The sequence below is a fragment of the Thermobia domestica genome, chromosome 18, assembly GCF_964235325.1.
Source record: "Thermobia domestica chromosome 18, izTheDome1.hap1.1, whole genome shotgun sequence".
In the NCBI taxonomy this organism is placed as follows: domain Eukaryota; kingdom Metazoa; phylum Arthropoda; class Insecta; order Zygentoma; family Lepismatidae; genus Thermobia; species Thermobia domestica.
This window is the reverse complement of record NC_137471.1, coordinates 144,452,958-144,525,046: the sequence shown is the minus strand read 5'-3', so window position 1 is coordinate 144,525,046 and position 72,089 is coordinate 144,452,958. Positions and strand designations below refer to the sequence as shown.

The following is a 72,089-nucleotide window of genomic DNA, read 5'->3' as shown; positions in this document are numbered from 1 at the left end:
CTTTTTTACGGAAATATTTGTGTGCAGAGACTTATTGAAATATTGGACCCAATTAATCGCATAAAGAAGGTTCACGCCCTTTCGCTACGGTCAGGCTTTTGTTTGTAGGAGGGGGTTATTTTCGTATCGGAACAAGATGATTGTCAGTGATGATATGAAATTACACATTGAAAGTGAAGTAACTTGTTAAACGTGTTATTTGAAAGAATAATATAATAAATGTGCTTTCCCCTAACACAGAGAACTGTAAATCATGTATTTCGAGTTCGGGAGCGTGAACAGCGAGGAGTATTATTTGATTTGCTTTTTAGTAGCACATTGCATTGCAAATAAAGGTAGGCAACATTAGTGGTAAGTAAAATAATAATAATAATAATAATAATAATAATAATAATAATAATAATAATAATAATAAAAATAATAATAATAATAATAATAATAATAATAATAATAGGTGTTGTTTGTGGCAAGGCAATATCTTTTTCAATTCTTCTTCAAACGAAATGATTGTAATGCCATATCTCCCTTACAAACAAAATATTAGCAATTTATATCGAGAGAACGGGAAATTGTAGAGTGATGGGAGCAACGTTGGACAGTATGCACTCATAGTACTCAGAAAAATAAGCGATTTCATTGCAAAATGAACGAAGAGTCATTGTCATGAACTTATATCGAGAGAACAGGAGGCGTTAGTGAGATGGGACCAACGTTGGACATCGTGGACCCATAAGGCGCATCGAAAAAATTGGTGGGGAGCTAGCATTACTTATTTGCACATAATAATATAAAGTTATATTGTCGAAATACACACACGAGTTAGCTAGTAATATTTCATATTATTATTATTATCAACAGCGTCTTTTCATTACGTGTGCATGTTTGACATGAAGCCAAAGAGAAGATCCATCATTCGTAGAAAAAATAAGAATAGTCAGTTACTATAACTGTGAACGACGGAGAAAAATACGAAAAGAGTGGCTGCCTGTAGCGAAAACAAAGAGTACTTTCATTCAAATAGAAAAAAATCAAGCCGAGATAGGTTCGAACTCGCATGGACGACGCGAAATGTCAGTGCTTTGTCCAGTTTTTTTTTAGCTGACTCACCGTACCTGTTTCAGTAACTTACTTATTGCTACTTTTACTTGCTTCACTCGTTTAACTTGCTTTTTCTAATAACTTATAACGACAGGGACACGAACACAGAAACACCAAGGACAGTTAAAAATCAGATGCTCTCCCGCCGGGAATGGAACCCGGGACACCATACACCATACATCCGGCGCACGTGCTAGCCACTAGACCAGCGAGGAGGGCACTGCTCACTCTCTGTGTCGTTAGGGATTACGACCACTGTATTGCCAGCTATCACTTCTGTGGGTTGTATACTATGATCACATGTTTCTTCTTTGCTGGAAGAGTTACACCTACATTCTATGTAATACATGAGGTATTTAGACTAGTGATGGTATCGAGACGAGACGAGACGAGACTTTATACAGTCTCGGTGTCGTCTCGGTTGATAAGTAGCGGTCTCGGTCTCGATTTGTCTCGAGTCAAAAATCGCCGTCTCGGTCTCGGTCTCGTCTCGGTTAACAGATGCCTGTCTCGATCTCGGTCTCGGTCTCGAAGGCCAAGTCTCGGTCTCGTCTCGGGTGTCGTCTCGAAAGTCTCGAAATATATAGTGTGAAATTAAAAGTGTGAAAGTATTATTATTGTAAGTCTGTCGTTTCCGCTTCTTATTTCTTGCCTTCATTCTAGACTTAGAATTATGGTATGGTGTATCTCTTCGTAGCTAATTTGCTAGCGCTAATGCTTTCCATGTGTGTGTTCCAGGTTCAATCATCAGTGGGTATAACATACCCGGGATGAAACCCTAATAGTAACTCATATTTCACTTTCAGCAATAGACTTTGTCTCAAATAGTTTTAGTACTGCCTATACAATTAAAATCTATTAAATTAACCCCAGTACTATACAGTAGTTTATTTCCTTCCTTTGAATCAGAATTGTTCAATACCTCCTAACGGATAACGCAACACATAGCAGCACGAATGTATTTAATCGTACCGAAATTGAAATTTTACAATTTCTCCGTTATTATCCAATACATTCTGCTTCGGCTGCCATTTCAAAAACAGATATAATATTCATTATCTTAACAAATAGAGTAAATTATTACTACAATATATTTTGTTTCAAATTGATCAAATGCTTTATTACCGTTTCACATCTCAGTGTTCAATTGACACTTTAAAACAGAAACTTCCTTAACCTTGTGGTGGGAGCTATGGCACTCATTCTCTCTATCTGTGGTCTCGGGTTGGATCACCAAACAAGTTACATACAAAGTCCGATGTTTCGTATAGTTCGCGTATCACCTTATGTACATTCTGTTCCTTATACAAGTAAATAAGGTCGTAATATATTACATAAGCATATATCCAGTGCCGTAACATAGATTAAGCTTATTCCTGAACTCTCAGCGATGCATGTGATCTTTATTCGAGAAAACTAATCGTGCGTTCATTATGTTGAAATTTTATATTGATTGAAAATTACTTTCGAAACATGAACATACATATTATATAAGTGTATAGGTAATTCGAGCTATATGTATCTATTTTCTCTGTCCCGGCAATACGAGTGATTCTTAACTTTCTAGTTTTCTTATCTATTAATTTTCGTAGTTTTGCTGCAATATGAAGAGTCAACAATGTATATATTTTTTTATCGCTGTACGAATTTCGTTAATTTTTGGATCGATTTTTACCCTACCTTACCCAGTAAAAGTTTATATATATGAATTTTAGAGGTAGACTATGCTAAGTCACTTTTTGGTCGAAACAGATTTAATAATACTTTTTAATAGATTATGTTCTTTCTAGTGGTGTAATAATATAAGTCTAAAAGCATCCTATTACTTTGTATCTACTTAGTATAGTTTGAAAAACAGTACTATAGGTCTTACTTAAGGAACTGGTTTTTCGCTTCTATTGTAAAATTACGAAATTATGACTTGGTTTAGTCTAACTCTGAGGTCCAGATATAATAAAATCTTAATCAACCATTATCAACCCACTCCTAGATGAAGGTCTTTCCAAGTCTTCTCTACAAATATTTATCTTGAGCAATTCTTTCTTTCTCAGGTTACTCCCCAGTTGTCCTTGATTTCGTCAAACCTTCTTATACAAGAACGTTTTCTAGGCTGTTTATAGCTTGTGGTATCCTGTCTAGAATTGTTTTTGTTCATTGATCATAATTTCTTCCAATATGTCCAGCACATTTTCCAGCCCATATTAAAAATCATTTCATTAGTACTAGTCATTAGTTGCCAAATAATTCATTCTACTGTATATATTTGTCCTACAAATAGTTCAAATCCGCTACTTTTGGAGCACAGACACGCTAGTTTTTGATCTTCGAATCTGACAACACTGACTCAATGCTTAAAGTCAACACAATGTGAGGACTCCATTTGGTCTAATGGCTAGCACGCTTGACTTCGGTTCGCGTGGTCCCGAATTCGATTTCCGGTGGGAGTACAGTTGAACGACCGAAGTGGTTCGGATTCCATTATTATCATTAGCTCCACGTCTCCTTTAGACGCCCTAGCACAATCGTGAGACTAAAACAAACCAAACCAAAAATCAACACAATGTGTTACTAACTGTAAGTCCTTGAATAACTGCATACAGCTATGGTATGGATCGAGTTTGAGGTGGTCGGTGGTCAAACTAAAACAAGTGAAATGTAACTAGGGTGTAATTATAACTTTTAATTACACATGGTTTTGTGTATATCACGATTAAGGATTAGGGAAACAACCAGGGTTACTAAAAAATTATCAGTTACATTTAATTTCAGTTACAATTTGCATTTACGTGTATTACTGGAACCAAAACTTTGACATTAACATTAACATTATAAAGACTACGAAAAGCATCGTCTTTTGAAAACATTCTTGCATCATAAAATAAATTACGAGTATTTTAAAAATATTTTGCAGTTTAGCTACGTTATTTGCACTAGAAATATATATTTAAAATAATATTGCCAACACTACTTAAAATAATGGAACTGCGACTTGTAATTAAAACCACTAAAAACTATTGTTGTAATGTTATAGAAGCAAACTAAAGCAACAATCATTATAAAAATTTAACACAAATACGTTATTTTTAGCAGTACAGCAATCACTATCCACGTGTTTGGTATCTCTGAAACGGTTTGAAATAACAATTGTTGTAAATGACATTATGATCACTTAAGTCTTTTGGAAGCATCTACATGATGAGACGTGATATGTCAGCACGTTTTCGAAGTCAAGTCTTTATAAAAATTAATTTTTTCATTCCTTGTATCTTTGATCCTTCATTCATTCGAAATACATTATACCATGATCACAGTATTTGACGCTAAGGTACAAATGATGCACATTGCACCGTCTATGCCATTTGAGTTATTAGAGATCTCCAAAATGTTGATGTTGGTGATACTGTATTGCCCTTTGTTACAATGAATAATGTATGTGATATTGTGGTTTTATTTAATATCTAAATTAGCAGTAGGTACATAGTGCAATTTGAGAAAATACAACTATATTTTGCGTTACCAACACTGCTTGTTATTCTAGTGGTATTGCAGAGCATCTAAAATAATTTCCCCTTCAACATTTCACACAACATGGTACAAATTTTTAGTATTATATATATATATAGGCGTAGGTCCAAGGGAAGAGCTATAGGGGCCATATCCTCCCTTAACGCTCAGGTATACAGAGAATAAAATGAACTTCAACCCTGCTTCACACTGGATAAAGAGGCAAAGTATGGTTTAACCCCTCCCTTGATCATATCCTGGATCCGCTCCTGTATATATATATATATATATATATATATATATATATATATATGTATATATATGTATGTATATGTATATAGAATATTATATACAACAGCAGTGGATTTTGTTTCGAGAGAAGCATGAGGAACGGGTAAGAAACATTTGTGTTGTACGTGCAATGCGAAAAAGTGATCACAAATTCATTTCGGGAGGGGCTTCAGCCCGACCCTACCCCCTAAATACGCCACTGTACATCAGTCAACCGTTCACATATTATCTCACAAAGCAGCGAAACAAATTTTGAGTAAAGGCAAAATAGCTGTCATAATTTTAGACGAGACCGAGACTTTCGAGACTGACCAAGGTATCGTCTCGGTCTTGTCTCGATTCATAGAGGTCTGTCTCCGTCTCGGTCTCGTCTCGGTATGTAAAAGTCATTCTCGATCTCGGTCTCGTCTCGGTATACAAAAGTCCGTCTCGGTCTCGGTTTCGTCTCGAATTATCGAGACGAGACCGATACTAGGTACAATCCCTAATTTAGACCTACATGCTCTTCATATAATGTAATAAAAGGGTCATGCTGGGAATAAGAAAAAGAACTTTCCTTGGAAAAAACGGAAACTATTGGCATCAGAAATATTTATCTCGGAGAAATGCACAGTAGTATATTTCAGAATAGTTACTGTTTAGTTCAGTAAAAGAATAAAGGGGTATAAAAATGCAAATATGTCGCGTCAACGAAATCGACCAACGAAATCGAAATTGACAGAGGCGGAAGCAGATGTGTAGTAATACAACAACTTGGTTAAATTGATAACTGGTTCTTTATTCTGTAGTAGATCGTATCACGACTTTACGGGAGAGCAGACAAAGACTTACTAACGCTGTCATAGAAAGCTTTAGTAACACTATCATATAGACACAAATGGATGTAACTGTGAGTACTACAACTTGGATTTAACGAAAGCCGTTTAGATATTCGGTGGTTTGCAGGGTTGTATAAGACACTAAAGGATAAGACAATACAATTCTTCATACCTCAGCTTCCAGTAGCTAGATACGTGCAATTTCTGGATAGATGCTGAAACTGCGGTCGGATTTTAATACATGACGTGTTGCAGAATACAAAATGCTTTGCATTACTTGTTTGTTTGTAGACAGCTACAAGCTTAGTGTTCTGAAAGGTTGTGTATAAACTAGGGATAGCCAATTCCAGAATTATTACTTTCCGGACTCCCGAAGGTCAAACCGAACAAATTCCGGAATTCGGAAAATTCCGATTTTGGAATAATTCCGGAATTCAGAAAAATCCGGCATTTAGAAATTTCTGATTTGTTAACATTTCGGAATTCGGAAATATCCGATTTTTTCGAAATCCGGAGTTTTCTCAATTCCGGAATTTTCTGAATTCCATGATTTTCCGAAATCCGAAAAGTGAAAGTCCCGCTTCCGAAAAATGAATTTATTTTGGTTAGTATGAATCGTGGCGGGAATAAGTCTTTGACCAGGTAATGGCGACGGCTATGAAAGAAATGGGATGTATGAGAATTCAATCTGTCATATTTGTAGTTTCGTGTGGAGAAAAAGCAAACTTGTGAACCAGCGGTTTAGAACAACTCAAGTTATTAATGTAAACGTTTCCGACTTCATAAAGAAATACGAAAGACATTTTGAATCAAAGAAATATAACATACAAGTTTGCAAGCGGAGACAAAGAAACCTAACGTAACCAGGCTAAAAACGAATTTTTACCGCATAGCGATCGCGGTTCAGTGGTCATGGTGCTTGTGCAAATGCACATTGTATTTTTTTTTTTTCACTTTAAAATTTTTGATGGCGATTGATCGACGATAACATATGTTTTATTATATTCAGCTATTTGAATACTCGGATGTTTCAATACTTGAACTATCAAATCTTCAGCAATAATAATAGTAATAATAATAAACTAATAATAATTATTATTATCTCGTAGAAGATTAAAAGCTAGGAGCTAATTATCGCTCAGGTCATACCATTACAAGCAGAAACGTGACATTTGGAAAGAATATTTTGGTTTGGTTTAATGTTGCACACGAGAAGAGGAGTTTCTCATCTCGTTTCTAAAACAAATAAAATAACATGAGAATTAACATTTTACATTCGAGACGGGTCAAGGCTAACTCAAAATTTTCGTCTGTCTTTGAAGATGAGAATCGAGATGAGACGAAAAGTATGGTAAACAATTCCCGTCTTGTCTCGACTCTCGAAATAGTGTATGTCCATTCTTGAAGTAACAATTGCTCTGTAGACTGAATCTCATAGGCTATTTCGTTACATTATATTTCAGAGCTCATTGAATTATGCTCTGTGTAGGTATTATGTAGCAAAGCTTTTATATTTACCTCTGCATATCCTAAAAATTAGTTTATTATATGCCGTACTGTTGCGTGATATTCATTTATATTTATTACAGTTATTTCTTTAAAACATACAGTAGAATACTTTCTACATGAAACTTCAATGGAACATTGCAGTTTAAAATGTTGCTGTTGCAGAGGTGTGTCTTGAAGGTACGGAACCCTTTCCCCGAAATCTCTACTTTTAAGTAAGATTTGCCAAATTTCAACGGCAAGTTTAAAACTTTTATTATTATTATTATTATTATTATTATTATTATTATTATTATTATTATTATTATTATTATTATTATTATTATTATTATTATTATTATTATTATTATATCAACACCGTGTATAATCTTTAAAAGATATACGGTTTGTATCTGAATAATAAACACTAATTGATTGTCGATTTCGGTCGTCGAGAAGTCTTCAGGAGGGAAGGACAGCGGTCACGCTCTGGGTTTGAGTTCCGAAGGGGCAAGTATTCGGGCTCGAACCAAAAATTGTTAAAAGTTATAGGCTTCAGCCAAACATGTTCAAAATAGCTGGGACCGGGTTTAGGCTTCTCATCGGCTCGAGCGGCACGGCTTACAGCTCATTAACTTCGAACAGAACCGAGAAGTGAGCCGAGCCAACCGCTCACCCAACCGAGCCTATTTGAGCCATCGGCTTAGTTGAGCTGAATCGAAACGTGTCGATGGACTAGTTTCAACTTAGCTGGCTTGAACCGGTTCACATGAGCCGAGTAGAGGACCCATCCCCACCGAGAAAGCTCGAGCCATTGGCTCAATTGAGCTGAGTCGATGGCTCGTTCCAACTGAGCCGGCTCGGGTCATCTGCTCATCCCAACCGAGCCGGCTCGAGCTGTTCGCTCAGTTTATACGAGCCGAGCCGGTTGATATCACTACCCGAGTTGGTCTTCTGCTTGGGCTCAAGAATTCGACAGTGAAGGTCTCAACCTTGATTTTAAGAACTACCGTATATACTTACATTGGTGACTACGATATTTGAGGCTCTCTCGTAATAATAATAATTAAAAAATCTCTTGTATTCTCGTTATCTAGACGAGACAAGATACACTAAAATTGACCCACGAGATGCACTAAAATTACGAGACGAGACGCAGCCCTGTCGTGAGCAACACTAAAAGTATTCCACATTACTGCTTACATTTCTCATGGCTTTCGCTTTCCAGTATAATCAGACCATTATTTCAAAACGAGTTAAAACGAGCTGAACGAGCGAGCGAGCCATTATCAAACTCGACTCAACTCGAAACTCGCCCTCGAAAACAGCTTGACCTTGATCGCTACGCGGTAAACGATTCGTCTTTAGTCTGGTTATGTTAGATTTCTTTGTCTCCGCTTGCAAATTTGTATGTTATATTTCTTCAATTCAAAATGTCTTTCGTATTTCTTTTATTATGTCGGAAAAATTTACATTAATAACTTGAGTTTTTCTTAAACCGTTGGTTCACAAGTTTGTTTTTCTCCACACGAAACTACAAATATGACAGATTGACTTGAATTGAATACACCCCATTTCTTTCAAAGCAGTCGCCATTACCTAGTCAAAGACATATTTCAGCCACGATTCATATTAACAAAAATAAAATCATTTTTCGGAAGCGGAACTTTCACTTTAAGGATTTCGGAAAATTATGGAATTTAGTTAAACTCCCTAATTCAGAAGAATTCCGGAACTCAGGAAAAATCCGGAATTTAGAAAATTCCGGAATTGAGAAAAATCCGGAATTGAGAAAAACTCAGGATTTCGAAAAAAAATCCGGATTGTTCCGAATTCCGGAATGTTAACGAAATCAGAAATTTCTAAATTCCGGATTTTTCTGAATTCCGGAATTATTCCAAAATCGGAATTTTCCCAATTACGAAATTTCCTGCTTTTACCTTTGAGAGTCCGGAAAGTAATAATTCCAGAATTGGCTATCTCTAGTTTATACACAACCTTTCAGAACACTAAGCTAGTAGCTGTCTACAAACAAACAAGTAATGCAAAGCATTTTGTATCCTGCAATACGTCATGTATTAAAATCCGACAGCAGTTTCAGTATCTAACCAGAAATTACATTTATCTAGTTACTGGAAGCTGAGGTATGAAGAATTGTATTGTGTCTTATCTATTTGTGTCTTATACAACCCTGCAAACCACCGAATATGTAAACGGCTTTCGTTAAATCCAAGTTGTAGCACTCACAGTTACATCCATTTGTGTCTGTATGATCGTGTTACTAAAGCTTACTATATGACAGCGTTAGTAAGTCTTTCTCTGCTCTCCCGTAAAGTTGTGATACGATCTACTACAGAATAAAGAACCAATTATCAATTTAACCAAGTTGTTGTATTACTACACATTTCCTTCCGCCTCTGTCAACTGTGGTCATTCTCGTTGACGCGACATATTTGATTTTTTATACCTCTTTCTTCGTTTACTGAAATAAACAGTAACTATTCTGAAATATACTACTGCGCATGCCTCGTAGATAAATATTTCTGATGCCAATAGTTTCAGTTTTGTCCAAGGAATGTTCTTTTCCTTATTCCCAGCATGACCCTTTTATTACATTATATGAAGAGCGTGTAGGCCTAAATACTTCATGTATTACATAGAATGTAGGTTTAACTCTTCCAGCAAAGAAGAAACATGTGATCATAGTATACAACCCACAGAAGTGATAGCTGGAAATACAGTGGTCGTAATCCCTAACGACACAGGAAGTAAGCAGTGTCCTCCCCGCTGGTCTAGTGGCAGTCGTGTTGTAGCAGCGGTGGCGAGCAGACCTGCGGAATGCGCTGTTGCTTGTTTATACGGCATACCTTTATACTTGAAGTTTGAATTCTTCTGATCGTCTAAATGGTGGTGAAACGAGTTAATACTTTGCGTGTAAACTTTAGTAATGTACCTACTCGTCCAGTTACTTATAGAATACATGAATTCATGTTTGACAATTTCAAGTTAAGCAATGACCAAGTTCTGAGTATTGAATTAGACAATTACTGACGTTGTGTGTTTGTTAAGTTAATATCCCAGCTTTTGTGTGAACAGATAATTCGAGATAATAGTACTGGATTACGTTATACTGATGGAAATGGAGTGTATGATGTGAGTGTGGAAGTTGCAGATAAGCCTGTTACTTAAGTTAAATTATCTTTAGTGCCAAGTGAATTGGACGATGAAGAAATACTAAAAGTGTTGACCCCATATGGTAGTGTCAAAAATATCAAGGACGAGTTTTATGATAATAGTCATCGATACCGAGTGCGTACTGGGCGGAAATTGGTGTACATACAGTTAGATAAGGCAATTCCATCGTCTATTGAAATCCAAGGTCAACGATACTTAGTATCTTATTTTGGTCAGGAACGTACCGGTTTTGCTTGCAATAGCCCTAATCATCGATATGACCAATGTGATAGACGTAATGTAAACTCTAAACCTAGAGTGCAACCTTCAACCGAAGTTAACCTAGTCCGGACACCTAATTCGGTTACGGGTGTACAACCTGTTGTTTCATTACCTTCGTCTTTTAGTGACAAGGATTTTCCCCCATTAACTAGTGACAGTGATAAAGCTGTGTTACCTTCTTGTGCGGAGATAGTGAATGCTGACACTGCTACTGTTCCATCGGTAGCTTCGGCTACTTCTGAATGCAGATCTAATCCAGTGCTTAAGCATACTCCGGATATTCAGCCACCTGTCGAGGTTTCTTTACCTCCCGCAACAGGTTCTGTTTCATCTCCAGTTATAATTAGTGTATCCGACTCGATACCTCCAGCGGTTTCTATTGCTGACGCTGCTGACTGTGTTCCTGACGATATAAGTGATGTGGCAGATGTTCCTATTACTATTGACAGTGGTCCATCTGAGAGTGAGAAATCCATTTCATCTTATAATCATACCTTCCTTTTAGCCTCAGTTCCCTCGCAAAGTAGTTCTAAAGAGCGCTCCTCTCAAGATAAGAAGAGACGGAAAACGGTGAAAGACTGTACAATTTCTTCATCTGTTCGAAAACCTGATAAACCAGCTAGTGATGCTTTGTACAGGATAACTAGTGCTAATGTTACCAAACAATAGCAGCTTGCTGTAACAACTTCGGTAGAAGACAGTGCTTCTGTATCTGTAGAGTCTCCACTTTCTGGTGTAACTGTCACCTAGTGATTCTTGTGTGTGTGCCATGATATGTTTTCTAGTGTGTTTCCGAGTTAGTCCTCCCACTTCGTACCTACGTCATCTCATCATGTTCTATCAAGTCTGTCTCCTTCCCTACCTCTTCATGGCAATTGTTCTTACCATTGCTAGTTTTAATCTAAATGGAATATCTTCACCCACACAGTATCACGCTCTGTCTGACTTTTTGTTAAAATCTGAAATTGAGGTGGCTTTTCTGCAAGAGGTAGGTCCGGAAGTGGTGAATGTACATGATTCATATCACGTTTATAACAATTCAACGTATAATCGTCTTGGTACTGCGATATTGGTTAAAGATGGGTTACCGTTTACGAATGTACAATGTCACCCCAGTGGTAGAATTATGCGAGGTGATTTGTTCTGTATGACTATGATCAATGTGTATTCGCCATCTGGAAGTCATAATCGTGGTGCGCGCAACACCTTTTTTGCGACTGATGTTGCGACATCGTTTAGTTGTGCCTCAGTCCATGTCATTTTGGGGGGTGATATGAATTGTGTATTGAATAGAGCAGATATGGAACCAGGGTTTAATTATTGTGCTTCTCTTGATGAACTCATCTCTCATTATCCCTTGTATGATGCATGGCAACTAAGGAACAGTGATCTGTTGGGGTACACCCTGATTCGCCAGAATAGTGCCTCGAGAATCGATAGATTCTATTTGACGGAATCTCTTAAATCTCGACTTTTTGATATATACCGTTATCCTGTTTGTTTTAGTGATCATCTGTCTTTAGTGATGAAAGTTAAGATTCCACATGATAAAATTGTGCGTGGACGTGGTTACTATCATATGAATGAAACACTATTAACAGATGAGGGATTTCTTACATTGTTTCAGAGTAAATGGGACTATTGGAGACAGCAAGCAAAACGGTATCCAAATATTCTCATATGGTGGACTACCTATTGTAAACCTAACCTAATACGCTTCTGTAAATGGTACTCTGGTGAACGCTCTCGTGATCGCCTGAAATTGTATAATTTTTATTACGGATGTTTATTAGAGGCTCAACGAGATGCTCTTTCCGATAGAACATTATTGCCACTTGTTAAAAAGTATAAAGCAAAACTCTTAGATTTTCATAGGACTCAAGTTCAAGGTGTAAAAATTAGGAGTAAGGCTCTTATGTTTGATGAAACTGAACAGTGTTCTCTTACTCATGTTTTGCAAGAAAACCGGCGTGGCAAGCGCCGCCTGATCAAGACGGTTCTTACTCCGGATGGAGATCGCTGCAAGAATGTTTTTGCAATTCAGAAGGTATTTTATGATCATTATTTAAAACTATTTGGTGAATCGCGAGGACTGGATCTTGAGAATTTTATTTTTGAAGTTATTCCTAACGTCATAACAGATGATGATAATATGTCTTTGACGGAGCCTTTTACACTTGAAGAAGTAAAGTTGGCAACATTTGCTGCAAAGCCAGGAAAATCACCCGGACAAGATGGAATATCGGGTATATTGTATCAGAAACTTTGGCCCGTCATAGGTCAGACATTTACTGATGTGGTCAATGCTTGGTTTTTTGCTTCCGAACATATCTGTCTACCCAATCCTGCTGTCACTATTTTTATACCCAAAGTGCCTCAACCAACAATGGTTGCACATTTCAGACCTATTTCCCTTTTAAATACTGATGTTAAAATTATTAGTCGTTGTTTGGCTTCTAGATTAGCTCAATATATGAATAAGTTGCTGGGTGATTTGCAATATGCTGCAGTTAAGGGTAAGACTATATATCAGATTTTAATGAATGTTAGAGATTGTATTACAATATGTCAAGATTGTGAGATTACCGCAGCTATTGTTAATTTAGATTTTCAGAATGCATTTGATAACATTGAGCATTCCTATTTGTGGAAAGTTTTGACTGGTTTTGGTTTTAATGCTCGCATTATACAATGGTTTAAATTCTTCTATAAAGACGCTGCAACTAAATTAAATATTAATGGTCATCTTACCCTTCCCATCAAAGTAGTTCGTAGTATTCGACAAGGAGATCCTATAAGCTTACAATTATTTACCTTGGCTATTGCACCCTTCTTGTATGATGTAAACCGCAAGATTCAGGGTTTTGATGTTATTGCACATCCTCCACGTGTTTGTGGATATGCTGATGATGTCAATGTTTTCCTGCATTCTGTTCATGACTATAACCTTTTGATGCAAAGTGTTGCTAAATATCAACAAGTGTCTGGAGCTCTATTGAATAGAAAAAAATCAACCAGTCTTATAATATATAATTCTGAGGAGTTTAGTAAAATTCAGGACATTGCATTTCAATCTAGGATTAAAATACTAGGAATATCCTTTATGAGTAATCTTGTTGAAACAGTAAGATATAATTATGACCTTGTCATTAATAAAATCAGGCATTTAAGTTTCTTGCATAAATGTAGGTCACTATGTTTGTTGTCTCGTGCTCGACTTCTCAACATTTATATTTTGAGTAAACTGTGGTATGTTGCTAACGTCTTTCCCCTGCCTTCTACAGCAGGCAAAAGCTACAAAGTGTTTGTGGTTGGTTTCTGTGGAACAATTGTGTGTTTCGTGTTCGCTATAATGACATCCGTTTATCGGTAGCGAACGGAGGCATTAACATGACTCACGTGTAGTTCAAGGCTGAAAGTTTGTTTATACGACGTAACTTGACTGCCTTAGTTGAAGATGTACCTTCTCCCACTAGACACTTGCTGCGATATTTATTGGATACGATCGATCCAACACTGCCGTTGGCGATCACTTCCCTCCCCTCAAGTTGCTCTTACTTAACAGATGTTCTGTGTGCCTATATCTATCAATGTCATCGAACTTCCGATGTTTTGACTTTAACAAGTAAACAATGGTACATGCACCACCTACAACAGTTATCACCATGCAAATTAATAGAAAGAGAACCAGAATACAATTGGCATATAACATTTCGTAATATACTAACTAACTAACTCTATGGCCTATGGAACCCGGAGGTTCAGTGCCGCGTTCACAAAAGCTCTCCACTGACTTCTATCCTTAGCTAATTGGATCCAGTTTCTACTTTGTATTCCTATCTCTTCGAGATCCATCTTAATATTATCCTCCCATCTGCGCCTAGGTCTTCCTAATGGTCGTTTTCCTATGGGTCTTCCAGTCAAAACTTTGAAAGCGTTTCTACTTTCTTCCATTCTGGCTACATGACCTGCCCACCTAAGCCTCCTAGACTTGACGACCCTAACAATGTTGGGTAAACCGTATAAACTATGTAGTTCCTCGTTATGAAGTTTCCGCCATTCCCCATTCTCGTTCCTCTTGGGTCCGAATATTCTTCTCAGGATCCTGTTCTCAAATACTTTCAGTCTATGTTCTTCCCTCAGAGTAAGTGACCATGTTTCGCAACCATACAGAACAACAGGCATGATTATCGTTTTATATATTCTAAGCTTCAAATTCTTCGACAGAATTCGCGACGACAAGAGATTTTGAACCTAATAGTAACACGAATTCCCTGCTTTTAGTCGACATTTAATTTCTTCTTCGTCTGTTAATATTGATCCTAAATATTTGAAAGTATCCACTTTATCAAAAGTATTATTTAATATTTTAACGCCTCCAAAATTTGCCGTATTACGGTCCCGACGCACTTCCATGTATTTAGTTTTCTCTGCATTTACTTCTAAACCCATGTCCCTGCAAGCGTTTAATAAGATCTCTGCATTTATTTCTACTTTTCTCCTATCATCCCCTATTAAATTTACATCATCAGCATATGCCATAACCTGGTAAATACCGTTCAACTGTAGGCCCTGGTTGCTATCTTTGATTTTCCTTATGGCGTATTCCAGCACAAAGTTAAATAATAATGGCGACAACGCATCTCCTTGTTTCAGGCCATTTTCGACGTGAAAACTCGTGGAGAAAAATTTTCCTACCCGGACTTTACTTTGGGATTCACTTAAACATATCTTAATTAATCTAATTAGCTTTCTCGGTATTCCAAGTTCTGTAAGAACGTTGTATAATGTTTCTCTCCTAACCGAGTCGTAAGCCTTTCTAAAATCAATAAATAGTTGATGTACCGGGGTATTGTATTCCCACTTCTTTTCGAGTATTTGGCGAATGGTAAATATTTGGTCGATAGTTGATCGATTTCGTCTAAATCCGCACTGATAATCTCCAATAATTTCATCTGCGTATGGGGTCAATCTTGCTAATAGAATATTTGAAAGGATTTTATAGGATGTTGACAGAAGAGAAATGCCTCGATAATTATTACAGTCAGTTTTGTCGCCTTTCTTGTGAATTGGAACAATGATTGATTCTTTCCACTCTTGTGGCAATTCTTCCTTGTTCCAGATAAGGAGAATGAGTTTGTGTATCTTGTTCCACAATTTTTCTCCTCCAGCTAAAATTAACTCAGCCGGAATTTCATCTACACCCGGAGATTTGTGTTTCTTTAATTTCTTTATAGCGGCTTCTACTTCTATTCGATTGGGTTCTGGAATATACGGTTCTGCGGTGTGTATCTCCTTTTCTCCACGCACATTAGTTTTTGGCTGCGTGTTCAGCAAATCGTCAAAGAAATCTTTCCATCTATTTAAGAGGCTATCCGTATCAGTGAGAACTGTTCCGTCAGCTTTCTTTAACATATAAGCACGAGGTTGATAGCCTTTCTTAAATTCGCTGATCCCCTTATACATGTCCCGAATATTTTTATTTTTACTATTATCTTCAAGTTCCTTAATTTTAGCTTTCAAAAAATCGCGTTTCTTTGTTCTAAAAGTTTTGGAAGTTTCCCGCCTGATATCTGCAAAATTTTGTGTAGTTATTTCATTCGGATTTTGTAGCCACCGTAATTTTGCCTGTTTTCTCTTCTCTACTAGTTTAATGCATTCTTGGTCGAACCATGGTTTGTTCCTACGTATTTCTGCGTGTCCCAATTTTTCTATTGCTGAACTTTTAATGCTATCTCTAATTTCAATCCAAGTATCCTCAACACTAGTGCACTCCGAGTCTTCTAAAACCGAGAATCTATTCGAAACTTCAATCTGGTATTCCTCTCTTACCTGGCTCTCTTCTAATTTCTTTAAATTAAATCTCTCCGTTTTCGGACATTGAATATTACCTTTATTGAACGATAATCTCTCCCGTATTATCGCTACTACCAGGTAGTGATCAGTGTCACAATCAGCCCCTCTAAACGACCGGACGTCAATTATGCTAGATTGCCTTCTTCTATCTACTAAAACGTGATCAATTTGATTATGTGCTTTTCCGTCTGGTGATGTCCAAGTGTATTTATGAACGTCGCGATGTGGGAATTTTGTACTCTTCACGATTAGGTTTTTGGATGTTGCAAAGTTCAGGAGTCTAACACCGTTGTCATTACTTTCCTTATGCAAACTTTCGTTTCCTATAATCGGTTTGAAAATATCCTCTCGTCCTACCTTCGCATTGAAATCCCCTAATAGAATCTTCATATGGTATCGCGGGAGTTGGTCAAATATCCGTTCCACTTCTTCGTAAAAACTATCTTTTATATCGTCACCCTTATCTTCAGTTGGAGCATGTACATTTAAAACAATAATATCACACCACCGTCCCTTGAGAGTAATAAAAGAAAGTCTGTCAGTAACAAATTCAACCCGTTCAATTGCTGGTAATATTCGTTTGTGAACGAAAAACCCTGTTCCTAACTGGTGATTTTTATTGCCTTCCCCGTAAAAGAACATAAAATTTCCGGAATTTTCAGATCCATTTCCTTCCCACCTAACTTCCTGAACCCCTACTAGATCCATCCTGTATTTCTCTAACTCATTCGTTACAGATTTTAACGCGCCTGCCCTATAAAGACTTCTAATATTCCATGTTCCAAATCTCATGTCCATTTTCTTTTGCTGAGGTCGTGCCAAGTTATCAGTCCTTGTCCGAGGCTTTTGTGAATGTTTCTGAACAAGTACCTTTTTTTACAGGATGAGGGTGTTAGCCTTACCCAAACCCCCAAGCTGGAGGACCACTCCTAGTCGTCTGTCCGCGACTGCTTATTCAGTATATTCGCAGCTAACCTCTATATCTAGAGGCCTTCTCCTCGATCCGCAACCTGAGGACGCGCCATGCCGTGGTGACAGGAACCCACGTTACACGTCTTATAATATATAATTCGTTATTTCGTAATATACACTCAAAATATTTAACAGCAGAAAATAAATCCTTTTGGTACATAGTAGTGAATGGCATTGTAGATACGAAAGTAAAACGAAATAAATGTGGGTTTAGTGCCGATATAATATGTTCTTTCTGTGGTGCTGCTGATTCCTTGAGTCATAGATTAACAACATGTGTGAACAGTAAACAAATCTGGTACCAATTGCAGCGATTTTTGGGTCTTATTATGCGCCAACCTCCTCGCTCAATCGAGGTCAATCTCCTGTTGCGACCGGAATATTCTCTTTATCCCAAAACGAAACACAATGCTGTTACCTGGCTTATAGCGCAAACAATTACGTATGTACTCTCAGTGGAAACTGCAGGTAATTCTTCGTTTTATATTGAATACCTTCAATCTAATTATGAAAAAATGAGCTCCCTTATGAAAACTTGTACTTTTGCTCGTTTTCTCGACATTACCATATATGCGTAATTAACTTCTACTCCTTTGTTATTCCAATGAGTTTTTAGTAATTTGTAAAACTTGTGTATATGCTACATACGTTCTTTAAAAAAGGACGCACAAAATGTACAACTTGTATCTATGCTCCATAAGCAGTTTTTTTCTGATTCCTTGAGTTATATTGTGCATTATTAGCTGTATATATTTATATTGTTCTGCAGTTGTGTTAATGATCGTATGTATCCAGCTTTATTAGTTAATAAAAAAGTTGTTTAAAAAAAGTGGCTAGCACGTGCGCCGAATGTATGGTGTCCCGGGTTCGATTCCCGGCGGGAGAGCATCTCTGATTTTTTAACTGTCCTCGATGTTTCTGTGTTCGTGTCCCTGTCGTTGTAAGTTATTAGAAAAGGCAAGTTAAACGAGTGAAGCAAGTAAAATTAGCAATAAGTAAGTTACTGAAACACGTCCGGTGAGTCAGTTAAAAAAAAAGTGGACAAAGCACTGGCTTTTTGCGCCGTCCATGCGAGTTCAAATCTATCTCGGCTTGAATTTTTATCCATTTCAGAGAAAGTATTGTTTGTTTTCGCTACAGGTAGCCACTCTTTTCGTATTTTTCTCCGTCGTTCACAGTTAAAGTAACTGACTATTCTTATTTTTTCTACGGATGATGGATCTTCTCTTTGGCTTCATGTCAAACATGCACACGTAATGAAAAGACGCTGTTGATAATAATAATAATATGAAATATTACTAGAACTCGTGTGTGTATTTCGACAATATAATTTTACACTATTATGTGGAAGTAAGTAAGGTTGGCTTGCGCCCGCCCCCTAATTTTTTTCGATGCGCCTTATGGGTCCACGGTGTCCAACGTTGTTCCCACCTCACTATCACCTCCTGTCCTCTCGATATAAGTTATTGACATTTTGCCTAAAGAGGGCTCTTCCGTGGCCCCATGACTACCCATGACAATGACTCTTCGTTCCTTTTGCATTGAAATCGCTTATTTTTTCTAAGTAATATGAGCGCATACTGTCCAACGTTGCTCCCATCACTCTACAGTTTCCCGTTCTCTCGATATAAATTGCTAATATTTTGTTTGTAAGGGAGATATGGCGTTAAATCCTTTCGTTTGAAGCAGAGTTGAAAAAGATATTCCCTTGCCGCAAACAACACCTATTATTATTATTATTATTATTATTATTATTATTATTATTATTATTATTATTATTATTATTATTATTATTATTATTGTTTTACTTACCACTAATGTTGCCTACCTTTATTTGCAATGCAATGTGTTACTAAAAAGCAAATCAAATAACACTCCTCGACATTCAGGCTCCCGAACTTGAAATACATGATTTACAGTTCTCTGTGTTAGAGTAAAGCACATTTATTATATTATTCTTTCAAATAACACGTTTCACAAGTTACTTCACTCTCAATGTGTAATTCCATATCATCACTAATAATCATCTTGTTCCGAAAGGAAAATAACCCTCCTGCTGCCAAAAAAACAAAAAAAAGCCTACCGTAGCGAAAGGGCGTGAAAAACTTTCTGAATACCAATTTATGGGCGAAATTTGGTTCCCTTGGAAGTTTTTAAAAGTTTGAAGGGGCACCATTTTGAACATTTTCATCTGATTATTCTGGTTAACGAACTCATCAAGATATTTCAACAATTAATGTTTGTGCCAAGTTTCGTCTCAATCCGCTGAAATTTAGGGTGGTTATTGCATTCACAAATAGCGTTATAGATATACAGATAGATAGATAAATAGACACACAGAGGAAGAGAGAAAAAGTGTTTTGCTCCCTTCTCGCACCTGTGGTGCGTCATAGCTAAACCGGGCCCCTTTGCAAAACTTTTTGAGCAGCCTAACCTAAACAGAAACCTCTTACTTGCTAACGTAGAAACGTGGTCGGGAGGTGTAAGGCATGTAGAAATTGTATTTTTAATAACCATGAGTATGGATTTGAAAACTCCACTTCCATGTTTTTCTTTTTACTTTTTGCAGCTACATCGGAACGTTCAAATTTTATTCGTTACTAATTGCAAATGGCCTTTACATTCAAAATATAAGGAATTTTGGTGGCATTTGTTCGGATTTTCTTCTCTTTCAAAATTAAGACAAGAATAAAAGCAATACGCAAAGACAAAAAGTATTATCAGTTAAACATTACCAATAATAATTGCTACGAAAAACTAAATACGACCTCTTTTACCATCTCTCAGGAGCTGCATGTATTATTAACAAAAATTTTTAAAAAGGTCCCCACCGAAGATTCGAACTGGCGACCTTTGCATTTGTAAGCCAGCACCTTAATCACTACACCAAGATCACGGTGTGGTGAACTTTTAGTTGTCGGCATATTTGTTGTATTTATGTTTTATGTTCCCACTTCGACAATTTTTACTCTTTTTTCTAAGTTTAACAGCTGTTTCTGGCTTTCTCTTTCGGTGTCGTCCTTTATTTACACTATGCACTATTCGTATTCACAGCTTGTGCCCCTCTGCAATGTCTTATTCAGATTAAACTTTTCTTTTTGCCCCTTAGTAAACATTTGATTGATTTAATTCTCATACTCTCCACGGATGGAGCACAGGAATGCCAGACTCGAAAAATAGGTGTACATTTACTTTCCTAACAAATAATACATAAAAGTACCTACAAACAGGTTTCTCACTTTCTCAGCTTTCTGAAGACTTGATTCCGTTATGCTCTGAAAGCCTCATGATATTCGTAAGAGATCACCAAAAACCAATAAATTTATTTGTTCACGAATTATTGTCATAATGATTTGTTTTGGTTAGCGCATGTCTATAACAAAGGTTAAATGATGGTACCAGAAAGTTCACTGATTATCTTCTGATATATTCTGCTCTCTTATTTTTTTTTTTTTTTTTGAGTATTGTGCATCTATTGTGTGCAAATGTATAATATGCATGCTTATACACTTAGCTATATATCATGAAGACGTCAAGAGCGAAAATCACGCACACGACTGCAAGATACCCAGAAGTGTTTTTTATTATTATTATTATATCTAGTTCAATTTAAAGCAAAGAGAATTTGAGGAACTGAGCTCGGGTGTAATCCTAGGAGTAGGCGAGATGAGAATGATAGGTTTATGTGGAAAATAACAAGAGTTTGAGAAACACACCCATACCCTGGGGTAGGTGGTCTCAACAAGTAGCTTTGAGTCACAATCGCGTAGGAATGGATCGCACTGCATAAAACCGTTTTTACGATATCAGATGCCACATGCTTAAAATGAAGAAGGGGTCAAGTATTTGGACATTTCCAGGTGAAATCAGTCACGTCAAACAAAAGACTATGCAGAATAGTTACTTCACTCAGGCGACATAGCTGAAAAGTAATAGTGAAGAACTGACACAGCAAATACGAACACTATGTACAAAGTAATCTTCACAGAAGGAGCAATTTTGGACTGTCAAGGATGAAGTGCTTTTCATTCTTTTCGGAGGTGCTGTTACAGGCTTACAACCTGAAACGTGTCAAGCTAGAAAGAAACAGCAATATTAAGAGAAATTATATAGGTCACTTGTAACCATAGAAACGGTTCACTGTTTCTAATTGTAATCAAAATATATATAGGGTGTCCGAGAAGTCCTTCCCTGATTACAGAAATTGATAACTCAGGCTAGAAATAAGATAGAAATATGAAACTGGTGTTGAATTGTTTACAAACTATAAAAGTTTTTGTCTGTCTCAGGTTTGTTCTGTTTTACCAAGTCTCAATTTTTTTTTGTTTTAGGTTTGTAGTAAGTAAGTAAGAAGCCCAAGAAGCCATGCCAACCAACCAGAAGGCACAGTGTGTCCTGTGGTACCATGAGACACGATCACCAACCACGGTGCAGAGACAGTTCCAGACAACATTTGGAAGGACTCCACCTGATGTCAAGAGCATTAAAGCCTGGTATGAGAAGTTCAAGAACACAGGGTCGGTTGCTGACCTTCCGAGGTCTTGTCGACCAAGAATCTCAGCAGACACGGTGGAGGCTGTGCAGCAGTCTTTTCTGAGAAGTCCTAAGAAATCGGTGCGCAGGGCCTCACGTGAATTACAGATGCCAAAAAGCTCTATCCATGACATTTTACACAAACGTTTATTGTTTCGTGCTTACAAAGTGCAACTCGTTCAGGCCTTGTTGCCCGACGACGGTACACGTCGATATGACTTTGCGGTCGAAATGCTATCACGTATTGAGGACGATAATGGTTATCTCAGACGAATTGCCTTTTCCGACGAAGCGACATTCTTTGTCAGTGGAGTAGTGAATCGCCATAATGTATCGTCATCCGCAAAAAAAAAGTTCGCATATACTGTAACTTCCACATTTTCATTAATAACTCAGTTTTCTTAATATATTATCGCTTCTTTGTGCTTTCCTTAACAAAGCAATGTAGTAATGAATAATTATTTATGATTTTTGTGAAAAAATAAAGCAAAATAAAAAATTATAAGCAAAAAAACTGTGATTGTTATGAAACTTTAGTCTGTCAGATAATTACGCGGAGAATATCCCGAGGGAAATTCACTCCATACAGTGCACAGGTATTAGGAGCACTCACAAATACGTAAAATTGAAGGAACAGAAAATAATGTATTTTTGAGATGAACATACAATTCACACTTCACGTGAAGTTCCAATATGGGAAATCAATCAATATCTTCAGTTGAAATTACTGAAAAAAAAAACAGAAAATGGCTATTTAAAACTCCAAGTGTAAACCTGCGCTTGGAGCGAGTCTATTTCTAATATCAGAACGCGTTATTTCGTAGCATGCCTGCGTGGCCAAGCGGGTTTAACAATGCTGTTGAATTTCTAGAACCAAAGGGTGGCAGTTCGAGCCTGAGTGCGGAACGCTTTTTTTTCAATATAGTGAAATATTTTTTTTAAAATATAAATGTTTAGTTTGAAGTGCTTAAAAACACAAGACCAGATGAACAATCACTTTTCAAAGCTCAGTCACATTTATTCACTATGTTCATCAATTAGGCTATATACGAAGACACTAAAATGTGGAACGTTAACGATCCTTATTAACGTTAATACCACATCCGTTATAATGAGAACAGATTTGTGATCTGAATACCAACCTTAAACCATACGTCCAAAATGAAAATTATTCATGTTCTTGATACCTATTGCAACACTCAGTTGTAATATAGAGAGTGAGAGTGCGAAAGAGAGAGATAAAATACTGTATACAGGGTGCGGAAAAATTCCCGGAACGGTCCAATATCTCGCGAAGTATAAATATCACCAAACAAAAATAACACATGTTAAATAGTTTTAAAGAAGCTATCCAATGATAGAAAACACAATCACCTATCCCTACCTCCTTGGGGACTACGGGGGATAACTTTAAAATTTTAAATGGGAACCCCTATTTCTTATTTCATATGTGGATTCTCCAGAAAAAGTGATAGTGATTTGATCAAAAATTGAAAACAGTGTGTGCGAAGATGAAGTTACATGGAATACAATATCGATAATTGTTTTGCAAAGTAGCTTTATGAAGTAGTTCTTAGTAGTAGGGTTATTTACAACAAAAATAAGCCCTTTTTGTCACCATTTTTATTTTCTTGCAAATTAATAAATATGGACAAATGCATTATTTTATGGAAGTTAAAATGTATGAATTCGTTGTGTGGGTAAAAAAAATCACATAAAAGTTTTACTCTGCGTGGGAATCGAACTCACGACCTTTCATGCCGGAGTCCCCTACGCTAACCGCATGGCCCAGAGCTCGACACTGAGAGGCCACATTTTCATAAAGATTTACCTCATCCATTTTTTATGTGTCGATTCAAGTGCTATCCGTGAAGGCACTGTTTTCAATTTTGGTCAAATCACTGTTACTTATTCTGAAGAATCCAAATGTGCAACAAAATATGGAGATTTCCATTTAAAATTTTAAAGTTACTCCCCGTGTGGGAATGGAGGGTTGCGTTTGGTATCATTGGATAGATTTTTCAAAACTGTTTAACACGTGTTATTTTTGTTTTGCTGATCTGTATATTTCGCGAGATATTGGACCGTTCCGGGACCTTCCCCGCACCCTGTATAAGCTTGTATTTTTAATTAAAACAGTTAGTGTAAATCATAATCTGGATTTTTATAAAGTAAATTAAACAATCATATAGAAAATGTATACAGTTTAAAATTGAATTAAATTGCAATTCCAGAATCTGTAACATTATACATTTCTTATTTATTTACATCGAATGTTAACTTATTGTATAGTTTATAGCATGAGTATCAGCTGATATGTAACACAAAATTATCTATAAATTGAATTTAAATAGGAAATGATATAGTTGCTATAAGAACAAGTTTATGAAAATGAACTGTATAATAATGGTTGTATTTGAAACAGAGTTTGCGTAATGGAGTAAATATTTACACCGCCAGCTTTGCAATACTGTGCGGTTTAAATTGTCAATCTCATCAATTTTACTTATTTCGCTTGAATGCTTATGGAATTTAGTATAGCATTATGAAACATTCAACAACTGATCTAGTAGTGAAACATATTTAATAAGATTACCGCACATTACGGTAGAGTCCGAGATCGCTCCCAGCTTTGCGAGCACTTGATAATATTTTGTTATTACATTAGATAAAATATTATGTGGAAGAGCTAAATTAAATTAGAAAATGAAATGAAATATTTAACATCCCACTATTACGCCCTTTAGGCGGGAAGGTTCTAGATTGCTGGTCCTCACATAGAGGAGAATTTGGATTAGTACCCAGTTTGGTTCTTTCCTTTATCAAATCTCAATACACAATTCATATAGTAATGTCGAGCAAGCGATAGCGAGTGAAGGCAGGTTAACCAGGTTGATTGCTTTCTTCATCACCACTCAATTGGTATACGGACCAGTGTTCTAGAATCCTGCTATTTTAGGCTAAGGGAGAAGATAATTAAAGTAAGAAAAATGATATAAGAATTGGTGGAATGAGAAAGTGGAAGGAAAAGGAAATGCTTTGAGAAAAGTCACGGACATAATGTTGTCCACCACAAGCTTACTTGGACGGAATAAAACCAAAGACCGCATGCACAAAAGGTAAGCGCTCTACCAGTGAACCATCGCGCCCCATAAATTAAATAAGAAAGATAAGTAGTAGGCATTTTATAATTGAATATTGTATGTAAGAAACTTATTGTCCATAAAGATTCTTTCTCTTCAAGCTTTTGTAATTGATGTTGCAAATTGTCCGATGCTTTGCAATGCGGGCCAAAGGAATAAATGCATTTTTTCGGGATAGTATCGTCTGCCCCGCGGTGGCTCAGTGGTAGAGCGTTCACCTCTGGTGCTTGGGGTCCCGGATTCGATCCCAGCCCTCGCCAAGTGAACTTTGTGGTGGACAAACACCGTGCTCGTGGGTTTTCTCGGGGTTCTCCCGTTTCCTCCCACTTTATTCATTTCACTCATCATCACCGTCTCCTTTAGCATAACCGCGGGACGTAAAACTGAAAGATTTCATTTTCATTTTTCCGTTGTCCTTAAAAATCCACTTTTGAGGGGGAAATGGGGCAAGTTCCAAATAAGGCGGTCAATATGTAAAAGTGACGTCGTGTTTGTCTGTCCGATCATCACGGGAAATCAAATCAGCCGTTTGAAATAAATATTTGAATACATTTAGTACTTGGAAGAAAATGGTTAGCTGACGTTCACTATAAACTTGACAAAACTTCGATACAAATTAAAGGATAATCAGCTATGCCTAAATCTAATATTGTAGGTGGAAGTGAAAACGACGAACGAAGTAACAGCGGATTAAAATTTAGCATTAGAAGTCATTGAAAAACAGAATGTGATGCGCGAAAACGAGAAAAAAAGAAAAGAAAAAACGTAACGTTGCCGACGACAACACACTGGATCGTGCTTATCGAAAAACCCATAAACGCTATTCATTAGCTCATTCTTCACGGTTTAGATTGCAAGAAATAAAACTATTTCTTTGTGCTAATACGCCTCTCAAAACGAAATGTTGTATTTCTGCAAAATTTGTTTTTCTCACATGACTGGATAATTTTTTAAAAAAATCTATTGCGCTGAAGAAAACAAAACCATATGACAAGCTGTATTTGATCTGAAGACCCCATGATTTTTACTACATGTTGTTATTCATTACATCAGCGAGACGTTGTTTGCAATGACACTGATACATTGAGTGGTTTGTTCGAGAAAGTTGCTTGTCTCGATTTTGTTTACTCTTTAGGTTTTTCGTAGAATACATGAAAAAGAAATACATTTTTCGCTTAGATATCCAGGAATCCTGTTTTAACTGATCAGAAAACAGCAATCTACTGGTGAAATGATATGGGGTAATGTGTAGCATTTTGTTTTCACGCCATCGATAACAGCAAGGAGCATATGAATTACATAAAAAGAGAGTGTGTTTTTATGAACTACTAATATCTTTTTCAAAAAAAAATCTACATGTTACTTCGTAGTTCAGGGGATAAGTGAGAGATTACAATACACAAGTTCGCACGATCGAGTCTTGTCCACTGCTGTTATGTTGTTTTTTTTTTATTTTCGGTGAAAGTGACGTAATACATTTTCATTGGCATTCAAAAAAAAAAGAATGGAAGGGAATACGTAGCCCTGAAAAGGGCTGTTTATATATGTGTCTAATAGGAGGTCCAATGACCTTCTACATCGATGACTGCCTGGAGCCTTCTGGACATGCTTGTTTGACTACAAGGGAGCACTTCACAACTGATTACTGAGTGATAAGATCTGTGGTATTCTGTTCAACTTTCCTTTAGGCAATTTTAAAGGTAATAGACAATATTTGTCTGACCTTGTCAGTGCCTGAGGCAGAAGACAAAATCAATGAAAATGTTTTCAACATAACATTTTCGATTTATGTTTATCTCCTATCCGTTTCTATTACGATTGCCTCCTTTAGAAATATCAGCTCTCTTTTTTTTTTGGCCGTATAAGGAAATGCTATTGCGGTTTTCCAACGTTCAATATTTTTGGCAAAATTAACACTTTCAAATAAAACTAAACAAGCATATGTTTCACAGACAAAACCATATGTAAAGTTCTACTTTCCAGTTAGGCAACGTTCCTTCAAAAAATTGCAACTATAGTTTGCATCTCAAGTAATTGGGTAAATGTGCCAGTAGTCGACCATTTAAGGAGATTTTCAACTTTGTTAAAGTATAAAAAAATCATTTTTAACTAATAACTTTTACTGCATATGTCATTAGAAAGAACAGTGTTTAAATTTTACGTTTGTGTAGCTCGCATAGGAAATCTTTTATAAATAATTATACAGGAAAAAGAAAATACCAGAAACCCTGAAAGAAAAAACAGTAGTCGGCCTATGAAAACCAAAGGTCAGCCATTACTTTAACCAGTACTCAGCCACACTATAGAATTGACTTTTTTAATGGAATTTTAGAGATCAATTCCTCAGTAGCAAATTAAGGTACAAATATATTGCACTCAGAGTTCCTACAAAGAAAAACTACGTGGAAAACAGGCCCGCAACTAGAGGGAGCTAGGGGGCCTGGCCCTCCTAAACTTTTCGTGGCCCCTCCTAAACTTTTCGTGGCCCCTCAACACAAAAAACACAATTTAGATATGTGTAAGAGATTTTTAATGACTTGCCCCCCCTAACATATCTATGCCCCCCCAAACCTCTGTGGCTAGAAGCAGGCCTGGTGGAAAATATATTGCGATACAGGAAAAAAGACTTCTTGTATGATATTTACCATAAACTAAGAAAAATGTGCCTCGGCCTAGACTAGCCTATTTAAAACTAATATATAGGCCTATTTATATTTACATTGATATTTATATTTAGCTATGACATTAACCCTTTAATATGAAGTTCATTAAGCACATTCAGGACACATAAGCACTTGTTTAGCAGGTTCCTCGTACGATAATTCACTGAGGCACGTGCATTTTAAGTGGTACCAGTGATCACAAAAGTGACACCCAATATATTTAAGTGTATCGTTCTCAATATCACTTATGAATTCTTCTTCAGGCCTTAGACGGAATTTCAACCACTTCTTGCGTCTCGTCTTTTTAACTACTAGTGCTACTTTGCTTGACAGTCCTTTTCTTTTTGTTGGACTTAAAATTTTTCCTTTTTTTGTATTCTCTCCCTTTTTCATTTTAGACGTTCCTCTTCTAGTTTTCTTTTCTTTTCATTCTTTACCATCTGATAATTTCTCCATGCTTGGGAGGATACTGCACTTTGAACTTTTTCTCTGGGCACATGTTTGGTAGTTTTGTTTTTGATTGGAGCTAGCCAGAAAAGATGATAATCAAAGCCAGATGATATCGAAGTATTTTACGAAGGTTTTCTTTGAATTTCTTCTGAGATCATATGGACTTATTTCTGGCTCTACTGACTGTAGAAACAGAAGCAGACCTTTCACCTTGCGTCGCTTCAGTACAAGATGCCATAACTTATATGTTGTTTACCTGGTTTGAGTCAGACGTAACGTCTATTTCTGATATCGAAGATATATTTGTAGGCTCTAGACGGCCAATTGCTAAATTTGGCATGTTCCAGGACTAAGATATCGAACATTTCACTAGCAAGTATCTACTGATAGCAAATCGATCCTCTTCGGACAGAACAATAGCCTTATATGTGTTCATTAGTGTAGAATAAGAAGACTCTTTGGATAGAGTATCCTCAACGCACCTGATTGCAAAACATCTGACACTGAGTCTATTCCAGTAGATGTCTTTGGACTGGTTGAAAGAAACGCTAAATCACGCGTTCTTAAACTGTTAGACATATTTTCCTCACGCTCACAGTGAGTTAGAATGTAAATATTTATGATTATTCTGTATTGTTTCGGCAATCAGGCAACTCTAGGAACAGAGCAGATAAGAACAGATAATAATACTAATAATAATAATAATAATAATAATAATAATAATAATAATAATAATAATAATAATAATAATAATAATAGTTGAAGAGCAATTGCAGCCTTGGAATTAAAAACGTGCAGAAACGCGACATTGTGCGGAGTAATTTAAAAAAATAAATCAATTAGATATTGATTCCTTAGATATTGATTGAACCCTTACTTCCTCATAGCTACCTTAGATTAAAAGACTAAGCTATGATCAGGGTCAAGGGCGTCGATCCTGCTAGGGCCGGGGGGCCCGGGCCCCCAAAGCTTTTGTTGGCCCCCTATTGTATTTATGAATATACAATATTTGGCATAATTTGAATGCAATTTGTCTTAAAATCCTAACCTTCCGCATCCGAATGACCCCCAAATTTACAGGGAAATCGGCGCCCTTGATTAGGGTAAAATAAATACTCATTACCTGTCCTTTTTAAATTTTAGAGAAATAATTCAGACCAGCCATAAATCCTTAACCTTTTTTCCCTCAGTTCTAGAAAAATACAAGAATTGAAATGGTTACAATACCAGACTGATATTAAAGTACGGGACAAAAATAAACGACCAACATCGTCATAAGTTTTAATGGCATTTTCGATCGTTTAATTTTGTCCCGTACTTTATAACTGTATTATACTTGTATGATGCAATTAGTGACATCATAACAGTTACTTTTTCATTAAATCGTTAGAAAAGTCTTCTACGTATTAGTTAAGTGTCTTAGTTGTATGTCATGTGTCATTTAAATTGAATGAATGATAAGTTGATGACTACTGGAGTATATGTATCCAGTAGCCGTCCCTAATGGCTGACTACCGGAAAACGTTATCAAAAATGCAACTTGTAGTCAGCCCCCTTATTTCTACGCAATATCTTGTTTTGTATCATAAACCACGAATTTTTAATAAGCTACGATACATTCATGCATAGAAGAAAGCAATAACTCGTACTATTTTACAATAATATAATTTTAACTTAACTTTCAAGTAAAGCTTCTTCCTTATTTTTTTTATTAACAAAATGCGCACTTTGCTCACTTGCATCAGCAGACCTCAAATGATAATTTTTCTTTTCTACCACGAGAAGTCACACCAGGCCAGAACAAATGAGGTTGAATACTGGAGCTCTGATTTTAGTTGTAGTTGATTATTTGTTTGATAACAAGCTACTGTATGTTTATTTCATATGCTTTTTACTGAAAAATGGCTGACTACTGGAGACGGCTGACTTTAGGCACACTTACCCTCCTAACTAACTAACTAATTCTATGGCCTATGGAACCCGGAGGTTCAATGCCGCATTCACAAAAGCTCTCCACTGACTTCTATCCTTAGCTAACTGGATCCAGTTTCTACTTTGTATTCCTATTTCTGCGAGATCCATCTTAATATTGTACTCCCATCTGCGCCTAGGTCTTCCTAATTATAAGCTCAAGTAATATGTAACATAATAATTATAATAATAATAATAATAATAATAATAATAATAATAATAATAATAATGATAATAATAATAATAATAATATCTTAGTATCAAACTTTAAGCGATTTTTATATGATGCATATATTCATGAAAATAGTCACTACTTGTTATGTACTCATTTGGTGTTCCCCTAGGGTTACTAGGAATTGAAATCAGGATCTCTGACTGTGCAGTCCAGTATGCTAACTGTATGACCACAGAGCACGGATCTGACAAAAAACATTTTCATAACGTTTTGCTACCCCTCCCTTTCCCGTATCGATTGAAGTGCCATCCGTGAAGGAATTGTTTTCAATTCTGGGTGAAATCAGTCACTTTTCTCTGGAGAATCGAAATGTCCAATAAGAAATGGGGGTCCCACTTTAAAATTTTAAAGTTACCGCCAAAGGGAATGGGGATAGAGGATTTTGTTTGGTATAATTGAACTATACATATAAAGCAGAAACATATATTCTCATTTTGGGCGTGTGTTTTCAATTTGATATTAACTTAGAAATCTATTTGAACTTTGGTAGTGCTAGCATTTCCATAGCGTCATCTTCGTATACAAACAGATGGTGAATAAAAGTGACAGAGGTTTGAAAGCTGACAGTTTATCTGATTTTGTTTTTATAACCAATTCAAATGTTAAAAATGTAACGTTGTATTTAGAAAAAATAAAATATCCTTATATTGAAAGAAAACCGGACTGGGCACCGAACCGTCAATCATTACTGTAATTTCAATCGCCTCGCTAAACCCACTTATTTTCTTCTTAATTTACGTCGCGAAAGGCGGCCCCGAAGTTCACTTACCAAAGTCTGCTTTCCCCTTATCAGTAATTTCTGCTTATTTCCTACTGGGTTATACACGTTTTACAGTAACCTTGAATGATAGGGACACAAACACAGACACGTCGAGAACATTTAAAATTCCAAAAGTTCTCCCACCGGGAATCAAACCAGGTACCCTGTACACCACAGACACACATGCCAGCCACTAGACCACACAGCCAAGTTATAAAGCCAGCGCGTTTTAATAATTCTACTGGAAATGCACGAGATATGCACTTGTAATACATTGAGTGATTTATTCGAGAGAGGCAAAGCACTTTACTTTGAATTCATTTCTTGGTTTCGTTTCTATTGTGTTTATTCTTTGTATTTTTCGTACACTACTTGAAAAACCAAATACATTTTTCGCTACGGTGTCCAGAAATACCATTTTAACTGATCATAAAACAGAAATCTTTCGGTGAAATAATATGGGGTAATGTGTGCTATTCTAGTTTCATACCGAGTTCCTTTTAGCTAAGCGGTTAGCATACGCACCTTTGACGTAAGAGACCCGGTTCGATTCCCGGTGTGAGCTCATGTGGTTCGGATTTCACGATAATCAGTAGGTAAACGTCTCATATAGCCTCGATGCTGAAAGGGATGTTAAAATCAACTCAACATTATTTTATACCATCAATTGAAGCAAAAGGTAGACGATACTATCCTGTTAAAAACATGCATTTATTTGTTTGGCACATATTACAAAGCATTGGACTATTTGCGACACTTCAAGAAAAAGATGCTTTATGAATATTAAGTCGCTTCAAGCGTTGAAATCGCTTTGTAAAAATCCAGATTATGAATTGCAATAACTTTTTACGTTGCAATTAAAATAACAGCATATATTGTTTTCTATCTCTCTCACATACTTTCTCTCTCTCTCTTTCTTTCTCTATATATACACACCTGTATATTACAATAGGTATCAGAACATGAATAATTTTCATTTTGGACGTGTGATTTAAGGTTGGTATTCAAATCAGAAAGTTGTTCCCATTATAAAAATGTTAACGTTCCTCATTTTAGCGTCTTCGTATATAAATGATGACAGGGTGAACAAATGTAACAGGCTTTGAAACGTGATAGTTCATCTGATTTTTTTTTCAAGCACTTCAAAGCAGAACTTTATATTTAAAGAAATGTTTCCATATGTTGAGAAAAATCAAAACTGCCGGAAGACAGATTCGAACTGCGGTCCTCCGATGCTAGACTTTCAACAACACTACTAAACACGCTTGACCACCGAGACAATTCATGAAAAAGTATGTTGTAATAATGCTCATATATCGCTCCAAGCGCACGTTCACACCTGAAGTTTTAAATAGTCATTTTCTCCCTATATCAGTAATTTCAACTGAAGATATTGACTGATTTTGCATATTGGAACTGTGCATGAAGTGTGAATTGCATATTAAACGCAGAAATACGTAGTTGACTCTTCAGTTCATGTTCTGTTCAATAGCTTCACATGTTAGTGAGTGTTTCCTAATACCTGTGTCATTTTCCCTCTTTTTTCCCACGGGATATTCTTCGTGTAATTATTTGACACATTAAGGTTTCATAAGATTAAAGGTTTTTTGCTTATAATTTTCTTATATTGCTTTATTTTTTCTCTAAATAATAAATAATTATGCATTATTACACTGCTTTGTTAAGGAAAGCACAAAGTAGCGATAATATAGTCAGAAGAGCGAGTTATTAATGAAAATGTGGAAGTTACAGTATATGCGAACTTTTTTTGCGGATGGCGATACGCATTTGGGGTTCAGAACCCCCCAGGGAGGTCAGGGAGTTCACCAGAAGCAGTCCAAAGGTGAATGTTTGGTGCGCGTTATTGCACGATCGAATTATCAGGCCATTCTTCTTCGCTGAGGATACCATCACATCTGCAGTGTACCTGGATATGTTCAGCCGTATGCTGTTCCTCCCCCGATGTCGTATTTCAGCAAGACGGTGCACCACCTCATTGGGGTTTGGACGTCCGTGCCTATCTCGATAGGACATTTCCTGGGCGATGGATTGGTCGTGATGGACCAACAGCTTGGCCTCCACGCTCTCCTGACATAACCCCATTAGACTTCTTTTTATGGGGTTATGTTAAGGATGAGGTCTACCGAACACGTGTACCAGATCTTGAAACCCTGCAGCAACGAATAACCATAGTCTTTGCATCGATCCCTCCAGTGATGTTGGCTAATGTGTGGATGGAAATTGAATATCGCCTAGATGTGCTACGTGCTACCAAGGGTGCTCATGTGGAAGTGTACTGATGTGACCAAAACTTTTATAGTTTGTAAACAATTCTACACCAGTTTCATATTTCTGTCCTATTTCTAGCCTGAGTTATCAATTTCTGTAATCAGGGAAGGACTTCTCGGACACCCTGTATATATATAACAGTTCTAAGATATTTGCATCAAATTTTGCCGTTTTTAATAGACGTCAGTCTGCCTTTTCTCTCTGACTTGAATTTCTGAAGAGGTACTCGAACTTACATGTGAATTCACGCATGGAATTTCGAGAAATAGGCAGGAAGAAAAGTCGTGTGTGGCAATGTAACATGCAAAATTAAAAAAAAAAAGGAAAGACATGCAAATATTGTGAACATACATATTTAACCCTTTGGGGATCTTATGGTACATTTTGTACCATACGCGTTTTTCATGGTACATTGCGTTATTTCTCTTCTATTTGAGCTTTTTCGTCCGGTTGTCTTTTTTTTGTTTTTCAAGTCCAGAGACATTGTAGAAGGCATTACGTATGGTTTCAGACCGTCTTGCGTCCAGACATGGGAGGTGATGACGTCATAATCTTAAAATGTATTTTTTCCCTTTTTAAGCCTATGTTCATTATTTTTTGGCAGGCTTATTTTTGAACGTAGAAGATTGAAGTTTTGCACAAACATTCAGTCCACCGAGTAGTATTTACCAGATTTTTTGTTTAGATGTCAGTGCTAAAACAGGGGGGGAACCAGAGGGGCAAAGGAGTAAACAAAGGGATATTTTTACCCCAAAAATTCCGTTTGTCGTCATTTTCCCGCCTCATTTACATGATAGGACCACGTGAGTCATACCGTCTGAACGGCCGTAGGGTAATTAGGGATGTCTCAGGGATTTTTTGAAAAATATACTTCTATATGGGGGAAAATGGGGCATTGTCGGTATATATATCCTTGGCGGGCTTATTTTTAAACGTAGAAGATTGAAATTTTGCACAAACATTCAGTCCACAGAGTAGTATTTACCAGATTTTTTGTTCCGATGTCAGTGTTAAAACAGGGGGGGGGACCAGAGGGGCAAAGGGTTAAAAAAGGGTTATTTTTACCCCAAATATCCCGTTTTTCGTCATTTTCCCGCCTCACATACACGATAGGACCACGTGAGTCATACCGTCTGAAAGGCCGTTCCATTCTGAAGAGAATGACGGTCGAATTATTATTCTAGGGTAATTAGGGCCGTCTCAGTGAATTTTTATCCAAATATACTTCTGTATAGGGTAAAAGTGGGGCATGGTACTGAAATTTTTTCTGGCGGGCCTATTTTTTCACGTAGATGATTGAAATTTTGCACAAACATTCAGTCCACCGAGTAGTATTTATATGAAGTTTTCTTTTCCATTTCTGCGTTAAAACAGGAGGGGTCCAGAGGGGCAAAAGTTGAGAAAAGGGAAATTTTGCCCCAAAAAATCCCTTTTTCCAGGAATTTCCCGCCTTAGATACATGATGGAGACATGTAAATGGTACCGCCTGAAAGACAGTTCTATTCTGAAGAGAATGATTGGCGGATTATAGTCCTAGGGTAATTAGGGATGTCTCAGGAATTTTTTCCCTGAGATCATAGTGTTTTATGGTGATTTGGGGCATTGTGGGAATTTTTGATAAAAATTCTCTCTCCCTTACTGTTCAAGATAGAAACTTGAAATTTGGCACACACAATCAGAATAGCAAGTACTATTTATCAGATTTTTTTAGATGGCTACGATCACACAGGGGGGGTCCAGGGGGGCCAAAGTTCGAGGAAAATTTTTTTCCCTCCGAAATTTTCACTTTGACAATTTTTTCCCGCTTCTGGTATATGGTATGAGCATGCAAGTGGTACCATTTGAAAGCAAGCTCTATTCTGAAGAGAATGAGGTATGAACCATGATCCTAGAGTAAATAGTGACGATGCAGTAGCTGCTTGACTGAAAGTTTCAAAAATAGCCCAAAAAGCCAAGATCTCCTAAGGGTTAAACGCAAGTGTTGACAAAATGGTGGGGTATCTGTGTTCTGGCAGTTACCCAACCTAATTTGTTTATAACATTTAGAAATTTAATCCGCCTTATGCAAAGTCGTTTTGACAAATGATTAGCGTCATGCTAAACGCCCGATATCTGAAGGAAGCATATATAAGTCGAACGCTTTAGTATTGTTACGACTAAGAACGCACTCAATACGTTATAAACACTGTACTACTGTGAGAGCACTCTATTCCACTTTAATAAGATTCACATATGCTCTGTATGGTTTTATTTCCCAATTAACTTCAAACAACAGAACTTTACAACTAACTGTAAACTAAAACTACATCCCTTTCAGATATATTTTAGTTCTTGACAAACTACAGGCATCTTTCCTCTGTCCTCCTGTCTCAAGAAAAAAAACAAACAAAAAAAAAACTCATCATCCAAAAACACCGTCCTTTCTTCTTTCTTTCCGTCTTCTCAGAGGAGTCTACATCACTCCCACCTTTTGATGACCATCAAAACAAATTACTCTAAGTATCTCGACGGAACTTTCACTTTCCGACCACACCTCGTAGATAAATCACCAACTCGGCTGCTCTTCACCACAGGAGATTGTGACTCCACTGATTCCGCCACAGCATGTTCTGACTCCATTGGTTCCACCACAGGATGTTCTGCGTCGTTAACCAAATCCCCAGGCACCGATACCTCTAGAGGATACAGTCTCTGCACCGGACGAACAAGGATCCCGTTTTCTGTTTTCACTTTCACCACTCTAACATGATCATCTTGACCCGGGAAGAAATCAACTACTCTCCCTAATGGCCAGTTAATCCTACGTTTTTCTTCAGTTTCAACCAAGACGACGTCACCCAACTTTATGTCCCTAGCATGCCCTTTCTCTCGTTGTCGCTGCACTAATAGTCCCAAATATTCAGTCCTGAATCTGTCCCTAAACCTCTTCTTCAGGTCTTGTAGTTTTCTGTACTTCTTTGTTAACTGAAAACTTCCAACGTCATCCAAATCTGGCACACCTGTTTCCCGATTATCTTGAAGAAACATGGCAGGTGTTAACGGCTGTAAATCATCATCATCTTCAGATAAGTAGGTCAAAGGTCGGGAATTCAAAACTGCTTCACAGTCACATAGTAAGGTCATCAGTTCCTGATAGTTCAATGATGCCCTCCCAAGCGTTTTCTTTAACAAGGATTTCAATGTTCGTATAATACGCTCCCACCAGCCACCCCACCAGGCCGCACTAGGTGGTATAAATTTCCACTGAATTCTCTTGATTGAGGACTCAACAGCTATTTCCTCCCACTTGATAGTGTGGAATAGATTACTAGCCCCCACAAAATTGGTCCCGTTATCACTGTAGATGATTTTAGGTCTTCCTCTTCTCGCTATGAATCTTCGTAAGGCCAACAAAAATTCACAAGTTGACAGAGCTAGAACCAATTCAAGATGAACAGCCCTATATACTGCACATGTAAACAACACTATCCAAGCCTTCGTGCCATCCTGCAGAATTAATGGTCCAGTTAAGTCCACTCCAGTGATTTCAAAAACTGAGGCATCTCTTACTCGATCTTCAGGTAAAGCAATTGGATTTACGGACATTTTCTTCGCATCATGTCTTCTACACCTAACACACTTGCGGATAACAGAACGCACTGTTTTTCTTGAGCGTAGAATCCAAAATCTTTCCCTCAGTTTGTTCAATAGAATCTGTGTTCCAGCGTGTAACATTTCCAAGTGTTCTTGCATTATCAACATATGCACCAACTTGTGGTCCGGTGGCAAAATAATAGGATATCTAAAATATTCATCATCATCTCTCCTTGATATCTTTGTTTTCACCCGTAGCAAACCATCACTGTCTTGAAAAGTAACCAGAGTCTTCAATCTTGTATCATTTGAACTGAAAGATTCCCTTTGAACAATGCGTAGTAACAGCCTTTCTGCATTTGCTAATTCACCACTTGTTAACTCTCCTGAATATTTGTCCACAGGATTCAAGCGACAGTTCTCTACGAACCTACAAATCCAGGAAACCATTCGCAAAACTTTCTCGTACGTTGAGAAATATCGTAGGTACCATTTCGTCTCGCACTTCACCAGCATTGAAACCGAAGTTTTCTTCATTTCACTGCTAACTTCAAATTCGTTCACCGTTGCATCCTTCACTGGCCAATCGGATTCTTCCATTTTCAACCAACCTGGACCCTCCCACCATCTGGAATTCAACAAAGTAGTAGCATCACAGCCTCTGCTTGGAAGATCTGCTGGGTTGAATTCACCAGGGATGTGTCTCCAACACGAGATGTGTGATATCGATCTTATTTCTTGAACTCGGTTTGCAACAAACACGCCCCAAGGTTCATCTCGTTTGATCCAACTCAGAGCAGTAGTTGAATCCGTCCAATAACAAACAGGAATGTCCAATTCCAAACTATCAATAACTGTTCGAGCAAGTCGTGCACCGATACAACATGCCATTAGCTCGAGTCGTGGTATTGTAACCTTCTTCAGTGGCGCAACTCTAGATTTACTCGCTAGTAACTGAACTTCAACCTTTCCAGCACTTTCACTTCTTAAAAATATTACACACGCATAAGCGTATTGACAAGCGTCACAAAAAACATGCAAACTCCACGACTTTCTACACGGATCAGTTGTGAAGCGTCTGGGAATTTTTATCTCCTGTAACACTGTGATGTTTTTAGACCACTTCCGGAACTTCCGCGCAGTGTCTTCTGGAACTACCTCATCCCAACTAGCTTTCGCGTTATAACTTTCTTGTATTAGTAATTTAGGGATTAGTGTCATAGGTGACAAGAATCCAATCGGATCAAAAATCTTGTGCGCCGCAGAAAGAATGGACCTTCTGGTAACGGTCTCTTCAGTTTCGTCGAAACAGTGTAGATCACAGCTCAAAACATCTTTGCACTTTTCCCAAGCTACGCCTAGTACCGGAATGTTCTTTTCTTCCTGACTTTCTGCTTGTAAAACTGTATGCTCCCATCCTCGCAGGTCAAACTTTGCTTCTGCTAACAACTTAGTAGAATGTTCGATAAAGATAACCAGTTCTGCCTCACTACTAACGGAAGTTACACAATTATCTACGTAAAACGACTGCTTCTGTCTGTCCGCAATTTCCTTATACATCGGAGGGGCATTGGTTAAAAGGTGGTTCAACACAGCTCCCAGGAGAAATGGACTACAATTCAAACCGAACACAACCCGATTGTGTCTGTATACTTTCTGTTTCTTGTTGGAGAAGTCCTCCCACCATAGGAATCTTAAAAAATCACGATCTCTTTCGTTTACCACTATTTGCAAAAAAGCTTTCTTTATATCGGAGACAACCCCAATCTTTTTCTCTCTAAATCTCAATAATAAAGCTGGTATAAGTTCGACTAGATTTGGGCCTTTTTCCAAACAATCATTTAATGAAGGCGCACCTTTCACTTTACAAGAAGCATCAAACACTGGTCTGATTTTAGTTGTCGAATTCTCCTTAAACACAGCACGATGTGGTAAATAGTAACCTGGAACCAAAACTTCATTTTTATGCACCTCTTCTATAATACCGTCCCTTTCCCATTCTTGAAAGACTGCATCGTACTCTTCATACTTCCTCTGTTGAACTAATTTCTCCGACACCGTCAGACATCTCTTTTCCGCAATGCTTAAATTATCAGGAAGCGATTGATGATATTCACTCCACGGCAAACTCACTTCGTACCTCCGTTCTTCATTGATCCTCACGGTTTTCTCAAAGTGCTCGATAACTTCCTGTTCCCGTTCTTTACGTGTTATACTCTGCACCGGGTCTGTGATTCCTAATGTATCTAACCTCCACAGATCAGCTATTGTTACGTTCTGTGTCAACAGTGAAGTAACACACATTGCTGACACCCCTTGGTAGTCTTCCTTGTGGGCAGGGATTTTCCCCATCACGACCCACCCTAGCTTCGTTTCCACAGCAACAAGACCTGAATCTAGTTTATGCACATTATTAGTTAACAATTGTCCGGCCATATCAGCTCCAATAAGTAGTTCAATTTCACTATCATCCCCACCAAAGTCTGTTAACCAGATCTTCTTCGCTTTTATTTCCTTTAACCACGGACCCCTTTTTAGACTTTGAATATTGTTGCAAATGATCGGTCTCTCCAACACTTCTAGTTTTGTGGTAAAAGTTCCACAGACGGCACCCACACAGATTTCATATCGTTTGTGCTTTTCTTTGTTTGAATGAACACCCCCAAACAGTATATGTACTAATGTTTCCTCCCCTTGTGGAACAAGACCAATTTCACGCGCGGTTCTTTCTAAAATATACGAACGCTGTGATCCCGTGTCAATCAACGCCCTTATCTCACGTACTGTTCCATTTACCAGTACGCTAACCTTAATCGTCTGTAATAGGTACTGTTCACTAGAATTTTGATTTGTTAAGGTACATGTGGCAGATTCTTTACCATCCCCAATTTTCTTATTACTTTGTACCGATAATTTATTGCACATAATCGCGAAATGTTTCCCCTTGCACTTGAAACATTTAATGTTCAATTCACAGTCGCGCGCGTAGTGTTTTGGCTTGAAACACGAAAAACAACGTTCGTTCTTTATCAACAACTTTTTCTTTTCTTCCAGTGTTAAGTCTCGCGCTTTCACACAATTTTGTTCCGCATGCATTTCTTCACAGAACGCGCACCTTTTTCTGACCGGTACTTCTTGTTGATGGCTGGAAAACAGGTTGTTTGCAGTTGGAAATTTGTTTTCTGTAGAACTCTTTTTACTTCTAACCGTACTACCACTGCCTGCTAGGTTAAACCCTGCTTGTGCCAATCTGATCCTTTCCTCACCTTCCACTTCATTTCTTAAAAACACCAACAACTGGTTCATTTTCTCACTGTAAAAATTGGATCCATTTTCATTTGCATTGTCACTTCCGGTGTGTCTTAACCAAACACGTAACACATCCTTTGGTAAACACGACTCTACCAGAGGAAACAGCATCGCTGCGCACTTATCACTAGTCACTCCTATTGTTTCTAAGGACCGCAGGTGTGATTCCAGTTTATCATATAACGAAAATAACGGCGAACTTCCACTGTCCTTTTGCGCCGACACGTTCTGGATAACTAGTCCGAGTAACTCGCGCACGTAGTACTCCGTTAAAAGTTCTTCCCTTCCGAACCGTGTTTTTAAACTTTCAATCACTTTATCATAGTTTTCACCGGTAGGCGGGTAACTGGCTACAACATCCCAGGCCCTTGTACCTGTTACGATTGCCTGACGAAGGTATTGAAACTTGTCCTCTTTCTCTAACTCTTCGTCGTCATGTATACGTTTAAACTGGCTCCAAAAATTTAACCATTCATTAATTTCACCACCAAAACTCTTTAGTTCTAACTTTGGCAACTTCAGCTTTCTGCGTCCTGCAGTAGAACCTGCCTGGCTACCACTATTACTGCTTTTGTCCGTTTCGCGCCTTAGAAATTTGTCGTATTTCACGCGCACTTCATCCACTTTAGTTCGGTACTCTTCTATTGACCTGTATTCTACTTCGTACCGGATATCACAGTCCGCACCTGTATCACAAAGAATTTCACCTAAAATCTTTTCATCGAAAGTGGAAAGTTCGGTAAACAACCTTTCTAATTTCGTAACGTTTAGTTGTAGTGTTTCTTCACCTGGATCGTCCTTTTCAAACTCACCGATTAATAGTTCACAAGTTCTAATTAATGAAACTCTTACAGGTTTCCTTCCAATAATTAACTTATTCATTGTATCCATTATTTGCAACTAATTCGAACAAACTAAAACTGGACTCTTGTGCTCTCACAAACTACAAGTCACTGCTCCACGCTGTGGCGCCAGAAATGTTACGACTAAGAACGCACTCAATACGTTATAAACACTGTACTACTGTGAGAGCACTCTATTCCACTTTAATAAGATTCACATATGCTCTGTATGGTTTTATTTCCCAATTAACTTCAAACAACAGAACTTTACAACTAACTGTAAACTAAAACTACATCCCTTTCAGATATATTTTAGTTCTTGACAAACTACAGGCATCTTTCCTCTGTCCTCCTGTCTCAAGAAAAAAAACAAACAAAAAAAAACTCATCATCCAAAAACACCGTCCTTTCTTCTTTCTTTCCGTCTTCTCAGAGGATTCTACAAGTATGGTACTAATCACAAGCCAGAAGGACTCTGCATATGGCCCACTTTTCTTTATCATCTCTGACGAGTATGATCATTTCTAATTCATTTTCGTACTCATTGATAATTAAATTGCATCAAAGTGTTGCAAATCACTCATCTCCTGCTCCAACTGATATTTGATTCTTAAATCTGCGCCTTAGTTTGTCTTTTGACAATTCACTTACATGAAGGAGGCTAATGCCAGCAGCCCGCCCCATTTTTTCCACACTGACCTAACACTAATTTGCGAGCTTACTACGACACACTGGCCGCCAGACTGATCATCACTCAGCACCTATAACGAGGAATTTAACTGCTAGTGTTTCGAAGGATAGTTGGCGTTGTCGGCGGAAAACGAGTTTTACACGGGAATGACTTATCATACAGTGTTCAGTACTTAGTCCTGTATATGTATACCAAGTTTTATACCGATCATCGCGTTCTAACCGAAACATGTCCTTTGTTAGAAAAAATCATATGACTAGTTATATAAAATACAGTCAACGAATTTTAATTTTTGTAGCCTCCAAATTGTTTAAAACCTAGAAGTATATCATAATAAATGAAAATAAAGTAATTTGTCATACTTTTCTTATAATTTAGAAAATAAAATAAAGAAATGGAAATAAATTCCTTCCCGGAAATTGATATGCAAGAGAACAACCCGGGAATATTTCCGTTTTTTATTTTCCTTTCCACCGTAAATATTCCCACTGCCTATCACTATTCTTGAATGAGTTGACATTGGTAAAAGTTAACATTTTACAAATAGAATAAACGATAAAAATAACTAGTGCAATTTAATTTACGGTGGAAAACAATAATGATATCAAAACAAAAGTACAAAGAAAACACACCAACCACTTTTCGTTTATTGTTATGCATATTATTATTATTATTATTATTATTATTATTATTATTATTATTATTATTATTATTATTATTATTATTATTATTATTAATATATAAAATCAGTGGTAGCTCATGCCTTCAACATGTATACAACAGTGGTTTCAAACACATTATAAATTTCCAATGGTCTTTGTCAGGTCGGGCTTTATATTTGTGAAGAAGAAGAAGAACTAATTTTTTCAATAAGCAATTATTCTGTATCATATTAAAACCTGATTGTGTATTTGATTGCAAGTACCGTCTATAATTGCTGGGAGAGTATCCATGAAATATCGAGTAAAGTGGCCGTTATGGCGAGTGCATCGCGCTTTGTGTGTCCTGTGATGACGAGAGTTGTGTGGGGTTTTCTATACATATTTACTGAACTTACTCACTTTTTCTTTCCTTTACACGTTCATAAATTCCCTCATTTTTCTACACTTTTTCCAAGTCATTTTACACTCCTCAATTTTCTCTACCTCTTGTTCTGTTGAACTTGGCCTTCAGCCCCCTTTATCTGTTCGAAATTCTCTCCTTATTCTGATCTTTTCCTATTGTACCATACTTCTCTCCAAAAAATCACAGAAGAAACAATTAAAGAGAAAGCGCAGGAAAAGTGGTATGAAGAAGGTGTCAAGAAGAGCAGTTTGAAAGGAATATAAACATATAAAAAGCGTTATAAGAAAATAAATTATATGAACAATGATTTGCGAAGCATTTTTATTTTCAAAGCCAGGTCAGGGAGCCTTGAAACAAGGGCAAAATTAAAAAATTTAAAGAAGTGAACGAAAAATGTCAATTATGTTTTAAAGAAGACGAAACATTAGAACGCTTATTGTTAAAGTGTGTAGAAACCTTAAAATCAGGGAAAAATGGAAATGGATCGATGAAATGAAAAAGGAAGGAAATTTGGTTAAATAAGCTTGCAGGCTAGGCTTTAATGTAAATGGGAGGGAACTAAGTGAGAAAGAAATATAAAAAAAAAAACAAAGAACTTCTTGAATTTTGATGGAAAAAGAAAATTGAAAACTTTAAATGAAAAAAGGGAAGTACTTTATTTCTCTTTTTTTCTTTTTTCAGGAACCAAACTTCCGAAGAGAAGGAAGGAAAATAACCTGAACCTGAACCTGAACCTGAAATTTGACTTTTTCCCGATTGCGACACTTCGTTTTTCACGTATTTTCGCTTTATCATACTTACTACTTTCTATCTGTTTTATGACTTTGTACACATCTTGTTACTTTTTTATCATTTTTCAACTATTCTAATATTTACATTTTACACGTTTAATTACCTTTCTAAATTGCCGATATTCTTGTTCAATAGAGTGATAATGATACTATGCAAAAAATTTTTAATGCTTACTAGAAACAAACAATCAATTACCGAGAGAGGAGTAGTGGTTGATGAAGAAGAATAAGAGGAAGAAGAAGAAGATTGGAAATACAAAGTTGCTCTTGTGAACGTACATGTAAATCATTTCATTATCACTGGCAGCGTAAAATATAAGGGGAGTATAAGAACAGTATTAAATTCTTATTATATTTCAATTCAAAATGGCTGGTAAGGCGTCTGTTAAGTCGGAATTGATGTGCAAAGAAGAAATTGCTTATGACTTACCTAGTGATGATCCGCTCGAAGGGAGAGGGTGGACATACGAACTAATGAGTGACAAAAAAGAGTTAATATTATCTACAACGGAAGGAGATGTATCAGTGGACAAGGATAAAGCTAAGTGCTCTTTGGATGTGAAACTAAACGTTGATAGGGTGAAATCAGAATTAGCACTAGAAGAAGATCCTGAATTTGAAAGTAATATAGAAACGCTAAGAAAAATTGTGGTTCAGGAGACTTGCGCGTCGTATTCTAATGACTCCCAACAACTAACAACAAAAAGTTTAAATTCAGTTCGGCCAGAAAGGTAATGTTCAATTTTTCATTAACTAATTGGCTCAGATTGATAATACGGTTACATGGTTTCGGAAATTTTGTTGGTTAAAAGCAATACTTCACGAGAAATATTTAGGTATGGGAGATATCATGAACGTAAGTTAGTAGCCTACAATTTGGAAATGACATGGCACACATAGACAAGCTGTATACCAAATAAAAATAATAACAAGATTGACACGATCCATACAATTCTTATGTAGTTCATATCTCGATAAAATAATGATTTCTTTATTATTGGTTACATATTTCTCACTAATTGTTCACATATTTCAAATATGGGTGCTCGGCGATATTGTTTTATTTATATAGAGATGTATGTAAAATACCAAATAATAAGAATGGTAATTATTCTAAAATTTTACAAATGTAAACCTGTAATGTATTATATTCGAACATAAACTATGGACGTTTGTGATTTTATTTTGATTTAGCTCAAATGGGTGTAGCTTGATTTTTCTGGCTGGCTTCGAAAGACATAAGTAAAATACAAGATAAAGAATATTTTAACCAACAATGGATGTTCATTATTTGGAGAGGTCCATACATCAGTCCATTTCATAGCTTCACTCATTTTTTCAAGGAAGTCGACTTTTTACATTCCCAGGAATCTTTTCTAGGGTATGGACTTGCATTTTTCAATATGGGATCACTTTTGGGGGCTTGGTGTACGTACATAATATATGAATTATTGTAAAAACAACGCTAATCAGCATGTGCTAGATGGCCGGTAAAAATAAGAGTGCTATGCAGATTAGGGCATTACGCAGAATGTGGGTAAACAAAGATAACGCAAAATTCTGTATTTAGGATGACTTACACGTCTTACGTGTTGAATGTGTTCTTGTACGTTCCTAAGTATTTTATAGGTAACATGCTGAAATGCTTTCTTTGCTTGTATATTTGTGTTCCAAAGTAACACAATACATTAGGGACGTAACTTCTTAATTATATGGATCCCTTCATTCCCAAGCATTTTCATAGTTCCGTGTTATGATTTGCCACACTAAATTTTGATACTTCATTTCGCTTACAGTGGTTACTAGCTACCTTGACAATGGGTTACTTTGCACATCGTTCATTACTTCGCCAAAATATGAAGAGAGTTTCACAGTCCTCCGTCGGTAAAACCATGAACTGTATACGGTACACGAAGTTTCAACTACCCCCTACGATAGAACATGTAACTCTATTTTGGTGTTAATGTTGGGGTCAGCATCAGTTCTAATTACAGAGAGGCTTTGTTGTTGTAGTAGCGTGGAAAACAGTCACTGTAAGGACCGCCAAATTTTAAAAGAATTTCCGTCAATGTTAAGTCAGTTTCGTTATATTATACATTGTAACTTGCATTATACAACGTAATTGATAACCGTTTGAACATTTTAATACAAATAAATTAGTAAAACGGCGGTTAAGCCATACGGAGCGCCATTCTGTGCGTAATTATTTGACAACACAGGTTGTAAGTCATTCATCAAAATACAGATTAATGAATTGGATCCTAAAACCAACGGTTCTGACAATCTCTTACAGTTGAAGCTTGCAGGGTCCCTGACGATTCGAATGAATCGCTTCTACCCTAAGACCTTACATACCACCCTAGTTGCATGCCTTCGGTATTCAAGTCATGACAAATCAGGGTTAATGTCCGAACCCCAATTGGGCTGTCAACATTCAGGCCTTCAGGAGGCATTTTAAGAAAATAAATATAAGGAAGAGGACGACAAGAAATACACCCTGGGAGGAAATTCATGCTACAGCCATACATTTCAATTCATCCATTTTTTATTCAATAGTATTACTTCAGGCCCGCTCGTACCTACAAAATTGGTAGGTTTACAAATGTAACCTTTTAAAGAGCTCTAGCTAATACTTATGTGTGGCTTACTAGCAATTGCACTTATCTTTATCGAGAATAAAGTCACATCCGAGAGCATTTGTCACAATAGTGAAACACAAGATAACAGTAATATTAACTTGTTCATTAAACATTATTGTTGTTCATGGCCAACTCGTACGTAGCAATCTTAATATGTTCTCATAACATAAACCTTAGTATTACCATATACTGCGTAACTGACGTAGGCACTCCGTACTATCGATACATCATAGTATCCGGTGTTTATCGTAGTAAAGGGTAACGTGGAATCGTAAACGGGCTTCCCTTTTTCTTTTGCTCGAGATCGGTTTATGATTCCCGGCACAAGAATACAAGAGTTATTTTCAAATATCAAAAAGAATAACATTTGATTTACTTTCTCTAAATGCAAATCAAAACTCTAATTATTTTCTATAAATCCAAATCAAAACTAATTATTATATCAAAATCTAAAATCCGAACATCAATTTTATTACCATTATACTTTTCTCTAGTTATGCCAAACATTAAAAATTAGAACAAAATTTTGTAATTTTAGTCAATTGCCGAATTTGCACATTAGCTGGGACCCAACCACGCGTCGGACTGGTTTCATCACTTTAATTTTATAAAGAAAGTAGAGATGTCCCAAGGGGATGAACTATATTTTAACCTTCAACTCTTCTTAACTTATAATATCGCTTTCTCTGAAGTCAATTAACTTCAGTTATCATTAATCACATTGAATGCACATTGACTTTTCATAGTAGACTGCATGTATATATTGAACGACGAACAAATCAACGAGCAACTTTATCAAATTCAAGGTTATTGTCAATTACTTTCAATATTATACTAAATTGTGTTTAACTTACAGTATTTTGACGGCGACTTGATCTTACATTACAAATTTCGTATATTTTTTCATTATACAATCACATCAGATGAAAAACTTCACTATCTGAAGAGCACATTTTTTAATTGCCCAAAATTTTAACTTTATGATTAATTGTAGTTATTACTAGTACTTCTCTAATTATGTTCGTAATTATATCTAATTGCCTAACAAGTCTCTAAATGCTTGATTGTATGGGGACAGTTAATGTTAATATAAACATAAAGGAGAATGATAAAAAACTCAAGCAAAAATTAATAATAAAATTTTATTATGAAGTATGGTTCCCAAAACTAGAAAGACCTGAAAAAAAAAGTACAAAACTTAAACATCCTAATAAGAATTCGATACTGAAAGTCCGCATCCAAAACGGGATAGCCATACTTTTCAAAAGTGGTGAGGTATTATTACAATTTCAAAGTCGGAAATCGCGTTCTAAATCAATTATCTGTTTAAAATTTCCAATGCTGTCTTTCCCCTCCTTTCCACATTCATCTTTCACCTCCAAATGCTGTAAGGAAACCATAATATATGACATCTAAGTAAACGTATCTGATTGTAGAGCGATATTGATGGTTTCTTGGACTGGTGCGTCAGTGGCGGTGGGCACACACTTTGATTCTGAAAAGTAACCTTCGAAATTCGGGGAAATAATCAAATAAATAAACAGTAATCCTTTTTTCATAATCTAAAAGTTTTAAAGTTCAAATTCTGTATTTCTGATTTCTCATCTCTTCCCGGGTTTAACCCGAGTTGGGGTGAAGTTCACGCTTTTTTTGTGCTAAGATTTTAATTTTCCATCTGTGCCGGTTACGCTTGTAAGCTGTAATTTAGCACGGTTACGTGTACTTTTCCAGTTAGTTTGTTTAATTTCGGAACTTTTCTCCTTTTTACAGCGTATTTACTAAATTTCCACGTAATGACAAGCCTTCCTTTACGACGTTTAGATTTACGCTGCATTGCGATACCTGTCAAATTTCTTTTTAGGTTTGCGCTTACTATTACTATATTTTGCCATGTAGTGTACTATAAAATGTTCGTACGTGTTTTCGCTTAAGCTTTCTGGTGCTCTTCGGAGTCGATGTATACTTCTTCCGCATGTTTGACTCGAAATAACCTCGCCTACAGCTCGACTTTAATTTGCATGTAGTTCGCCTTTGACCGAGTTTAGTGCGTTCCGAATTACGCTTACCAAGGCACTTTCCTTTTATTCTCAACTTATTTCCTTCCGCACGCCTAATGTGTGGCTGTGCGTGCTGAGAATACGCTGCACGTGGAGGTCGACGCACATTGTTTTCATCATGAGCAATTAACATGTCTACATTTTGTGAAGCACTACACTTAAATTTTCGCTTTTTACAATTTCGCAATAGTGAAGTACTAGCTTGAAAATTCAAACATTTCGGCAACTGAAAATTAATAAATGTTGCATCTGATGTACTGATATGATCACGTCTGCTCATTTTAATTCTACTGATTATGCTCCTCGAAATCGAGTTTACGTTAATAATGTATTACGAAAACTCAACTGGGTATCATTGGCCATCTTATTTTTCTTCTTAACTTTGGTGTTACATTTCGGTTCTATAACGGAAATATACTTTCGACTGCGTGTGCTTTATTGGAAGTGTTACGCTTGTTTACGGTAAACATTTCCGACCGATATATTATGTACGAGACCTTCACTACGTAAAACAGAATTCGCTTGGCGGGTCTATTGTGAATTTGAAGTCCTTTTCTTCTACAATACTCAAAGCTGACAAAGTCGGAATGGATTTGCAGCACTAAAATGCAACTTACGTTAGACATACACTGTTACAAAGACAAATTTGAATTTTTTAATTCGCGCAAACCATTTGCCTGCGACACAAAACAGACAACACTGTAACTTCGTTATCACACAAAATCATCAATTGAACTCTCAAGCCTTCCCTGGCTTTTTCGAGAGGGCGGATACGCGCAACCTGAACGCTACCGCTTATCGTCTGAAACATCAATATCCCTTGCCAGCAAAACAATTTCATTAGAAACAATTTTTTTCAGGTACGCGTAACGATTCTTCTTTTTTGCTATCTCTACATTGCATATTTCCTTTTCCTGACTGTAATCGACTTTCTGGTTTATTTGGCACATGTCTTTCACAACTTGGGCTGGCTCGAATTCAAGACGGTTTCTTTTCCGTTTTGCACTCTTCTTTTTTTTGTTGGTTTGCCTACACTCAATCTGTGCCGTTCGCATGTATTCATAGAACACAGTGAGAGCTTTCTTTCATTCCGCTACACTTTTTTTAAACTCAGCAGTTACTTAATCAACATGATTGGCCGCGTTAACTAATTCAGAGAGTACTTCAGTTAAGGAATTATTGGCTACTTTCATATTAATACGTAAGCTGTCTGCTTTGGCATTCAATTCGCTCTTTCCTACGCTCCCAAATCGTTTCTGTTACAGGCTTTTGAAGATCACCTACTGATTCATGTATTTTTTGTCCTAGGCATCCAATATTCATTACCATTTTTGAGCCATGGTTTCTAATTTTTTCTCTAATTCTTCTGTCAATATTGCTTGATATTGTTCTAAAACACTAGCCTCCATATTGATATGAGATACGAGCAACTATTTCAAAGTACAAAAATATAAATGTCTGAGTTTAATACGAAAATAAGAAACATGCGCTTAAAACATGAAACACTAAGAATTTTGATATTACGATCATTAACAACCAATCCTTGTTTTTACAACTCAGGTTTCATTTTGCGAAGTGCTTCAATATAAAATTAACACAGATATAAACTAGTACCATATATAAAATATTTTCTATAACTATTCTATCAGGCTTTGATTCCATTTTGTACTAATACACAATAACACATTCAGCAAGGCCATGTGATAATATTTGAAAAACAGTATCACGTGACAGTTTCTACACAATAAATGTGTCTTCATCAGACTTCCACTCCTTCTGGTTGCTGGGAGTTGGTCATCACTTATATATACTGTCCGGAGATCAATTTTAATTAGGTTCCGCCCCTTCTTTAAAAAATAACACTTGTCTGGTTTTCACTTTCACTTTTTAGCTGCACACGTGTCAAATTAAAAGTTTACTTTTTTCCGCTGGATGCGTCCTGTCCTCTAATTATCCTTGTTATTTTGTTTCTCTTTCTTTCTTCTTCCTTTTTATTCCTTCTTCTTTAAGCAGAAACTTCTCTCACTCTTTATTTATCGAGAATCTTGCATTCCAGTTCATCACCTTGCGTCCTGCTTTCATAATCTCTCTGGCTTCCTTCCATTTTCTCACCAAAGTCCTGTTCTCTACTTCTATGACCTCTGCTCCTTCCCACCCTATCCTGTGGTTTGTTTCTTTCTGATGCTTGTATATCGCATTGTTGTCCATTTTCAGTCTTACAACATCCTGGTGCTGCTTAATCCTTTTTTTGGATTTTTTTTGTTTATCCTATGAAAATTTTGTTACACTCCTCGCATCCTACTCTATATATTACTCCCCCTTGATCTTTGTTCGCTATTGCTTTTCTCTTTTTTCTTCTGACTAGTTCAATTCTTCTGCTTCCTCTTTTCCTGTACGTCCTAATTCCTGCTTTCCTAAACATTCTCTATATGTTCTCTGTTTGTTTGCACAGTTATTGTGTTGAAACTGTCACGAGATACTGTTTTCTTTTTACACATTATCACATAGCCTTGCTCAGTGTGTTATTGTGTATTAGTATTAAAACATTTACTCTTATTCATGAATGCACATGAAGGTGCATAGTGTAAAACATGTATGTATGTGTGTATACTCAATCAGCTGTTTGCTATCCACTCACATCTACATAGAATTGAAAATCAACAAGAAAAATTTTATGAGCTACATTAATCTCTCTGTTGCTGTCAAGGTCAAAACATATTTACTTAACTTACGTGAAAAATCTACATTACTCAGTTCTTGTTTTTTTCTATCACTCTGCTTTATTTTTAATTAATTGTGTTCGCCGAGAATCTGATAGAAATTGACTGTCGACACTAGGCTAATCAGCTCCAAACTCAACACGTTATCTGTATAACTAATGGTATTGTAAAAGCAGTTGTAGGAAGATTACTATAATTTAATCCGGAAAACGGTCGCCATGTGGTTGAAATTGTGTTTTTTGGTAGTTGTTAGATTCTTGTAAATATAATCGTAACCTTCACATTGATTTTAATCTTTTTCCCAAGATTTGTCACTTGTTTATTGCATTTATCCCAGCTTTGCTACGGCAGTGTGACGTAATATTGAGGTCTCAAATATTCAGTAACAATAATAATAATAATAATAATATAGGTAACAAATTCCGTATGAGGACACATTGTATTAAAGCCTGTAAAATAACCCGTAGCGTAAGCCATAAGTTACAAAATAGTCGGGATTGGAGAGAAGTATCAGGACCAACAGCACATACCCTCTCGATACGTTATTACAACTAGCTACATGTTATAACGGAAAGTTTCCCTACAACTAGCTAAATGTTATAAAGGAAAGTTAAATGTTATAACGGAAAGTTTCGAGGTAATTTTGGTGTAGAAAGTAGGGATTCTAAACTCACAAGAGCCGTAATTACAGTTGTTTTTAACTAATGGTTATGCTGGGTAAGCTACAGAAGAAGTCGAAGGCGTTTCGGGAAAGAGGTTCCGTACCATCATGAGACATCTCTACAGCTACTCAAATTTAAACGAAAGATTTCCGCTAATATTTCGTGGAGAATATATTCTACTGTACGTTTTCAGGAAAAAAAAACTAAAAAAAAAAAAAAAGAACTGAATATAATTGAAAACTAAAGCTTGTAATAAACTAACTTGTGAAGTTTGCAGATTTAATTAAAAAAGCTTTGCTACAAAAATATATACACAGACCATAATTCAGTGAGCTCTGAAATCTTATCAAAATGATGTATAAGATTCAGTCTACAGAGCAATTGTTGCTTAAAGAGTGGCATACACTATTTCTAGAATCGAGATAAGATGAGATACGATAGTTTTGGTCTCGTCTCGATTCTCATCTCCAAAGCATGACTATAGTGTGAGTTAACCTTGTCCCGTCTCGAATTAAAATGTTTCATCCCGATTTTGTTTGGTTTGTTTTAGAATCGAGATGAGAAATTCGTCTTTTCATGGGCAACATTACACAAAACCGAAATATTTTTTTTGCCTAACATCACGTTTCTGCTTATAATGGTACGACCTGAGCGATAATAAGTTTTTAATTTTTAAATATTCTTCGAGATAATTGTTATTATTGTTAGTATTATTCCTGAAAATTTGATAGTTCAAGTGCTGAAACAAACGTGTATTCAAATATTTGAATGTAATGAAGCGTGTGTTATCGCCGATCTATTTCCATCAAAATTCCTAAAGTAAAAAAAAAAAATGCTTGACGTGTATTCGATCGAAGAACTTCGAGATTACTGGTCAAGCCCCTAGACCACTGAACCACGATCACAACGCTGTAAATGATTCGTCTTTAGTCTTGTTACTCTAAGTTTCTCTGCCTCAGCTTGGAAAGTTGTATGTAATTTTTCAATTGGTTTCAAAACGTCTTTCGTGTTCCTCTTATGATGATATAAGTGAATTACCTTCGGTACAGTTTCTATTAATACGTTGAGTTGTTCTTAAACTTTTGGATCGCAAGTTGGTTTTTTCTCCACACGAATCTACACATAAGACAGATTTAATTCTCATACTGTGCATTTGTGTCAAGACAGCCGACAATACCTGGTCATAGGCTTATGTCCGCCACGATATGAATGATAGTTTAATTTGACACAGTGAAACAAACTACAGCAACTTATTTTGAGACAATAGTGATATGGTACTCCATTTCATATTTCTACAATATTTAATGTAATAAAACATGTAATATAGCGAATGATTACATGTTTTCTTGCTACTTAATCATTATCTCCATTTACGTTTCATTGTTTGTTGAATTCGTTACAGGCGCGATAACATCTTTGCTTTCCACGGAGAAGGGAATACGTTTACTACATTAAATAAATCCATTTCTCATTCTTATAATGAATCTGATACTTCGACGCAGTTTGGCAAAGAATTTCATCGATCACGTTTGACAAAGGATATGGTGACACAGGAAAGTGAAAAAAGTCATACGTCCGAAAATAGTGATAAACGCTCTACTCAAAGTTCAACTATGTCAAGTGGTGAGTTAGTGCATTCAGGTGAAAAATCTCATATATGTGGAGTATGTGGAAAGGAGTTTAGAGTATGTTCAAGTTTGGCTACGCACATGTTGATTCATACAGGAGGAAAACTACACACGTGCCAAGAGTGTGGCAAGGCATATAATCAACGTTCACATTTGGCTACACACATGTTAATCCATACAGGAGAAAAACCTCACACGTGCCAAGAGTGTGGTAAGGCATTTACTGAACGTTCAACTTTAACTAAACACATGTTAATCCACACAGGAGAAAAACCTCACACGTGCCAAGAGTGTGGTAAGGCATTTTATCGACGTTCACAATTGGCTACACACATGTTAATCCACACAGGAGAAAAACCTCACACTTGCCAAGAGTGTGGCAGGGCATTTAATCAACGTTCACATTTGGCTAGACACATGTTAATCCACACAGGAGAAAAACCTCACACGTGCAAAGAGTGTGGTAAGGCATTTACTAATCGATCATATTTGGCTACACACACGTTAATCCACACAGGAGAAAAACCTCACACGTGCCAAGAGTGTGGTAAAGCATTTACTGAACGTTCAACTTTAACTAAACACATGTTAATCCACACAGGAGAAAAGCGTTACACGTGCCAAGAGTGTGGTAAGGCATTTAGTAGACGTTCAAATTTTGCTAGACACATGTTAATCCATACAGGAGAAAAACCTCACACGTGCCAAGAGTGTGGTAAGGCATTTACTGAACGTTCAACTTTAACTAAACACATGTTAATCCACACTGGAGAAAAGCGTCACACGTGCCAAGAGTGTGGTAAGGCATTTACTGAACGTTCAACTTTAACTAAACACATGTTAATCCACACTGGAGAAAAGCGTCACACGTGCCAAAAGCGTGGAAAGGCATTTAATCATCGTTCGGCTTTGGCTAAACACTTGTTAATCCACAAAGGAGAAAAAACTTACACGTGCGAAGAGTGTGGTAAGGCATTTTATCGACGTGCAGAATTGGCTACACACATGTTAATCCACACAGGAGAAAAACCTCACACGTGCCAAGAGTGTGGCAAGGCATTTATTCAACGTTCACATTTGGCTACACACATGTTAATCCACACAGGAGAAAAACCTCATATGTGCCAAGAGTGTGGTAAGGCATTTAATCGATGTTGGATTTTGGCCAGACACATGTTAATCCACACTGGAGAAAAACCTCACACGTGCCAAGAGTGTGGTAAAGCATTTTATCGACGTTCACAATTGGCTACACACATGTTAATCCACACAGGAGAAAAACCTCACACGTGCCAAGAGTGTGGTAAGGCATTTAGTCAACGTTCTCAATTGGCTACACACACGCTACTCCACACAGGAGAAAAACCTCACACGTGCCAAGAGTGTGGTAAGGCATTTAGTAGACGTTCACATTTGGCTACACACACGTTAATCCACACAGGAGATAAACCTTACTTGTGCCATGAGTGTGGTAAGGCATTTAATGATCGTTCGACTTTGGCTTCACACATGTTAATCCACACAGGAGAAAAACCTCACACGTGCCAAGAGTGTGGTAAGGCATTTTATCGACGTTCACAATTGGCTAGACACATGTTAATCCACACAGGAGAAAAATCTCATACGTGCTAAGAGTGTAGTGAGGCATTTAAGAGACGTTCGAATTTGGCTACACAAATGTTAGTCCGCACAGGAGGAAAACCTCACACGTGCCAAGAGTGTGGTACGGCATTTACTCGTCGTTCATATTTGGTTGTCGAGGTTCCAGTCAGGCTGCACACATGTTAATCCTCAGAGGAACAAAATATCACACATGCTACGAGTGTGACGGCGAATTTAAATATCGTGTAAGTTTGGTTACACACATATTAATCCATACAGGAGAAAGAGGTTAGGTATGCTAAGAGTGTGGTTAGAAGTTTAATCGAAGTTCAACTCTTGCTACACATATTAATATGCCCTAAGTGTGGTATGTTATTTGATAAACGTTGAAGTTTGGCTAGAGAAATGTTAACCCACACAGGAGAAAAACATCACACATGTCGAGAGTGTGATAAGGCATTTAATCTACGTTCGAAATTGGCTATACACACGTGAATCCAAACAGTAGCCAAATCTCACCTTGCAAAAATCCTGGAATATAATTTTTCAACGTTCATACGTGTTCAGCCACACAAGATCAAAATTTCACACGTGAGAGGTGTGGAAGACAATATAGTCTACGCTCAAACGTTGAAACGCAGTTGAACACAAGTCAGTCACCAAAGAGATGCAAAGATCTTAGCAAGGCGTTTACTCAAGGTTCACATATTGCAAAGTAAATGATAATCCACAAAGGACAAAAATCTCACACGTGCGGAGAGTTTATATGAGATGTCGCATTTTGTTGGAGGAATAGAGATGATATAATCTACGCTGTTATTTCTACGCGTGCTATGAAAATTGTACTATCCTAAATTGATGTTTGAGTAGAATAGTCGACGAAGGGATGTCATTTGTGTCTGACGTTATCCCATGTTTATTGTAGATCCATATCTAAGCTCAAGTTATAGTCACCAAAATGAGCAACTTTGTCACCTTCTGACAACATCTGGAAATGTTCGTGGCATCTTTTAAGTAAACTTAGAGCAATGTTCCTATATGGTCTGCTGAAACACCCGACGAAGACTTTTTGGACAGACTTACCTCTGCTCAAATAGTTTCACACTCACGTACGAGATCATTCTGTGCTCTGCTGCCCCATTAATTTTAATACTGCAAACAATCCGCCTGTATGGTCTTGCGGTCTTATTTCTATGTAGAGAATTGGTTGAGAAACGACATTCCACTGTTACTTATTGATATTTTCAGACATGTTTCGCTCACCACTAAACAGCCATATTTACGGCAGTCTGTAAAATTGTTTGTAACACTTTGTACGTTTTTGTAGTATAGTTTAAAGATGGTTTTCTGTTCACTGCACTTTTGAGCAGCATTCTACTGTACATCACCACATTAAACGCAGAATATAAAACATTTGATTTGGCACACTTTTCTAGCGTGGGATCACGTTGACCAAGTCACTCTCACTCTTTTCTTGCCATCTGAGTTGAATATTGTAAATTATTTTAATTGAGTGTTCTCTACCAATAAATGATAACGATATTTCACTGCATCTCCAACTGTCAAACGCAGACTCTAGCCGTTGCCTTACTACTGGGTTCACAATGGAAATGATAAAGCATAGAGATAGCACAAATATTTTTCCCGAAGTAGTAGCTCAAACTTTAAATTTCTGCGGTTTGATGCCGTCTTTTTATATTTTATGCATAGACGATCCTAAGTACATAAAAAAATTTGTTACTGCCAAACTTATCATACAGATTTACAGTGTGGATAACTTCATTATTCAAAATCTATAAAAGAAACTGTTGACCTTCTAACCAAAGGTTTTCCACATACCTTTCATTGTCCGGTTACGTAGTCCCACTCTGGAGCTATACCAATGCATAACTTGTCCATATTACACCAATATATCGAAAAAGTAAATATCACCTATATCAACAAACGCTTCCAAACTGTATTCTTTCCTCCGTTTGGCATTCACAAACGCGGGGGCAACTCTCTTGTTTTTACGAATTGTCCCTATAATAGTTAACTTACTGTCTCATTCCATTTATTTAACCAAATTGCAGCTTGTAAGCCGATTATTGTAAAAAGGTCTCTTTGCAAGATGGACCATGAATCTGTTGATACAATCTCTTCACTACTTCTTCAGGTTTGTTATCTATCTGGAACGGGCCTTCTGGTTGTGTCCTCACATACACTTCTATATTTGTTGTGTAGTATAATGTATCACCAACAAGAATAAAAATTTTAATTCCACATTTTGGAGGTCTTTTAGGCATATAAATTAGGTACAGAAGCATCTTCTAGAGTTAATCCGAAAAACCTTGCTGTGTTCGCTAAATGTATAACATTACTACTAGTCGGTTCTACATTTTAGAAGTGATAAAATCACGTTATTTGCCATCGTGTAGTATTTCTTCGTCATATTCAGTAGGTATCTGGTCTACTATGTCCACCCCGCCTTTAGTATCGTTGTAAAATGTGACGATCTCTGGCTTCCTGTTATCTCTGGTACTCTCATCTAATTTGACGTCATTGTGCATACTTGAGATCAGCACTAACACAGATATTTCTTAGATGCATACGAACCAATGGTGCAGTTCTAATGAAAACCAAATACACTACTGTATTCTTTCCACTGTTTGGCATTCACAAACGCGGGGGCAACTCTCTTGTTTTTACGAATTGTCCCTATAATAGTTAACTTACTGTCTCATTCCATTTATTTAACCAAATCGCAGCTTGCAAACCGATTATTGTAAAAAGGTCTCTTTGCAAGATGAACCATGAATCTCTTGATACAATCTCTTCACTACTTCTTCAGGTTTGTTATCTATCTGGAACGGGCCTTCTGGTTGTGTCCTCACATACACTTCTATATTTGTTGTGTAGTATAATGTTTCACCAACAAGAATAAAAATTTTAATTCCACATTTTGGAGGTCTTTTAGGCATATAAATACGAAATCCACATCTTCCCCGGAAATCGACAAGTATCTCACCCAAAGTTGCTAACATACCAATTAAGAAAACTGTTGTTGCAGTTGTTTACAAATAATTCAAAAAAAGTCACGAATTGGGGCTTATCTGGGGCTCAAGGTTATATCTGATTATGTTATTCATTAGCATCTTCCACTCTTTCATCCATCCTATCCTGCACAGTAATCACTTTCTGCTCAGTTTGGCTTCTCCGGTTCCCATCATCACATAGAGATGACCCTACGCAAAAGACACATTCATTTGTCTGATTAACAATACACATGTGTTAACTTCTGCTTCGCACCTCCCCTCATTCTCCGTCCTCGTTATCCCTTTACACATTTTTTATTTTCTCTAATTGTATTGTATTTATATTGAATCAATCTGTCTATATTAAGTTGTGTTATATATGTTTACTTACATAATAATGCTAAGAATCAAAGTTCCATACGCCCATTTTTCTTTTTCTTTTTGATTTTTTGTTAGTTTTTATACCGTATAATTGTAAAATTTCGATAGAGCACAGATCTCCACTTACACTTTGTAAATAAATTCTTTTCCATCACTTCCGTTACAGAGGGCGTAACCTTTTCATAGGTTGCTAGTCACTTTGATTTGCCGGTAAAACGTAGTGCATTCACATACTTTCTCAGCTGGCGCACATGTAGTGAGGCGTAGCTGCCAAGTCTAGACTCTATTTATTGCACTCATGTGGGCGCACAGTGATGCTAATTCATTAACAGGCGACAAGAAATTGAGAGTTTTCACGAGCGTAATTTGGCTGGAGTACACAAGTAGTATAATTTTTAATCATCATTATGATCATTTTCACTCTTATCCTGTTCTCATCACATAGTTTTCAATACTGTTTCAGTTCGGTTATTTTACCGCATATGATAATTGACGATGGATAGTCTTTCATACATCCTTTGAAGATAAAATTGCCGGGGTGGCTCAGTTGTAAAGCGTTCACCTCTGATGCATGGGGTCCCGGGTCCAAACCCTGCTCCCGCCAAGTTAACTTTGTGGTGGACAAACACCGTGTGCTTGGGTTTCCTCGGAGTTCTCCAGTTTCCTCCCACTTTCATCATTCCACAATTTCGTTCATGCTCAGCATACACTGAACCAAGTTTCCAGAGTTCTCGTTCTCCGATCAGTGGCAACCACCAAGCATCATCAACGAGTTCACCACCATTTAAAAAGCATACAAATGCACATAGCATCTGGAGCTCCGACTTTGACTCCAACCAGCTTATCCTCTTCTGCAGCCTGTCTACAGCTTGCTACAGCAAAACTACAATCCAAAGTACTTTAGTTCGAAGGTTTTACTTCTTTAACTTTTCCAGTATCGGCAACGCAAAGATATTTCGCAAATGGTAGAAACAAAAAAATGGATTCATCATTAAATCACAGTCGGCCAACTTCGCAAAATAATTCGTGACAATCCAGTTTCGAAATGTTCAGGAAAACTGACTTTAACTTCTCTCAACAACATCCGACACTAGCAACCTCAGCCACATATCATGTCAATAGTAGTACGAGGGGTCCGTCTATCTATAACACTTGATATATAGGCTAAACTTCCTGAAGTGGGATACACCTTTAAAAATGCATCCGTATTAGCAACAATCAGGGACCAACGTACATAGTTCGAATTCTGAGAACATCACAGGATACTATCAACGACCTTTTGCATAAACAAATCTTAATTTTCAAGAAGAGATGCCGATTTGAACAATCTTGCTCATTACGACCAATTCCTCTCCCAGGTAAACGCTGTCAAGAAAACAAAGTACATCCTACTAACAGGTGCAACCTATGAACCTGTTATCCTACAAAGAGGTGCACACTTTTCCTTTTCCTTTGAAAACTGTCCGAATCTGCAACAAGTTCCAATCTGCAACACTTGGTATCAATTCCCGCCTCCGAGATACAGCTACAAGTGCAAGTCTCGGCTTGCTCCAGAAGAATTCACGCCGAAACTTGTAGTACCACTATTGACTCATTATGTTCAAAATCGAAAAGGTGAGACTTCGAAAGACTAATCAATTTCTTTATATGCATAAACTATTAGCATTTCTCACCCACACTCTTCAAAACGTTCGTCTTTTGCACAACCATTAATATTAAAACACGTTCAGCACGCAGCTCGCAACATTCTTCACCTCGATTTTCATGACACTTACAGTGGTTCGTACGTGCACTTTCATGTATCTCCACCCGAAACAACTATTTAACTTCATAGTGATCATGTATCTAGTTATTTGACTATGACTTTTATTTCTATTTCTCAACATTCTCTTGTACTTACCTCATAAACTCATATTTTAACAACTATTACACGAGAAACAATTTGACACATTATTATCAGTAAAACGCATCTCACTCCCAAACTTAATTGCAAATTTACCGGCTATCAACTCATTCCACACGAAATGAAGCTTCCGGCTCGATGCGCCACTAGCGGCGTTACAATACTATTTTATCCTTACACATGTAATATTTTCCATAAGTAGAAGCTTTGCTTTATATATACTTAAACACAAACAAAATATTTGCTGACCAAAACAATATATTCACATAAAAATATTACATACGTGTTACAGTTTCGCCAACTAACATTTTGGCTTCATCAGACACTATGAGATACATGAGAAACGTGCAGTCTTATATACACACAAGAGCTGAGATATCTTGCTTCTGATTGGCTCCTCGCGGCAGCCAATCCATTTTAAGTATTCTAATTCGTATTTCCCTATACCGAGGCTTCCTATCTGTTGTAAATTACACACACACATAAAAAGGACGATCTTGGCACAACTAATCTAAACTAACAAATGATTGGCATAAATAATTAATTAATATTATAAATATATATAAATCCACATAAATAAATAAATATGTAAGCAGATAAACATACAATTACTCATACGCTTAAAAAGACGACACACACATACAGTATATACTAGTGGTAGGCGCAGAAACCGGTTTTTCTGTTTCCAGTTTCCAAGAAAAACCTAAACCGTTTTTTCAAAATTTTCAAAAAAACCTGTTTTCACCGAAACCGGTTTTCTCCACAAAAAAACCGGTTTCGGTTTTTAAAAAAACGGTATCGGTTTTCTTCAGAACCCGGTTTCGGTTTTCTTCAAAACGGCTTCGGTTGACCGAAACCGGTTTCGGTTTTCTTCAAAGCCGGTTCAGTTTTTCATCAAAACCTGTATCAGTTTTTCCAAAACTGGTTCTATTTCTGACCAGAATATTTTTCGTTGTTCTCCGGAACCCATTTCCTTTCCACAGATAGTTTTTTGTGTTTTCCAGAAAAGTTTTGAGTTTTAGTTTTTACTAAAACCATTGCGATGTTTACCGAATCCGGTATTCGTTCCTTGAGAATCTACATATGTCTTAGATCTTCAAATCGGCTTAGTTTTCAATCAAAATTGGCTTCCGTTTTCATCAAGAACTACCTTTGAGCTTCTACTTAAATCCAGTTTGAACTTTCATCAAAACCCAGTTGGGATTTTTGTTATAACGGTACTTTATTATTATTATTATTATTATTATTATTATTATTAGTTACGATTAAAAACATGTTTTTCCTTCGATTCAATATTCACTCTTCTGTAAATCTCTAGTTGTTTCGAATACAATTACCTTGTTTATTATCAATAGATTTTCAGAACCTGGATTTATTTTAATTAGACTAGCTTAACCTGCACTCTCTACACAGTGCATCATTCACATATGAGCATGAATCTTCTTGTCATTCCTCACAATATCTGTACATGTCTCCTTATAGACACAAATGAAAGACGTCTTGATAAAAATCGGCAAGGGGTACCACAAAGGAGAGATTTTTTGATTATTTTTTAAATATCTCGCACCGTTTGCAAGATTGGGCCTACTTCTTGTTGGAATTTCTAATTCATGTATGATCAGTGCTTTCTTTCTTCTTGCATGCAGTATGTAATAAGCAAATACATTAATACACAATTTATTACAATGCCACTGATATCTGGTGTTCATTAGCAAAACATTCTAAATATTAAAGATTCTCCATCACTCGAGAAATAGTTTTCTTCGATTCCCATTATCAATTGATCATGAAACAAACGCCTGAGAAATATACAACCACTGTATACAAACTTGTTGTGTTGGAGTGTATAAATTATAGAATGTGTTATTTTTTAAAATGTCAACACTTCCAGTGTACCCTAAAATATGTATTAAAGAAATAATGGCCACGTTTTTTAAATATTCAATTGGAACTTGGCCAATCTACACAAAATTTGGAATCGACCAGCAAAAATGGCACGATTCTAGCACTTGTGGTTTTCGAGATCTCATTGTCAAAAGGATTGGAGACAAACATATAAACTTTTCTTTGCACACAAACATATAAACCTAGCATTTTAATATATAGATATTTATAGTCACAAGTGATCAATTTAATGGGGAGAATACTGAAATGAAACACTATGCCCTGTATGATAGAATTGCGTAATATTATGTAGTAGATAGAAGAAATGGTAATACTAGTACAAAAATTGCTTGATTTATTGTCTTCACGAATAAAGACAGACGGAGGCATTCCTACGGAGGCTCATCTACCGCTTTTTCAAAAATTACAGTGTATTGTTTCTTTGAAACGGCTCATTCTTAGTACCGTCGTTGAATTAACCTACTATATAGCGAACTTTTTGGCTTGTTTGAGAACTGGATACCGAAAGTCCGGATAACTATTTACCAGTAAGAAATTGAAATGTATGTGCGCCTATTGGTGTTCATTTCCTGGACTCAGAGTACAAAATTATTGTGTAAATCAATTTTTTCAAGCGCTCTGAGCCTCATTCACTAGCGGTTTTCGAGCTCGACACAACGTAATATTTGCGTTTAGTTTGCGGTAATGAAAATAAGCATTAATAAATAGCTTTTTTCAGTTTTGTATTGTGCTGATGTACGCACATTTTGCTTTGCATGAACACAAATCTCTACCACGCATTGGTCTCATGCAGTGACACACATCACAAATGGAGTGTTATGTCGAAGCTTCAGATTCTTAAGGATGATTCTATTTCATTCCTGTACAGTTAATGGAGAAATTTTTGTGTCTTCTTTACAGGTCAAGTTGCTATGATCAAAAATACAAGAATTTTAAACCATCTAAAATGTTCTAATTTGGGGGTCATAAAAAGGGGTAAAAGTGGATCTGAAAAGGTAGGAGGACGGTAGGTATCAGCATGACGTTACGCTTGTTCCCCCTTCCTATATTTCTCCATTGTATTTTTTTTAGGAACTGGGCGACGCCTACATGTTTTTTCGAAGTCGGGACGGAGTCCCCCCGCGTTTAGAATCTATACCCTAAGTTCCCGTTTATACATACATACATACATATATATATATATATATATATATATATATATATATATATAAACGCACGAAATATTGATTTAGCCTCTCATCGTCAAACAGTTTTGAACAATGGAATAACAAGGCTCCCTCTACGCGGTATGTTCTTCCTCATATAGGTATTATTTTCTCCCTTAGTGTGATTCTAGGAAAGTGAAGTGCATTTGATTTTAAAAATAAGAAAATTAAAAATAATAAATAAGTAAAATAAAAATATTAGGTTCATTGTAGTTCTAAACTGGCTATGATATGCTATACCACCAATTACAGTATCAGATTTAATTTCTTGGGGACACAATCGAAGGGTGGATACATTTTACTTGAGGGGGGTTATACTGAAAAGGTTAATTTCACATTATTTGCGCGATATTAATATATACTACCAGTCTGGGGTGCAGGTATAGCCTACGGATAGCGCCCGCCTCCTTGGCCCCCTTTGGCAATGTTATTTGTACCGGATTTGAATAACAACTCCAGGTAAGGACAGTTCTATTAATATTTTATTTTGTTTAAGAGATGTTAGCTTAAAACTGTTAGCTTAAAACTAAAATATTGTTGTATTAAATGATGTTTCGATGTGCACAATAGCTAACATTGTTAAAATATACTGGTAATCAAATGTACGAAAATGTCATTTTCTGTAATATATAAAACAAAATCCTAAACAACGTTTTTGATAACGTATAACGTCCTTAAATGTGCTTTATTCTAATTTGAACGTTTTGGAACCTAAAAGTCTTAAGCCTATAATGTGTTGAGCTCTTGATAGTAAACATTTGCAGGTGCATATGGTGCAACGATTGTCAAGGTCAACTGCGCAAACGCACTGAGCAAGCATTTAATATTTCAGTGAACTGCAAGATAAGGGTGAAAGTAGCAATTAAGTGTTAAGCAATTAAGGTGAAGCAAAGCACAATATGTCACGGAGTATTGTATTAATAAAGTGATTGCACGGAACACTCAATCAGAAGATGATGACGATCCTGGAATCTCTGGTTCTACAAAACACATCACGTTAAAGTAAGAAGATTTAAACACTTTTCTTTCTTATGTAATTTGATTCAAGGGATATATACCGTCGTGTGTTTTATCATGTAATATTTCATTTAATATTTAACTTTCGTTATTTTGGACATCCGTTTGGTCTAGTGGCTAACAAGCTTGCCTACGGCACGCGTGGATTCGGTTCCCGGTGGGATACAGTTGAACGGAAAAAGTGGTTCACATTCCATTATAATCAGTAAGTCCAAGTCTCTTTAGTCATCATGGCATAACCGTGGGGCGGTAAACTGAAACAAACCAAAACTTTCGTTATTTTATTTTACCTTAAAAATGGCTTTAAGAGATAATGGGATGTACAGTAAGGGCAGTGTTTAAATTCGTGATAAAAAAAAGTACCGGGGCCCTTCCTGGCTACCATATATATATATATATATATATATATATATATATATATATATATATATATATATATATATATATATATAAGTGTATGTGTGTGCGGTTTAGTCAAATCTTGTAAAATTCCAGGCACTTCCATATTAAATAGAGTTGGGAAAACTTGTGCAAACACAAATCAAACAAATCTCATGACAACATAGTATTTTAACATAATGTTTATGTGAATAATAATATCAAAATAGCTGAATTTACCTCTTATAAAACAATGAATGCAGTTAAGTCACAGTAGTTTCCATAAAGCTTCCTTCGATTTGTTTTCTTCTGCCTCGATTTCTTTCCTAGCAACTTGAGAGGGCGGTGTTTCTTCCTTGTGATATCCAGCGCTTAACGTACAGGAGGGGTTGCGGACAATGGCAAACCATTAATATTTATTGTCATTAAAGATGACACACTTCCAAACGATAGCGCGTTTCTAGTTGGCGTGCCAACATTATTCATTACACTGAAACCCCTCTCACACTCAGCATTGCTGACTGGTATCGTTTGCACACACTGCATTAGTACCTTCATTCTCCCCAAGACCTGCCTGCCTCCGCTATCCTTAAAGTCGCGATAAGTTTGAATAGTTTCTCGAAAACACAAAGAAAACAATTCACACAATTCTTTCAAGTCTTGTTCGCTATAATCAACATTAATATTTTCCGGCCAGTACTCAGGGTAAATAATTTTCATCATTTCGGAGTACACAGTGTCCTTCTCAGTCAAGCACCTTCTGTTCATAGAACTGTCCTTTGTTAATTTCCGAAGCGTTGTTTTTACTGCCACTCATTTTCAAGGGAACTTCTTTAAAATATTTCTCTTTTATGGCTCTCTGTACTTCTCTCCAGTATATGCCTCCTCTCTCTTTATGGGCCTTAAACACCTTGATTGATCTGTATATGAGCTTGTTTGCCTTCGGTAGGGCTATAGTCTTTTCTTGCAAGTACTCTGAAAAGCTAGAAAGCTCACACAAGACAGTAGAAGAAAGAACTTCTTAGTTTCTGTCACTATTCGCCCCCTCCTCCCCCAAGGATTTTATAGCTCAGCTATAGCCCCTGTTGAAAAACAAATAGAAAAAAGAAAATTACCAGCAGCGACCGGAGAGAAAAGAACCATGTTTCTGCTATTTTCTCACTCCCCGGTTGCCTCAATAATGCACTTGAATTTTAAATTAATATGAGCTACCGAAACAGTGACAAAGGAAAGTTAAAGTACGGATTTTATCAACATTATTTCAGATGCGGAGAAAATTTTTACAAAAGCAACGAGAAAAGATCCGGGGCTGAGCCCCGGCAACCAAAACAGTACCGGGGCTGAGCCCCGGGAGGGACACTTCTGGATGGTACACTTTTGCCGTAAATTTCCATATGGGTGTACCATTCAGAAGTGTTCCTTACTGTACATAAAAGTTTGAGGCTTCTTATATTGTTATAGCCCTGTGCATACTAACTAGGGTTGCCAACAACCCGTTATTATATATTGCGGTTATTTTTATTAAGGTCGATGACCAGTACACACTATAAACTTCTTACCAGCCTCTTTATGACCACTGTTTTGAAATTTATAATCCAGAATAAAACATTAAACATCCTAATTCTTGAACGGTGTCATACTGCTACTTTTAAAGGCTCCAAACTTTGGGATGGGTTTTATTTATATATAAAAAATAAGAAAGTTTTCTCTTCTGGGGGGCGATCGCCCCCTTCCCTGGATCCGCCCCTGGATACAGAAGTGTTTAATTTGTCATAATTGTGCGGCATAAATATAGCGTGAGGATTTGTCCAAAATTGACACGTACAGATTAAGATACTATTTTTTCATCTCTCGATAATTTTAAAGAAGTAGCAGTTACTGGTAAATAGAAGAAAATGATCGATACGACTTCAGAACACAATGTACCGGTATATATTACGCTTATAAGTGCATGTATTAAGGATATGCAGAATACGGGTCCTAATGCATTTTGGTGGTCGCTAACGCTTTCGCCTTCGGTGTGAGCGGTCCCGGGTTCGATTCCTGGTGGGGGCACTCGGTCGAAAAAGTGTAAAACTCTTTTTCATGCCAGCCATCCTGAATGAGGTTTTCCTGGGTTTTCCTCATTCACACCAGGCAAATGCCAGGGTGGTACCTAACTTTAAGTCCCAGGCCACTTCCTTCCTTTCCCAATCCTTTCTTCCTTCCCTTTTCCCGGATTGTTTGCTCGCCGAGGGACGTCATCACTCAAAACGTGAAGGGCTAAATGGCCTTAAATGCCGATAGCCCAGAAATCAAAATCCTAATGCATTTTGTCCAGGATAGTACATTTCCTTCCCATGGATGGGTTCGAAGAGAGAGACTTTTTACTTAGGCCTATATCACAGGAAATTTTGAGCGGGTGCCCGTAATTTTTTTTTCAGAGTTGGTAACCATATTACTCACCCATTTTAATTTTACGAAAGAAGAAGCATATATGGGGATGATGGGTAACATTATATGTTTGAAAACAGTTGCGCGTATACCTTACCAAAAAATTATATCCTTACTTTCATGCCCACCTGCAACGGGAGTCAAGGAGGACATTGCCCCCTGGATTATCAAAATTGGTTCGATTCCTTAAAATACATTTCAAAACAAATTTGCTTATTCACACACATTACTGTAGTAAACTTACGCCATGAGCGCAAGTAATTGTTTTACATGCAGTAGAACTTATATTGTGTGTTTCAAGGGGCTTGTATTTGCAATTTTGCTTATTTGTCAGCCTCCCTCCCTGGAAAAACCCCGCGGGCGTTACTGCTTAAACTACTAGTGTTTAATATTGTGTGAGCAGTGATTTCATGGTGTGGCCTGAGGATACTGCACCAGAACGACGAAATTTCCGTGGGCATTTCTCTGATTGGGCTTAACCTCTGGGAAACCAGTATTTTAGTAGTACTGTACTACTTACACTCGTTGCTTATTCAGTTTCTCCGGGGAGACTCTTCTTAAATCGTCAATGTGTATGTGTGTGTGTGTTTGGGCATATATCATCAGTTGTGAGAGGAACAAAGACGCGGGTCATTCAAATAGTTACAAGGCTCATTTTATTATAGAACGCTATTCTCACAAAATTTTATTTACACTATGCATGAAACACTCTCATGTGAATGCATTTGTCCCATCTACTTTTGGAAAATAGCATGGAATCAGTTTTCCGAAAGCTTGTTTCAGGTACCCATCGAAGACTTGTTGAGGCTTTGAGGTAGTGTTGGGTATATTACTTGTAAAAATGTAACGAGCTATAAGTTACTTTACTTTCCCTTACTGCAGTTAACAGTAAGGGAACGTTACTTCCCCTAGAAAATAACTGTTACCCTACTTCGAAAGCAAGACAAGTAACGCGTTACTTTTATGCCCGGAACTTTGAATATAATCATATACAAAAAAACATTCTTTTCATTAAATTTTTCCTACTACTATCTCTATTATTATTATTATTATTATTATTATTATTATTATTATTATTATTATTATTATTATTATTATTATTATTATTACACATTCTGTTTTTTCCCGATCGTAATAAATGTTTAGAACTGTAGGTTGATAATAGTAGCGCTGCTATACCCCTTCATTCGGACAGTGTAGGCTTGTTCATCAGCGTTAATTATGGCACCGATCAAACATATCTACACTAATAGCAACAATAAACAATGCGCTATTATTGAATTGCTATACTGCACTGTAAAAAAAATTGTATGCGTAAAGTGCAACTTTTGATCACTTCTTTTACATTTATATATTTGTGCAACAGAAGGAGTGAGAAGCGTGTACAAAACGTGTGAGAAATTTGCACGACTGCACGACTTGCACCCTTGGAAGTTTCTGCACATTTCCCACACATTTTGTCACAATTGCACTCCTGTTGCACGCATATATATGAAAAGAAGTAGTTAAAAGTCGTTGCAGTTTACGCATACATGACTTTTAGGGATTATCCCAAAAAATGATCAAAAGATTGCGATCTTGGGCAAGAACTTTAAGAATGATTAAAAAAATGCATCAAAGGATTGCGATCTTGGCTAATAATTAGTTTTCGGATCAGGGATCACAAAATTTTTGAACGGCCTCTAAATTAAGTTTTCGTATTTTTTACGGAATGAGCACAACATACTGAGTTTAGAGATAGTTTGTGTTCAATCGGATCCAATTGGCTAAGGATAAAAATCAATGGAGAGCTTTTGTGAACGCGGCATTGAACCTCCGGGTTCCATACGCTATAGAGTGAGTTAGTTAGTTATATGTAGTTCTCCAGATGTAAGGCATACAAGAAAATTATTGATTGAAATATATTGGATCTTTTGGGCTAACTGGATCAGGGCCTACAAAACTTTTGAACGGGCCCTAAATCGAGTTTTCGTATTTTTTTACGGAATGAAAAAAATTAAATCTTTGAGTTTTACGTCCCAAGGTTATGCCGGTTAGGCTAAACGAGACGGTGATGATGAGTAATGGATGAAATCGTGGAATGAAGAAAGTGGGAGGAAACAGGAGAACCCCGAGAGAACCCACGCACACGGTGTTTGTCCACCACAAAGTTCGCTTGGCGGGCTCCTGGGATCGAACCCGGGACCCCAAACACCAGAGGTGAACGCTCTACCACTGAGCCACAGCGGCCCCCCTTTTACGGAATAAGCACATTATACTGAGTTAAGAGATAGTTTGGGTATGTCTATACTGCATGTAGTTCTCCAGATATAAGGCATACAAGAAAATTTTCGATTTAAATATATTGGATATTTAGATCAAAAAATTGTGAGATTTTTTTTACAGTGTCTGTGTTGCATTATTAGTAGTTGCTATAGCATATTGTAAACATGTTTATTTAAAAATAAAAATATTTTGAAAAGTATATATATATATACACAGTGGCGTATTTAGGGGAGCTTCCAGGCTTAAGCCCCCCTGAAATCTTACTTACTATAGTAAAGTATATGTAATATCTTGCAGAATTTTCAAAGCCCCCCGAAACAAAATCGTAAATACGCCACTGTATATATTAACCGCGATTCTTAATTATTAATTTATAAGGATAATCATATAATATAAAACATTTTAGAATATTTTTTACGTCAAAGTTTTTACGTTTCGATGATTAACTTAAAACCTATTTATTCAAGTTGAAAGAGTATATAGTAGAAAATCACTATATTATTGTCACGATAACCAATCGACATATTACTTCACCTACTTCGACACTTCCTACTTCATCTACACTCAATATACATTTCGTTTTTTTAATCTCTTGAGAAAGTGAAATCTTTTTTCTCCATATCTCTCCATATAAACAAATCTCCATAAGTATAATCAGAATATCACTAAAAAAGAATGAAGTATTGAAGAAAGTATTAATATAGTATTAGTAAGAGCACGTGTAAAGAAATTATTAACATTTGGACAATAGCTTTATCCGCAATGCTTGTGTGGGTACTGTTTCAGTATACTCTAGAAATAATAATAATAAAAAAAGCTTCAGATGTTTCTTCAAATTTTTAGACGAACTTCTGCCTATTGATAAATATTTCCCGCCGGTACACTTCAGACATTTTACTTTTAAATTATGTCCTCATCCTCAGCTTTTAAGAAAAAAATATTTTTTCAAATATTTTCATTAAGGAAAGCTAGATTATCACTGCACTTGCAGTTCACTCACTGAATGTATTGATTTAGAGCTGTAAAAATCTACTACAAAATCTTCCAGGTGCTTACAAAATCAGTACACGTGATTTCCCTGAGGTTATACTCCCCTTCTGAAACCAGCAAGTGGCCCTAAGATCTTATCTGTTTCTTTGTGTGTCGGTGACTGTTGGTCACTGACAGTTCATGCTCCATTGCTCCATTCTAAGAGATTTACAACAGGAAAGAAAACAAGGATTTGTTTCCGGAAAACCATACATATTATAGTTACTTGTCCGAAATGTAACGCAAAAGAAACTGAAGCAAACTAGGTATATTCCTTAGAAATTTGTAACGCCTTACCGTTACAGTTACTTTGGAAAAAAGGGCTTAGCGGAATAAGGATGTGAAAGCTCCCCCAAGCATATCTGCACCAAATTTACAGTATCGATTAACATTTATGAGAAACTCGGTTTCCAAAAGTTTCAGCCCCCCAAGCGCTTTTGGAGGGGTGTTAGGAGGGGGGAAGGAAAATTGAAATTATTATTATTATTATTATTATTATTATTATTATTATTATTATTATTATTATTATTTTGCTCTCCTAAACGGCTCAACTGATTTGCATGAAAAAAAGATGTTAGGTGTTCTCAGAAAGAGAAAAGTCGGAAAATATTTTTTTTTAATATTTTGAGGTTGAAAATTGGTATTTTTTGAAATTTTCAAAAAAAAATTAGTAGAAGACTAACTGGGACACCCACTATTTTTTGCCAGCTTTTTCTTGAGAGGGTCCCTAACAACATATATTGTTTTCATTTTGTTCGCAAGTGTATCTCATAGTGAAAAAAGGCAAATGTACATAGGTCAGCATCTATGTGGTATACGTATGATACACACTGTACACCACTAGGATAACCAATACCTTTGAATGGGGGAGGAGATGAAGTTGTTATAACATTGGAATCTTATGATAAGTATTTTTTGTCTTAACGGTAATTGGTCTCTGAGGATGAAGGGGATTCTCGACCATGTTTACACCTCCTTTGGCTACACCACTGCTGTACATCAACTGAAATTATACATTCCCGCATTTTTTGTTAATTGTGCACATAATCAATGTTCTGTGATACATATAGATTTTTGTTTAGTAATTGTTCTTGTTTTTTTTTTTTTTTTTTTTTTTTTGGTACCAGTTGGTTAATAATATGCCTGTTGTTAATAGCTATTCATGTGTTTAGTTTGTTTCGATGGTATTACTTTATATGTGTTTTTAATATGATCAAATAAAGAATGAATAGAAAGAAATTAAACCTCATCACAGTTTCCGTCCAATAATGGAACAATTTCGGTTTTCGTGAACAGAACTGTTGGCTGCTGTTCTCACGTTGCTGCTATTTTGTATTATTTATCATATGCGAGGTACTTATCGAAAATCATTCGACCCGAACGAAAGAAGTTTCACATTCTGACTGTTTGTACTTCTAGTAAGTTACATTGGTTTATCACACACAATATTTTCTAG

General features: G+C 36.7%; 2 protein-coding genes across 3 annotated transcripts; one reads left to right on the top strand and one right to left on the bottom strand.

Moving 5' to 3' along the window:
- Positions 1 to 36,014: 36,014 nt before the first annotated feature.
- On the bottom strand, positions 36,015 to 41,297 carry LOC145675281 (uncharacterized). The gene has a single exon (XM_081745668.1). The coding sequence runs from the start codon at positions 41,295 to 41,297 to the stop codon at positions 36,015 to 36,017; it is 5,283 nt and encodes a 1,760-aa protein (XP_081601794.1).
- Positions 41,298 to 43,745: 2,448 nt separating this feature from the next.
- LOC145675860 (uncharacterized) lies at positions 43,746 to 56,253 on the top strand. Of its 2 annotated transcripts, none has more exons than XM_081746629.1 (2): positions 43,746 to 44,526; positions 53,276 to 56,253. In XM_081746629.1, the coding sequence occupies exons 1-2, from the start codon at positions 44,162 to 44,164 to the stop codon at positions 55,131 to 55,133; spliced, it is 2,223 nt and encodes a 740-aa protein (XP_081602755.1). In that variant the 5' UTR covers positions 43,746 to 44,161; the 3' UTR covers positions 55,134 to 56,253. The 2 variants fall into 2 exon arrangements, with proteins under 2 accessions (XP_081602755.1, XP_081602757.1); XM_081746631.1 differs by lacking the exon at positions 43,746 to 44,526 and adding an exon at positions 44,564 to 44,631.
- The last annotated feature ends 15,836 nt before the right edge of the window (positions 56,254 to 72,089 follow it).

Coding starts and splice junctions, on each gene's coding strand:
- LOC145675281 (XM_081745668.1), bottom strand. CDS start 41,297: ATGGATACAATGAATAAGTTAATTATTGGAAGGAAACCTGTAAGAGTT.
- LOC145675860 (XM_081746629.1), top strand. CDS start 44,162: ATGGCTGGTAAGGCGTCTGTTAAGTCGGAATTGATGTGCAAAGAAGAA. Junction 44,527..53,275: donor AATTCAGTTCGGCCAGAAAG/GTAATGTTCAAT, acceptor AATTCGTTACAG/GCGCGATAACATCTTTGCTT.